At 47.9% G+C, this 70605-nt stretch overlaps 2 protein-coding genes and 1 pseudogene across 4 annotated transcripts; 1 reads left to right on the top strand and 2 right to left on the bottom strand.

The window, feature by feature from the left end:
* Nucleotides 1-893: 893 nt before the first annotated feature.
* LOC115837994 lies at nucleotides 894-1688 on the bottom strand (annotated as a pseudogene).
* Nucleotides 1689-3796: 2108 nt separating this feature from the next.
* On the top strand, nucleotides 3797-14272 carry BLCAP (BLCAP apoptosis inducing factor). The gene is made up of 2 exons (XM_003253554.4): nucleotides 3797-3935; nucleotides 12339-14272. The coding sequence occupies exon 2, from the start codon at nucleotides 12515-12517 to the stop codon at nucleotides 12776-12778; it is 264 nt and encodes an 87-aa protein (XP_003253602.1). The 5' UTR covers nucleotides 3797-3935; nucleotides 12339-12514; the 3' UTR covers nucleotides 12779-14272.
* On the bottom strand, nucleotides 8010-12292 carry NNAT (neuronatin). 3 transcript variants are annotated; one of them, XM_003253553.4, is made up of 3 exons: nucleotides 10278-12292; nucleotides 9263-9343; nucleotides 8010-9034 (listed from the first exon to the last, which is right to left on the bottom strand). In XM_003253553.4, exons 1-3 carry the CDS (start codon nucleotides 10347-10349, stop codon nucleotides 8942-8944), a joined length of 246 nt encoding a protein of 81 aa, XP_003253601.1. In that variant the 5' UTR covers nucleotides 10350-12292; the 3' UTR covers nucleotides 8010-8941. The 3 variants fall into 3 exon arrangements, with proteins under 3 accessions (XP_003253601.1, XP_012367392.1, XP_004090156.1); XM_012511938.2 differs by having other exon boundaries at nucleotides 9268-9343; nucleotides 10278-12289; XM_004090108.3 differs by lacking the exon at nucleotides 9263-9343 and having other exon boundaries at nucleotides 10278-12284.
* Nucleotides 14273-70605: the final 56333 nt, after the last annotated feature.

Raw genomic sequence — 70605 nt, forward strand, 5'->3', positions numbered from 1 at the left:
CAGTGGTGCGATCTTGGCTCACTGCAACCTCCGCCTCCCTGGCTCAAGCGATTCTCCTGCCTCAGCCTCCCGGGTAGCTGGGATTACAGATGCGTGCCACCACACCCAGCTAATTTTTATATTTTTAGTAGAGACAGGGTTTCACCATGTTGGCCAAGCTGGTCTCAAATTCCTGACCTCATGATCCGCCTGCCTTGGCCTCCCAAAATGTTGGGATTACAGGCGTGAGCCACCATGCCCAGCCCCTTCCTTCGATTTTTCTTGAGGTATAACATACGTAAAGCACATAAAGCCCCCAGTCTTTTTTCTTTCTTTTTTTTCCCCCGAGACAGGGTCTCATTCTGTCGCCCAGACTGGAGAGCAGTGGCACGATCTTGGCTCACTGCAGCCTCTGCCTCCCGAAGTCCCCTAGTCTTATGGTGAATTTTTACTTGATGAATTTTCACTTACGTAATCACCAGCCAGAAGAAGATATAATCCTTCCAGCACCCCAGAAAAGCTCCTCTTGCTCCTTTCCCATCCCTACTCCTGACCTGACCCAGGTAACCACCATTTTGATTTCTAACCCTATAGATTACTTGAGCTTTATATGAATGGATTCATATGGTATGTACTGTTCTGTATCTGGCTTCTTTTAGTCCACATACTGTATGTGAGATTAATTGGTACTATTACATGTAACAGTAGTTTGTTCTTTTATATGTAAAACACAGTATTCCATTGCATGAACATGCCACAATTTATCCATTCTCTGGTGATGGACATTGAACTATTTCCAATTTGAGCTATGAAAAAGTCTTCTACGAACATTCTTGCACAAGCCTCCATGTAGACATAGGCACTCATTTCTCTCGGGTATATACCTAGGAGTGGAAATTCTAGATCACAGCATAGGTGTATGTTTAGATTTTGTAGATACTATCAAATTTCCAAAGTGGCTGTACCAATTTCCTCTGCCATCAGCACTGCAAGAATTTGTTGCTCCATAGCCTCTCAACATTCAGCTCTCTTTTTCTTTTTTTGTTAGTTTTTATTTCATAATCATAAACTCTGCAATCCACCTAGGCATGGAAGGGAACAAGGAAAACATGAAACCCAAAGGCAACTGCAGCGAGAGCACAAAGATTCTAGGATACTGCAAGCAAATAGGGTGGAAGTGTGCTCTCCTGAGCTACAGAAGGAATGGTCTGGTGGTGAAGATAAAACACAAGTCAAACTTATTGGAGTTGTCTACAGTCAGCAATGGTGATCTTCTTGCTGGTCTTGCCATTCCTGGACCCAAAGAGCTCCATGGCCTCCACAATCTTCATGCCTTCTTTCACCTTGCCACTCAGTCTTGGCAGTACGGATGACAAACTGGGAACCGTTTGTGTTGGATCCAGCATTTACCATGGACAAGATGCTAGGACCTGTATGCTTTAGGATGAAGTTCTCATCATCAGATTTCTCCCCACAGATGGACTTGCCAGCAGTGCCATTATGGCATGTGAAGTCACCACCCTGACATATAAACCCTGGAATAATTCTGTGAAAGCAGGAAACCTTATAACCAAATCCTTTCTCTCCAGTGCTCAGAGCATGAAAGTTTTCTGCTGTCTTTGGAATCTTGTCTGCAAACAGCTTGAAGGAAAGGGGCCTAAGGGCTTGTCATCGACAGTGATGTCGAAGAACAAGGTGGGGTTGTCCATGGCTGACAGTATGGGGATCCCAGTGGCATCTGCAAAGCTGGCTCTCTTTTTCTAAACAAAAGCTTTCACTACAAGACTCCTCTTGTCATTCAGTGTTGGATACTGGGTGTGGCTGCCATGAATGCATTGATCCTTTAGCCTGTAAGCAGCAGGATGGTGGGAGGCCACATTCAGGCCTGTTTTGAGTCTCAGCTGGAGGAGAAATGGACATCTCCTTGCTTAGGATGTGACCCCAGGAACTGGATAGCCATCTTGTGGCCATGAGCATGAAACCAGCACAAGGACAGAAGATAAAATGAACCTCGGTCCTTGATGACACTGCCTAGACACTGAGTGGCAGGCTACTTATTTTTTTAATCCAATTGATGTAGTTGTGTGTTTAACTTGCAACATAAAAGATACAGTCCACCAACCTTCTTTATTCCCAAACCCCAACGGCTCCATTTCTGTTCTCTAGAGCATCAGCCCCACTGAGCACTCCCTCCTTCCTGAAACCTCCTCTCTAGGACCCACATTCTCTTGGTCCTCTTTCTACCCCACTGGCCACTGCTTCTCAGTCTCCTTTCCTGGATCCTCCTCTTCTGCCCACTTTTCTCTCCACCTTCTTTCACTTGCGTTCTCACCCAGCACCATGACCTTTGTGTTGATGGCCCCCAAATATGTATCTCCTGCCCCAGCCTCCGTTCGCAGCTCCTGTGTCACATAAACCTGCCTACTCACCCTCTCTGCCTGCATGTTGCCTAGACATTTCAAACAACTTCTCAAAGCCGAACTTGATCTTCCCCCTCAGTCTGTTCCTCTTTCAGGCTTTCTTGTCTTGGCCAAGGACTCTTTTACCCTTTCATTTACTCAAGGCTAAAACCTAGCGAGGAGTTATTGCCAATGCCTCCACATCTACCCACGTCCAATCTTCCACCCTTCACCTCCCCAAGCCACCACCCTGTCTGAGTCAGCATAAGCTTTTGTCTGGAAAGCTGCAACCACCTCCTAACTGGTCTGCCTACACCCACTCCTGAGTGCTTTCCAAGCCACGCGGCCTGGGTGGCCTTTCAGAAATCCAAATTTGCTATCCTTTTCCTGATGAAAATGGCTTCCCCTGACTCTCAAGAGAAAAGCCAAATTCACTATGTAGCTGACCTGTTTTCTGCCGTGCTCACCTCACCCTACCTCTGCCCCTTCCCAGCTCTACATCTGGAACAAATGTTCTTTCTGCCTAGAACATTTCCCCTCTCACTCTTGCCCTAATCGTCCTTGGTTTCTCAACCTAAATGCCATCTTCCCAAGGAGGTTCCACCCTCTCCCTACCTTAGGACTCCATTAATTTCTCCTAACACTCTCTACTTCTTCTCACAGCACTTCCCATGATGTGTAATTATGTATTGATTAAAGTCACTGATATACAGTGATTATACGACTGTCTCCCCGCCTACCCGCCATTAGACTGGCAGCGCCTTGAGGTCAGGAACAGACCCAGGTCACCCACTCTACCTGCCCTTAGCACTGCGGTTGGGTACAGTAAGCGCCCAAGGAATATGCTTAATTAGCTAATACATGACTACACGGACTCATTCAAGCCTCATAAAAGCCCTAAGGTGGGCATTTCATCAGAAGCCGGGTCGGGGTGGGCGAGGGGCTCGCTGGCCCAAGGTACCGGGCAAGTGGGGGAGTCGGGGCCTGACCCAAGGCAGTCCCAAGTTCTGAGCCCGGACCTTTCAGATCCTGAGCCTTGGCTGCATGATGAGAAGCTAGGGAAGGAGTGGACTTTGAGCCACGAGAAGGTTTTCCTCGAGTCCACGGACCATCCACGCGGGCAAGAACGACGCGGGTTCACCAACAGGAACACAACCCGGCCCGCCCGGCGCTCACGGAGTAAAGATCACAATCTGCTGCATATGCATGAGGGGACCCGGCCGCGCTTTGGGGCTGTCCACACTGCGCCTGATAAAAATTATTCGGGCTTGAGGACCTCGGCGCTCCCAGAGTTTTGTAAAATTGCGTACAAAGTCCTTAAAGGTGGTCTGTGGCGGATATTTACGGGAAATGGGGCGAAGGTGAGCCCCCCTCTTCGGGCCGTGTGATCAGGCGTCTGCGGTAGGCAGCCCGATCCCAGGATGGGTCCTCGGCCGGCTCGACTAGAAGACTAAGGGGGCGTCTCCCCGGCTTCCTGCGGCGTCGGTGGCGAGCTGAGGTGGAGGCAGGCTGCGGCAGACGGCGACAGTGGCGGCGGCGCCATGGCAGGGCTTGCAGGTACCGTGGCGTCAACCTGCTTGGGGCGGGATGAGAGGCCCTCCGTGCGGCCGCGCCGCCATATTATCTCTTTTGGGTCACCTTAGGCGTCGCCGGGTCCCCGTCACTGGGGTTTTCCTTCCGCATACCCCGGGAAGGCAGGGCGCCCCTGTCCGCCTTCAGGTGATTGCCGTGATTGGACCTAGCCTGGGCCTTAGGGGTCCCTTCCCAGCCCGGGGGTGGGTCCTAGTACTCCTGGGTGCTGGCTCTGGCCTTGTCCAAGGTCAGCGCCCTTGCAGGATGAGACAGGCAGAGCCGGGGACACGGGGCTGGGGAGCGCGCCCACCATCTGTGCGGCCCCGGGTTCCACGGCAGGGTGCCCAGCTTGTGAGAGGCCTGTCACTCTGTCCCCATCAGTGTAGTTGCGTTCCTTTAGTTGTTTTTTTTTGGGGGGGGGGGAGCGTAGGGGTGAGGGGAGAGAGGGTCTCCTGAGGCTCCGCTTCGGTGTCTGGGGTGATAGGCTGACGCTCTGCTACGAGTCGCGGGCGCTTCTTACTCCCTCCAACTTTACATCAAGGGTGGACATCCCTTCCCTTTCCTTCTATAGACGTGGGGAGTGGCCCTCAAGGGCAGCTGAAGGAACGGAATGCCTGGCGCACTAATGGCCTGGAAAGGAAGCATGGGGGATGGGGGACAGTTGTTTTTTCCTTCCCCTTTCCAAATCTCCTTTAGTTTCCTTACAGGCCTCTGTGTCCCATTTCAGCGCTAAATGTTGGGAGACTGGGGTCTGTCCTCGGAAAAAAACAGCCTTTCTGTTTATAGGTTTGGATCGTCTATCCCTTTCAGGGAACTGGTGTGTTGGGGACGGCTTCTCTGCCCTGCCTGACATGGTCCAGTCATCCCGTCAGCCTTCTGGACGGCAACACCAAAGCTGGGACCCAAAAAAAGTTCCAGCTTAAGTGCTAATGCCAAGTGTTAGATCTTGTTTGCTTGTTTGTTTTAAATCAGACTAATTAATGTCAAGCAAATCTGTTAAAAGATTTGATCACGGGAAGCCTGGTCGGTTTCCAGTGACCAGGTCAATTCCATATCTGAAATTAGTCTTGTTAGAGTTGCTGCCAAAAACAGTTTAACCTTTAATCTGTAATATGTTGTTTCAAAGAGGAATCTGGGTTAGGCTGTCTTTTTTTGTTGTTGTTCTCCTATCTTTGAAACACATGCATTCCATTTCAAGCCTGTCCCTGTGCGATATACCAAGAACCACGCGTTGCCTGCCTCTCTTGACTTCCTGCTCTGGAAATGCTCAGGAATCTGGATCCTGCTGGGGCATGGGCCCTGTGGGAGGGCAAGTCGCGGAGGGGAGGATAAACAGGATCACTCCCAGGGAAGATGGTGACAACATGTCTCTGGGGCATATAGAGGAAGTCAGAGGTCAACGGGGGAAAAGAGATTGTTGTTTGACTAGTGTTTTGTGTATGTGCGTGAGTGCACACGTTTAAATCTCTGGGGGGTGGGGGCGGGGGGGGAAGTTAACTGCAAATTCAGAATCTCCCTTTGGGGTGTTGGCTCCTGAGGAGATACACATTTCAAAATAGATATCTAGTAAATGGCTCACAGCAAACCTGCTCCCCGATCCAACAGTAATCTGTTGCCCAAGCTCAAGGAACTTGCCCCTGCCCTTCCCTGGCAGCAGACATCCCTTCCTTCAGTAACAATTCAAATATTCCACAGATAAAGGTAACAGTGTCACATGGCACCCTGCATCCCTAAAAGTTATGGTACCTAAACACCTCTGGACTTAACTTCAGCTGGTTAGGCTAAGAAACTAACATTCTGGAGCATTAGTCTCAAGGGTCTCTCACCTGTTGATGGAGTCCCACAGAGCCATTCCCAATTCCTTCCCAACAGATCTGCTCTGTCCTTGGCCTTGTGGGGGCAAAGTCTTCTGGGAGCAATGATGGTTTAGGCAAAGGGGACATTCAGCACTGTGACTAAGGACTGTGCAGTAAAACACTAGTCATTTTCAATTCTTCGCATTGCTCTCTATCAGAATAAAATGTTTAATGGTATAGTTTGTGGAAAAAATTTTATAAACAAGGTGTGTTTGGACCATCTAGGCATTGCATGGCATTGCACTGGATGGAAAGTGAATGCACTGTCTTCTCTGTTGGGTTAAGTTTGCTGCCAGAACATGAGGTGTTGTGGGTGGAGGATGCAAATGGGGAGTGGACATTGCACATTGAAGCCCACACATGCAGGTGCAGGCCACCAGGGCAGCCCTTGCCTGGAAATCTGTCATCTCACCTTGCCACACTCACAGCCCTGCTGATGGATGGATGGAGGAAAAGGGCTTTGCCAAGATGATATGGAAAGCTCTGGGGCTACCAGCAGCATCTTGTCTTCTAAGTGGGGGCACAGGAGGTGCTGTGTCCAGAGCAGCCAGCTCTTACCATGCTCCTTTGGCCCACCTCCCTGAGATCTGCTACCTGGTCACTTGGGCTGAGGTTAGAGCATCAGGGGCAGTGGGGCTATGGGCATACCCCTCAAAAGCTCTGAAGGGAGGGTCAGCCTTCATGGAGAACACATGTCGGTATGTTCATGATTCTGTGGGATTCGTGTGGAAAACCACAGAAACTCCCAGTTTTGAGGCCTGCCAAGATACGGGGTTCAGAAGGGAGGAGGTGTGGGCATTGCCTGCTGATGAGTCACACTGGGGCGAGAGGAGACCTGCCTCACCTTCAGGCTATGGTAGCAGCTATAGGCACCCAGCCTAAGAAAGATGAAGTCTCAGATTGCGCATCCTCTCCGAGTCCTGATGAGTCCTGATTGCCACTGCGACAGCAGTTTCTAGCATGTTAGGGTTCACTGGCATCTCAGAGGCCCTCTTCGAGAGGGAAACTGAAGATGAAGGGTATAAGGTGACATGTCCAGGTTCCCTAGGCTGATTGATGGCAAAGCCAAGACCAGAACTGGGATCTGCACCTCCCCACCCCTATAATTCTCTGATACCTAATGAAGTTTTAGATGCCTTTAGAGGTGCTGGTGATTGGGCTAAGAAACATAAGGGCTTGCTTTGGGGAGGGAAACATGATCAGGCTTAAGAGGGCAAGGTAGTTTGTGCTCCAGAAGTATTTGTGACAGCTGTGACTAAGGGATTCGAAGAAGAGAGATTTATGGCCCTCCAACTCCCTCCGTTCGTGTTGACCCAGCAACAGGTGTGTAGTGACAGGGACACATAAAGCCAGAGACAAGGCTGAACAGGCGGCAGGGCCATTTGGTGAGACAGTCAGCTGACCCCGTGTAGAAAGAGCCCTGACTCACTGGGGAGTGGGAGAGGAAGACAAGTCCGAGGCCGAGCACTGCCCACCCTGACGTGATGGCAGGGGAGAGCCCAGGGCCAGGGACCTGGTAAGCATCCCTAAGAATAAGGAGGCTGGTGCTGGGAAAAGCAGAAACCCAGTATTGGGGAGAGAGGTTTCTGGGGTGAGGTGGGGCCAGGAGACCCTGCAGAGTAGCAAGGCCAGGCAGATTGTCTTTGTAGTGGTCCTGGTGGATATGGGGCCTGCAGCATTAAGCTGGGTGGAGAAGGCACCACGCTGCACCTCTTATCCCATACTCATTGTCTAAGCCACTGTCCACCCTGCCCAGTACTCATTTCCTTGGGGCTCCTGGATGGAGACCTGAAGTAAGGCTTTGTGTTCTGAAATCACCCCCTTGGTCCCTAGTACCTCTTTGGAGGGCTACTCCCACCTTTTTCCCCTCCTCTCATCTTTCCCAAAGTGATTACCTGCTTTGGCCCCTTATCCTAAGACCACAAGTAAAGCACCTATCCCTTTGGGGAGGGGGAAGTGGTCCCTTATTCCAGGACCACAAGTGAAGATGTCAGCCTTTCTCTTTGGGGAGAGGGGGAAATGGTCCTTTGTCACAGGACAGCATTGAGATGGGGTTGCCTGTGTGAGGGGCCCAGCTTATTGCAATTTTGATGGCCCTCCTTTTCCTCCCTCCCCCAAGCAGTGTGCCTATTCCACAATGGGCACATCAGCTGAGTCTTAGAAGTGTATGTTGATGCCGCTAAAGAAATCACAAGAGACAAAGTTTTGGTGCGCCTCCACTGCACCGCAGGGTCCTGGGACACTGTGCGAGACAGGGGAGGTACTTTTTTTATTTTTTGTAGAGGTGGTCCCTGTCCTCCAGGAGCTTACAATCTAGCTGGGGAGACACAACTAATGCACACTTAAACAATCAGTACAATTAGCGGTTACCACAATATTGACCACAACTGCGTGAGACCAGGGAAAAGCAAGATCAGTGAGGGGCAAGGGGGGTTCAGAGAAAGTGTTTTAGTAAAGGTGAGATTCATTTACTTTTACTGCTTGAATAGTTCCAAATCAAGTGACACATTATTTTGGAGTAGGGTGAGCTTGGGAGGCAGTGAGGAGGAAAGGGGAATCGAGGGAGCAAATGCAGCAAGGCTGGAATGCAAGTGCCCTGGGCAAGGGACAGCGAGAGGGCCCCACTGTATTTCTTAACCACCCTCCTTCCTCAACTGTGCCCTCCAGTCCCGCCACACAGGCACGCGGTTGGTGCTGCACCAAGATTCAGGGCTTCGGCTGGCGATGTCAGAATGTCCATTCTGCTGGCTGGTATGGTGTTTTGATTTCCATGGTGGGGCCTGCTGGCATGGCCCTGGCTTCGGGGCTTGGGATGGTGCTGTCCCGACTTTGTCCAAATCAGAATGCGGTGCCTATGCCCAGATCTCAGAGGTCTGCTCCCCCTATCCCCCCTCCTCTCTCGACCCTGCCCCTTAGTGGGACCGGTGCAAAGGGGTTGGGAAGGGATCTGGTATCTTCGTCATTGTCGGTACTGCTTCTCCGGGGGTCTACTGGCCCCTCACTGACCTTGCCAAGTGCTCCTCTGGCGAGGGAACACAGGGGACCCCACATTCCTGTGCGGCACTGGCTCCCGTGCTGGCCGAGATGCACAGGAGCACCTGATGATACGGCCGCCCAGGGCTGGGAGCTGGGGCCTCAGTTGGGGGCTCGCTGCCTGCGCTCCCCCAACACCTGCCGCCCGGTCCGCGACACCGTGTACGCCAGCTTCTGCAGGGAGTACCTGAACACCTGTGGCGAGAAACCCAAGACCCACCCTTAGTGGAGAGCACCCACAGCATGTCTGTAGTGCTGCCGTGCCCACCCCCGCCCCACCCCCTGCCCCGCCCGCCCATCCAGCGTAGGCTGGAGAGGCGGGCGCGGGCGCAGCTTGTCCACGAGTCAGGGCAGCTGGAGCTTTTCCAACTGTGCTGAGAGCTGCATGGCGGCAAGCTGATTGGACCCACAACTTAGGTATACCTCACTTCTCGCAATGGGCTGTGTCCCTGGAGGATTTCGAAAAGCGAATCCTACCCAGTAAATGCAGCATTCCAGGAACACCTTGAAGGAAATATGCGATTCCTTTGGCAAAGGATTCCCTTAGCAGGGAATTCTTCCTGCAAAGGGAGCTTTTAGGGTAAATGATTTTATGGGCAAAGCGCTTTCTTCTGATTTATCTCTTTTTACACAAAGCGCTTTTGCCTCTTTTTGATTTTTTTTTTTTTCGTAAAGCAATTGTCCTTTTTTGGAAGCGCTTTTTTTCCCCTTCTATTTTTCTCTCGAGGGGCTTTTTCCTCTGATTTTTTTCTTTAAAGCCTTTTTGCCCGATTCATTTTTTTCCGTTAGCTCCCTTGTCTAATTTTTTTCTGCAGTGCGTTTTTAATCTAATGCATTTTTTTCTGCCAAGTGCTTTTCTCCGATTTATTTTTCCTGCAATGCGCGTTTTTCTGTTTTCCTGTGAACTACTTTTATTCGTTGTAGGGGGTTTTTTTTTGCGAAGTAATTTTTATTTTTTTGAGAAGTGCCTTTTTCTAACTTATTTTTTGTTCCACCCCCGCAAGCGCTATATGTTTTTTTAAATAAAATTTCTCCGCAATGCGCAATTTTTTAAGGTGGAAAATTTTCACTCTGCGAGCTGTAAAGTCTTGCAACACAGTAGTGCCCCGCCTCCCTCCTGGGGTCGAGTCCGGGTGTAGCGGGTTTTTCTTACCGCGTAGGTCGCTAAATGCCTGGGTGATCGTCCGCAGCGGTCGCCCGCCGCGCCCCGAGTCTTTGTTCCCGGACAGGCGCGGGCGCACTAGGGAGGGTCAGCGCGAGGAGGACGGCCCAGGGAATGGGCAGGGGGCGCGCGGTGCCGGCAGCGGCACTTGGGCAGGCAGGGATCGCGGCAATCGGAATAGGACGGGTCCGGGAAGCGGCAATCGCAACGCGGTCTTGCGGGTTCTAGGGGCGCGAGTTGGGAACCCTCTCCCACCCGAAACCCCGGCAGACTTACCTGCAGCAGCACGCGGAAGATGTACCAGCCGATGATGAGCAGTTCAGCTGAGGCTGCCGCCACTGCCGCCATGGTTCCAAGAGTGGTAGGTGGGTGGTCGAGAGAGAGGGTTTGCCGAGATCCGCTGGTCTCGGAGTCCGCTGTTGGGCGCACTGCCGCAGCCGCGGTGGCCGCGCCTTAAGTACCCGCCCGCCACCTAAGTGCGCATGCGCGCCTTGGGGGGTGTTTATGAGGAGGGGTGGCTGGGGGCGCTCCTCATTCGCCAGGAGAGGAAAAAAATAATCCATCTGCTCTTTCCATACCGACCCCCGCCTCCTGAGTTCCATCTTAGCCCCCTTCCAGAAGATTCCGCCGTGCTTGCTTTTGGATTTTGCTTTAAAATGGAGGGGTACCACGACTCTGGGTAGAGTACAGGGCGAGGATGGGGGTGCAGGTCTCTTAGTGTGGCGCCCTTCTCCCCAGTCCCTGGCCTGCAAATTTGAGCTCAGTCTCGGGTGCCACTCCAGAGCTTACCTTGGGGATGGATGGAAAACCGAAATTAGGGAGGGGTCATTTGCCCCATAGAGCAAAAAACGTAGTGCCCCTTTCAGAAGCTTTGGCATAATAGGCCCGTGCTCGGCGCTCTTTTCCTAATACTGAATGAGTTTTAAGCCTAGGTCCTCTGCTTCATGGGGGTCCCTGAGCGCGTAACCCGTCTGATTCTTTACATCTCTCTTACGGTAGCGAGGAGATGAGAATCTGCGGTGGAGGTCGCTACCGTAGGGAGCTGAACCAGGGCACTGCGCTTTGGGCGCAAAAGCAGTAGTCACCCGGTATCTGTGGGAGGGATACAGAAAGGATTGGCGCCCTTCGTATGCGCGGAAGGAATGAGCTCTACGGAGAAGTGATTGGAATATGCTCGGGGATAGTTTTCTGCTGGACAGGTCGTTTCGACCTCTGTCTTCCGCTCCCCTCCCCCAAGCCCTGGTAGGTCGGCCTTAGCCAGTGGGGTTCTTTGTACCCGTTGCGCTGGGCGGCTGGATCACCGAACGGGGTTAAGCTACCGCTACCGGAGGGTTGTGGCTACCGCAGCCCCGTTTCCAAGTGAGGCGGGTCCCTTTCAGACCGCCAGTCTTGTGGGTCCCTCGCACAGCGCGGATTTTGCGGGCGGGAAGACCGGAATGCGGTTTGTGAGTGTGGTCCCCGCGCACCGGTGGCCAGCCGAAAGCACCTCTTTCCAGCAAGCTGCCTGGCCCAGAGGCCAATTGGCATTTGCCCCTATGTGGATAGAAAATTAATTTTCATTAAAAGCTCCCAGAGGTCAGGTTCTATGTAGTGCCAGCAGCAGATGGAGTTGTAATGATCCAAGCGACTTCAGTTTGGACAAAGTAGCATAGTGACTTTTTTTCTACATTGACTTTCGGAGAAGTTGGCAGATTCTGGCAAAGTGACGCCGGGCTATTTGAAAAAGGCAAGCTTAGCCTAGGCTGCCATCTTAAAATATTTCAAGGCCGTAGCTGCCTCAGGATCCTTTGCCTGTGGTCTGGTGGCCGGCAGTGCCCCGCTAACAGCTTTAACTCTGCACTCAGTGCCTGAGCACCTATGGCTGTGAGAGATGCTAGATACACAACCCTGTCCTTACCATGTGGGGGCACAGCAGGGAGCCCTTGGTCGTCCTTTGGCAACCACTGGGCGGTATTGTGAGGTCTGGGCCCCTTGAGGACGGGCTGCAGCCCCAGGAGGCGATACATGATCTCTGCTGGGCAGGGCCCAGGCAAAGCCAGTCCACTGTGTGAAACCGTGCCAAAGAGCCCTCTCCCCGATCCCCCAGGAGAAGCCCCGGGGAGACATCCCAGGAAGCTTCCCGAATTAGTGACTTGGAGAGGAGTAGAACTTTCACGGGTGGGCAGGGAGGAAAGGGCATTTCACATTTGCTGTTGTTAACCATGATCCATTTTCCCAAATAAGTATACATTCTGTTCCTGTTTTTTTTTTTTTTTTTTTTTTTTTTTTTTTTTTTTTTTTTTTGTCTGTCTGTCTGTTCTTTGTCTGTTTGTCTGTTGTGTTGACTTTTCTCTTCAGGATCCCTGCTGCCTTGGTGATCCCGGGCTGACAGCCAGAGAGCACAGCGGCTCAGCTCCTGGAGAGTGAGGGTTGAAGAAAGCGGAGGGCAGCCGCCTGCGCCCGCTGGCTCCCATTAGGTCGGTTCCTGCAGCGGTGCCCGGCAGCCTTGGTGAAGGCCCTGCCCGGCAGAGATCATGTATTGCCTCCAGTGGCTGCTGCCCGTCCTCCTCATCCCCAAGCCCCTCAACCCCGCCCTGTGGTTCAGCCACTCCATGTTCATGGGCTTCTACCTGCTCAGCTTCCTCCTGGAACGGAAGCCTTGCACAATTTGTGCCTTGGTTTTCCTGGCAGCCTTGTTCCTTATCTGCTATAGCTGCTGGGGAAACTGTTTCCTGTACCACTGCTCCGATTCCCCGCTTCCAGAATCGGCGCATGATCCTGGCGTTGTGGGCACCTAACGGCCTGCCCTGTTAGCTTTCCAAGGAAGCAGAAGACGGGAGGGGAGGCATTGACATAGGTCATAAAGCATTGGAGTTTCAAATCCCGCAGCCTCGCGGGTGTCACATTCCTGACGGCGCCTTTTTGGCCTGTGATGTTTTATCCTTATAATGTGAATAATGGCACTGACCGGTGCTTTTATTGTAAAGTCCTATAGTCGTGGGTGGTCTTGTGGTTGTGTGTGTTCTGTCCCCATCTAGGTCCTGGCTGGCCGCATGACCACCCCCCTCGCCTCATTACTGCGAGGAGTCTGGGTCCATCCTGGTCAGCCGCCCCAATGTGACCTGGGGCAGATAAAATGCCAGTCTCATTGTCACCTCTGTGACCCCTCCTTGTCAGGGTCTCCTTCCTTCCCAGAATGTTACTGACTCCTCAGTCCCTCTTCTGGTTTCCCTTTATTTCTCTTCTACCCTTTTCCTTTTTTGGGGAGTACCTGTCTAAGACAGGGCTCATTTTTGCACTTATCTCGAATTTGAAGAGATTGCTGACGCCCGAGAGCCTCGCTTTTTCATCCTTCTTTCCTTGTTCAGCAGGCTAGACAGAAACATGTCTTGACTGTTAGTTGTCCACAAATCTTCAGTATTTTCTCCACTTCATTTTTAAGAAAGAAAGCAACAGATAGATGTTGCTCTTTCACCTGGGTGTCTGGGCTCGTGCTTTCCCGCCCAGCCTCACTTCCTTTGCCCTTCCTCCTGCCTTTCTCAACTGTCCCAAGGAGGGGGCCTCATTGTGTCTCCCGTGCATGCTCTGCAGCATTGAAGTATGGTGTGTTCACGTAGTTCTAGCAGTCCCCAGCTGAGTGAGTGGAAGAGTACCTGTGTGTTTCATAACAGCCATGATCCCCTTGATAGATGTTTGGATATTTTTTGGTGTGCCCTGTGCGTGTGTGTGTACAAATACATGTGTATATTCCTTTTAAAGAAGCTTTATCGAACGTGTTCTGATTTTGAGGTTTAGCAATAGCTAGCTATATATGGTAGGTGCCGCTACAGTTTTTATTTAGCATGGGGATTGCAGAGTGACCAGCACACTGGACTCCGAGGTGGTTCAGACAAGACAGAGGGGAGCAGTGGCCATCATCCTCCTGCCAGGAGCTTCTTCGTTCCTGCGCATATAGACTGTACATTATGAAGAATACCCAGGAAGACTTTGTGACTGTCACTTGCTGCTTTTTCTGCGCTTCAGTAACAAGTGTTGGCAAACGAGACTTTCTCCTGGCCCCTGCCTACTGGAGATCAGCATGCCTGTCCTTTCATTCTGATCCATCCATCTCTCTCTTGCCTAAGGGGAAAGAGAGATGGGCCAGGCAGAGAACAGAACTGGAGGCAGTCCATCTAGGGAATGGGACTGTGAGGCCATACTTGTGAAACGTTTGGACTGCTATTCTAGAGCTTTTATTTGGTGTGTTCGTTGCACAGCTGTTTGAAATGTTTAATAAAGCTTTATAAACTTTACTTTGTGGTTTTATGTGGCTGCAGTCCATTTGGGTCGTGGTGTTGGATTTCGGAGTTGGTGGGGGGCAGGGGGAAGCATGGAGGGGCTGAGTCTTTGGCGCCAGAGTACCTTAGCCTGAAAATTTGATCTGCTTTCTGGAGAGCAGATGGTGGGGATGGGGGAGGGGGAGCAGGGGGCAGGACAGGCGGTGAACAGGAGGGAGTCTGAAAGTTTTCAGAGATGAGACATTTGCGTTTCTCAGCTCCCATGGCTTCTCGCCTGAAATTGTTTCCCTCCATAGGAGATTTGAGTAACCGATCCCTTGACAAACAACTTAAGACAGCTGGAGCTCTAATCATGAAGGATTTTTATGGTGCTGCTTTTGAAGTAAAAATAGTGAAACCCCTTATGGCATTCCAAGTGGAAAAATAAATAAGACTGGCTGTCCAACCAGCCGGATGTAAGGTGATGGCTAGAAGTGCCGAGAGTGGTGTGGTTCCATGTTATAGATATGCACGTCCTCCCATGGCCATGACCTTTGAGACAGTGTAGGCTAGTTTGTCAGGTCCTGTGCTGGGTATTCACCTCTGAATCTCCTTCTTCTAGAAAGCATAGTAGGAATACTGCCTGTCCAAGGCACAGGGCTGTCATGAGGTTTTATTGAGTCACAGTCGTGAAGGGCTTTGGTAATTTCATAGAAGATCACCTGTTCTACCTAGGCTTTAAATTTGTTGCTATAAAATTGAGTATGGTTTTCTCCTGTTCACTTAAGTCTCCCCATTGTCACTTTATTCCTTTTTTCATTCAAAACTTGCCAAAGATTTGTCTATTTTAGAGGTATTTTCAAAGAACCAAACTTTTATTGATCATATCTGCTGGGTAATTTCCTTATCTGATTCTTTTCTGCTTTTATCTCTGAATTCTTCTTTTCTGTGTTTCTGGATAGATTTCGTGGTTCTGCAAAGTCTTGACAAGCTGAAGACTCATACCTGGAAAGGATGGTTTGTTCAACAAACATTGAGACCCTGTACTAGGCTTGCTGGGGATTTCAGGGGCAAGACTCAGGCCTGACTCTTCAGGAGCTCATGATTGTAGCCTAGTGGGAAGACTTAACAAAATAGACAATTGCAAATTCCAAAAACAAAACAAACAAAAAAAGGCTTTTGTGTCCCTACTCTCCTGTGGCGACACCTGGATGATAAATGAAGCCAAGATTACTGCTTATTTTGCTCTCCCTCGGAAAGCAGCTTTCTGTTTTAGGTCAAGCCCGCTTAAGAGTCACAAACAGGCCTCCCTCTGAAAGATTTGTGGCCCTTTCCAGCAGGGAGCCTGCAGCCCACCCCTTCCCAAAGTGACTGCCAAATCAGCATTCTGTCACCCCACAATGCTTCCTACCTTGCCAGGCAACTGCCCCCTCTTCCTGAACTGCCTTTTAGGAAAATGAAAAGTAGATACCTTTTCTGGAAAAGAGTAGGGGCAGCAGGCCTTAGAAAAACACACAATTCCATTGGTCACTGTGGCTCAGTATGAAATGGTTGCCCACATGGTACCTAGTGACCACAAGACCCCACGAGGCCTAGGTCTGGGCTTCTTTAGGAACTGGTCCTTGCCCTGCTATGGGCCCGTTTCCAGATAGGTAAAATGTGGTCTTTGCAGCAGACAGTTTTTCTAGTCCTAATATCCTGGGAGTTCTTTCTCCCAAGATCTAGGGTCTTCCTGGACCCATTTGAGGATGTTAGCTGGGCTCTGAGTAGGTGGCAGTGCACTTTCAGGATAGCATGGGCTTTATGCTTTAGTCAGTGTACCATGTGAGCCCAGGTACTTCCTCTGTCAGGAAGCTTCCCTGGGTTTCTTCTCCCTGGAGATCTACTTGACTGGAGCAGCCTTCTGTTGAGTGCTACTGCTAGTGTTAGGCAGACTTCCCCTTCTGTAGTGACTGAGTTCCTAGAGGGCATGGCCCATGAGGGCTCCTCTTGTCTCCCAAGGGGGCCTGCATTGTCAGTCATTTGGCTGGTATTTGGCAGAATCCCACGCAGGAATAGGCCTTGGGACTACAGGGTGGACAGTTCCTACCATTAGGGAGCCCTCCAGGCCAGTGGGAAAGGGCACAACATTGAGCAGATAATGCCAGCGATACACAAACATGGACTGTGTCAGCTGCTAGAAGAGAAGGTCTAAGAGGGGACCCAATGTAGGCCTGGAAGGACTGACTTTCAGGTGGAGGCCTGAAGAACAAATATAAAGGTTTGAGCAGTGAAGTAATAAATGAGATGTTATTATTATTATTTTACCATCTAATCAAGCATCTCTGCTTACAGATAAAGAGACTGGGATGAAAGTAAAATGAAGGACCACCACTATCTGGCTGCCCTAGAATCAGAACCCAAAAGGGCTTTTTGGGATAAAGAGGTCAGTCTATCTAAAGCTAGCAAATTGTTGGGAGATACTAAGGGAATCTAAAGCTGAAATGCTATTGGCAGGCCCCAAAACTCAGCCCTGAGAACTCTTCATTTCCATCCAACTGGGAACCATCACAAATGAGGATCTGTTGGGAGTTGGGGAGTAACCCAGTCAGAACAGCCTTTGAGATGGGATTCTGTCAGCAAGAAACAGGACGGCATTTGAGTGGTGAAAGTAGCAGAGCCATGGAGAAGGCTACTGGCTTCTCTAGATCACTGGGAGTGGGGAGAAGTAGACATAAGGAGTGAGTGTGGATGAGGCAGGGACACAGGAGAAAGGGTAGGCTGGGGAGAAGGAAGCAGTGAAAGATGATAGAAGGAAAGCCAACTTCTATTGAATAGCTGCAGGAAAGGAGGCCAGAGAAGGGCTGTCACCTGTGTCCATTTGATGGGTAGAGCCAGAACCCTGTCTCCTAGCATCCAATGCAAAACTCACTCCCCAATGTACCAAAATGTGTGAAAGGGCCACTGTTCTGAAAAGAGGAATGACTGAAGAAGTGCTCTCCTTGATGGAAGATGGTCCTGCCTAGGGAGCTTGGCCTGTCTCAGCCCAGCAACTCTCCCTCCCCAGTATCTTCCTGAAAGTCCCAGGAAGAACACAGTTTGATTTGCCAGGCTTCAGGGGGAGAATGAAGTATGTTGAGAAAAACTTCTATTGTTAGGCAGGCTTGAGGTAAAGAAGAAAACCTGGCTAAGCAGCAACTGAAGGCTTCAGACAGAAGCCCTGGGTCTCCCTTTGGGATCCTGGAAAAGGGACTCAGAGGCTGGGCAGAGATAGACTTGAAGGACTGAAGAACCTTGATGCAAGGCTTGAGGGAGTCCCAGCGCTTACTCCCTGCCTTTGTGACTATACCTCACCTGTCACATAGAGAACACACCACCACCACAGCATCTGCCCCAAGGCACAGTCTCCATAAATGTTATTTCCTCTGTTTTATGGCTCCCTGCCACTGGCCCTTACTAAGCTCCAGCCTGTTAGGGATGTGATCTGATCCCCCAGCTCTCCCTCTCATTCATTCATTTGAGGAGCATTTGCCAGGCTCTTTTCCAAGCTCTGAGAAGCTGGTGCAGAATGACTGTGCCCTCCTTGTGGAGCTCAGATCAGCAGGAGGGAGGGCAGAGTCATTCTTGTGGGTAGATAATACCATGTTATTATGGCTTTAGTGGAGTTAGATAGAGATTATTTGGGAGACCATATCTCAGGACCTCTGTGTGAAGTCCATTAATTATTTTTTACCTTCTCTGCAAAGGCAGTATCCTGAAAAGGAAAACACCAAGGTATAGCCTTATTTCCGGGAGACCAAAGTCCTCAGTTTGAGCCCCTACTTAGCCACCAGTTTACCCAGCAACCCTCCATGGATTTCCCTCTCTTGGAGGGTAACCCCTGTCTGTCCAGCCTCCTCCCCATGAGGAACCAGAGGAGGCTTATGTTTGAGAGCGCTTTGTCAAATATCCCAAAGGGTTAGATACAAGTCTTCTCCAAAGACTAATCTTCTGGGTGGTTCTGGCCTCTCACTACTTTTCCTGAGCAGCTTGTGTGGAGCCTGTACTTGGACAGCTCAACACCTTTTCCAAAGCCAAACCCTCTGCCAGCCTCCTGCCCCACACTGGTAGTGGTGACCCTCCAAGGAAGGGGCAGGCAGGCAGGTGCTAAGGCCCTGGGGCTGATTCCCATCCACTTTCCATGTGGCTTTGCTCTCCTTACTCTTCTCTAGGCCTCTGTTTCCCCATTTATAAGTCAAGGAGGGGGCTGGACCAAGATGTCTTTAACATTTCCAAAGCTGTCTTCTGTGAAACATCAGTGACATTTATCTCCTTGTCATTTTAGTCTTAGAGATAGTGGTAGAAAGAAAGTGTATTAAGACAATCAAGTGTTTAATCAAAGGATCTTTTGCATTAAAAAATAAACTTGAAGTCTCTTGGGTGCAGAACTGTCAAGGATCTTAGCTTAGAGCCAAAGAAGACATGGAAGTGTCTATGAGGCAGGAAAGACAGAAAAAGCCCTTCAGTAATTCCGTATTGTTTATGGACCCAATCCCTTGGCTTGGTCATCAAGACCCTGCACAACCCTTAAAGATAAGGAGCCTAGTCTTTGTTCCTTGACCAAGCACAGAACCTACCTGACCAGGCCTGGCATAGTACCTGCTGGTTGGCTGACCTGGTGGCTAGATGAATAGGTGGTTCAATCAATTGCTAAGAGTCCCTAAGTAATTGGGTGGCCCAGTCTTTCCTAGAAGGAAAGGAACTCCGTTCGCCTCCCAAATCTCTTGGCAACTCTGAAGTGACAGAGATTATTTTCCAGCCTGCAGAGTAGTATTTTGAACAAAGATATGTGAGAAGAACCTTATAAAAGACTGCCCAGGGCCGGGCGCGGTTGCTCACGCTTGTAATCCCAGCACTTTGGGAGGCCGAGGCGGGTGGATCACGAGGTCAGGAGATCGAGACCACGGTGAAACCCCGACTCTACTAAAAATACAAAAAATTAGCCGGGCGTGGTGGCGGGCGCCTGTGGTCCCAGCTACTCAGAGAGGCTGAGGCAGGAGAATGGCGTGAACCCGGGAGGCGGAGCTTGCAGTGAGCCGAGATTGTGCCACTGCACTCCAGCCTGGGCGACAGAGCGAGACTCCGTCTCAAAAAAAAAAAAAAAAGACTGCCCAGCCTGGCATCCTCACTGTGGCAACAGCCCACATGTGGTTAAGGAGTAGCCCCACCAGGTGGTAGACACCCTGTAAGATCTGAATGTAGGTGGACTCCTGGGTCACTTGTAAGCCAAGGGGATTCCCTCTTCTTCCCTCCCTCTACCTTTCCCACACCCTAACCCTGCATATGGGACTTCCCCAGCTTTCCTGCTTTTATGAGTTCCTCCCCATAGGCTGGCAGGCAGGTGAGCTTGCAGGAGTGCAGATTGTGAACCACTGTTTCACAGAGAGTTGACCGAAGCTCTGCTGAGAGGTTTCTTGACTTGCCCAAGAGTTCACAGCTAGACCAGGCTGGCCCTTGATTCCTGAACTCTGATCACATCTTAGATGGTCCTCTGCCTTGCTCATTTTCCCATTTCCATCTCCTCCTTCCCTCCTAGATCATGAGTGTCCTCTTTAGAGTAACAGTCTGAGAACTCCCTGCAGCCGGGTCCCACTGCCACACACACCCATATGAGCCCATCACCGGGATTTAAGTCCTTTCGTCCTATTCCCTCAGACCATTCCGGGGAAAAACTGTCCTCAGTCCAACCCCCAGACTCCAGCTACAATACTGTGGGGATTAGACTACTATTCACAGATGGGGTGGGCCATTTGGGGGGCTGCTTTTTGGTGGTTGGCTTTGGGTTTTGTTTGTTTTTACTTACTGGTCAAATAGGATCCAGTTCTTCTTTCCACCCTCAGAGCCATTTTTATGAACACCATATGGTTCCATTTTGTACTGACAGGAACTGGGGACCACAGGCACATAGCACACACCACAGCTACTGTGACTAATAGCCCTGGCAGCTGTGCCCTCCTAACAGTCTGGGTGTGCAGTATGAGTGATGTCCAGAACCAGCAAGATTAGATTGGGCCCCCCGATCCCTGGTCGTGATGACACCACTGCACCTCTAGTCCTGTCTCTCCGGTCCCTTGATTTTTCCTATATCCATCTCCTTCTTTTAATTCAGATCATCTCTTGCTGAACAGTTGCACCAGATGTCTCTCTGCTTTCAATCTTGTCTCTTTCAACCCACCAACCAAATGGCTACCATTGGCCATCTTTACCAGCTTAGGTCATGTTCTGTGGCTCTTGGCTTAACTTTGTCCTTCCCTATTGCCTAAAGGGTGGCATTCTCTCTGTTAATGGAGCAGAGCACTTCACAGTCTGGTTCCCTACCTCTAGGTGTTCCTGCTCTGCTTCTGCAGGTGCCCAGCCAGAGGAGCCCACCTGTCCTCCCGGAAGAGATGGCCCCTTTCACTTGAGATTCCCGGAGATTGCCCAGGGAGAAGGTGTGGAGGGAGGGGTTTTGAGAAGGAATATGAAGCCTCCAGTGGTAAGCAGCACCAGCAAGACGACCAAGAAGAGGCAGTTGGGTTGGTCAGTTAGGAGGTCTTGTCATCCATCTTGGGGTTGGCAGAGCAATAGAGACAGACATCACATCACCATGGGAAGAGAAGAGAATAAGAGGAAGAAGTGGAGATGAGAGGAACAGGTCACCTCTTCCAACTATAAAGGGAAAGAGGTGGATGAGTGGAAGTGACCCATTTGGACTGTTCTTTTTTTATTTAGCTAATATTTGGCCTGTGCTTTTCTGGATCAGGCCCTGATGAGCATTTTGTCAACAATACCTCCCTGAAACCTTAAGAGAACATCCTAGGGTTGACATGGTTTTGCCCACTATACAGAAGAGCTTCAAAAGATGAGGGCACTTGCCCAAGATGGGGGGCAGAGCTGGGATTTGTGTCCCATTCTGTTGCCCTTCAGAGCCTCACTTTCACCACTGTCCTTGTCTTCCCTGTAGTCACGAGGGGAAGAAGGAGGTGGAGGGCTGCCTGCAGTTAGGGAGCTGGGGCAAAGGCACCAGGGAGGCTCCCGGTTCTCAGATAGGACTGGAAGTCTGGGACACATCACTGTTCAGAGGGGGAAGGGGCCAGGGAAGAGAGAGGCTATTTTTAATAGCCAAATAGGAGATATGAGCCCATTAAAAACCAGGAGGAAAGGAATAAAATGTTTAACAAGTATCTGAGTGGAGGACCTCTCTAAGCTGAAAAGCAATGACATGACATCAAGAAGACAAAGGCCACCAGCGAACAGGGATAAGTGATGGCCTGTGTCCCAAGTGGCCTGGAGTGGACGGCACTAGATGGACAGGTAGAGGCTTAGCCTTGGATAGCAAGCATGCAACGATCCACCCACCCAAACCTGGGAGGCTTAGCACTCGGCAGGTGACCTCATCTGTTCTCAAGCCATCACTGGGAGTTGCTCAATAAATATTTGCTGGGGTGAAATAACTGAAATGGGAAATTAGATCAAAGAGGAAAAATACCAGCGTTAAGCTATTGATGATAGAAGAAGCGGCCAGGTGCCGTGGCTCATGCCTATAATCCCCGCACTTTGGGAGGCCAAGGCGGGTGGATCACCTGAGGCCAGGAGTTCGAGACTAGCCTGGCCAACATGGCAAAACCCCATCTGTACTAAAAATACAAAAAATTAGCTGGGCATGGTGGCATGCACCTGTAACCCCAGCTACTCAGGTGATTGAGGCATAAGAATCACTTAAACCCAGGAGGTGGAGCTGCAGTGAGCCGAGATCATGCTGCTGCACTCCAGCCTCAGTGGCAGAGCGAGACCCTGTCTCAAAAAAAGAAAAAAAAAAGATGATAGAAGAAGGCCAGGAACCACTGTTGGCTAGTTAAGTCGGGCTGCCTGGATTATTGAGAATTGACACCTACATGGTGGTCAGTACTAGAATGACCAGCCTCTCCTATGGGCTCAGTTCTGTACAGTTTACAAGGGTTTTTCTTTCTTTCTTTCTTTTTGTTGGGGGGGTCTCACATACTCATGGTATTCCCCATTTAAGGTCTTGAGGTTTGAGGACCCTATGTAGACTTACCCTCAGTCTGTTGGGTGAGTTTGCTTCTGTCATCCTGGATTCTTGATTATCCCTATTTTTTAGAGGAGAGAACAAACTTCAGGTCTTCCAGAAAGAACTGGCAAAAATAGGCCTGTATTCCTCTGATTTCACTGTCTTCTTTATGCACCATGCCACTTTCCTGAACAATATACAAGTTCACCATGTAATTATTTTAGAACCCAGGGTCCAAATATTTTTATGGTCAAGATTTGACAGGCAAAGTCCTCACACTGAGTTTTCCCAGCAAGGATGCTTTCCACTCACTTGCTGGATGGCTGTGGGTCACCTCCCCTCACTGGGCCTTGGTTTCCCCATCTGTGAAATGAGGTAGTTGGATTAGATAATTCCACAGTTCCCTTCCAGCTCTAGCATTACCTTCAGATACCCTGGTGCCTAGAGCAATAATTGAACAAGGAGCATGGTGACCCCAGGTTCTGGGTCAAGAACTCATCTTGCAGCATGGAGGAATCGTGATGATGGCTGCAGCCCCCAGAAGATGAACTTGGCAGGAGCTGGCTGAGATGATTTTTCTGCTGACGGTGAAATGTGCTGGCAGAGTCTATACAGGTAGGTTGGTGCAGGTGAGGAGTGGAGTGGACACTTTGTCTCTTGTGACCCCGAATAATGTTTCCTTGCAGAATTGGAAGCCTCCAGGACAGGTGGATGCCAGCTAGATTTAGCCATTCACATTGGCAAAGTAGGTGATCCATCTTCCCACACACTGTTCTGTCAGGGCTTCCAGAAAGGCTTTCTGCTCCCAACCCTTAAACACCTCCCTGTGTTTCACTGTCACTGTGCCTGGAATCATACCTTCCTGTAGCCTTCCAGTTCTTGTTCAGGTGGTATGTGCTCTGAGAAAGCTGTGACCATAAATGCTGTAATCAGCCAAGAATAGCTAAGCTCAGAGCCAGAGCCAAGAAGGAAAGGGTTACCCAAAATTGAGGCATGAACTGTTGATTCACTAAAAAGAGAAAAAGTCCATTCCAACTTCACCTCAGAGCACACACCCAAATTCAAAAATTATTTTCAAAGGTCAAAAGGAAAACTGAGCCCATTAAAACCAGAGGGAAAAGGAATATTTAACAAGTGACTGAATGGGGGAGCCCATTTAAGCTAAAAAGCAACAAAATGACATCAAGAAGGCAAAGGCCAACCAATTTGACTACATTAAAACTAAATATTTTCAAAGTCAAGTAATATCACAAACAACCAAAAAGCAGAGTGATTGCAGATTCTTAATGTATAAAAGAACACACCCAAAACTTTAATAGTAAAAGCAAAACAGGTAAGTGTGTGTAAGTCACCTAAATTGAGTTTACAGGAAAAGAAATGGAATTGACTGAAAGACTTTTTGAAAAAACATTCAACTTCACTAATAACCAAAGATCAACAATAAAAACAACAAGGAAATACAAATTTTCCCTAACAAATTAGGGAAAGAAATTTAAGAATACCCAGTGTTGATGAGGATAGTGGAATAGGCACAGTTTCACACTACTGGGGGGAATGTGAATTGGTGTACACTTCTTGGAAAGTCGGAAGAAGAGAGAAGTTTTCAGAGAGAGTAAGTGGCCTGTAACTTTACTCAACATTTATTGAGTATCTACTTTGTGTCAGGCATGATGATAGGTTTTTAAATATTGGCCAGGCACAGTGGCTCATGCTTGTAATCTCAGCAGTTTAGGAGGCCAAGGCAGGAGGATTGCTTGAGCTCAGAAGTTCAAGACCAGCCTGAGCAACATAGCATGACCCTGTATCTATAAAAGTACACACACACACACACACACACACACACACACACGAAGATAAATATGATCCTTGCCCTTGGGAGTTCAAAGAGTTTAGAAAAACACACAGACAGACACTAAAATGATACATAGGAAGGAGAAGGCCAGAGAGATGCCTGGGACATGGAAGCATGGGCAGCTGGGGTTGGTGGTGCAGGTGTGAAATTTCATGGGAATATCCAAGGAGGTTCCTAGAAGAGGTGACTGGATGGGTAGGAATTATTCAAGTAGAAGGCAGAGGCAGAGGTGAGAGGCATCATGGATGAACTCGTAGACAGCTGGAGATTGCTGAAGCTTGAAATGAGAGGCTGGGGTGGAGAAAGCAGAACCAGATCACATAGTGCTAGTATGTCTAATTTAAGACTTGGGTCTTCAATTGCAACAGGGAGTCCGTGAAGCATTTTGTGCAAGCAGGTGCCATGGCAGGATTTCTCTTTTGGGGTGATTACTCTGGTTGCTTGGAGAAATTTGGAGGCGTGTGGGCCAGAGAGGAGATGATTGCCTTGGTCCAGGTGGGGTCCAGGATGGATAAGGGTAGGGGCCAAGAGGATGGAAGGAAGTGGTCAGATCCAGGAGGTGAAATTGGGAGAATCTGCTGACTGGTTGGTTGCTGGTGTTAAAGAGAGTAAAGGATACCTTTCCTGTTTTCTGTCGTGAGTGACTGGGTGAATGAAAGAACACCCAGGAGAAAGAGCATGTTTGGGGGCTGAGAGAAAATTATTGAGCTCAATTTTGGACAGGTTGAGTCAGAGGTGGGCATCCAGGAGGAAGTGGCCTGCAAGGAGCTAGATAGAGGTTCTAGATCCTAGCAGGAGATTTAAACGAGATTTGGATTGAGACTATGGTGCTTGTAGCCATGGGCTTTGGTGAACTGGCTCTAGCAGAACGTGTCAGCTGAGAAAAGAGGGGTCCAGGAACAAGAGCCTTGCCCCCATTTAAGGGGTGGGCAGAGAGAGGGGAGCCCACAAAGGTGAAAAAGAAGTCAGAGAGACATAGAAAAAGCACCTGCAGCCTATGTTGGCATGGAAACCTGGGGATGTGGAGCACTTCCAAAAGAGAGCCAACAGACAAAAGAGAAAGGCCAGTTAGAGAGGGACCGAGAGCCCGCTGGATGTAGTAATTAGGGGCCACTAGACCCTCATCAAGAGCAGTTTCCTGTGAGAGATGGGGCAGAGGAAAATGAAAGGGCAAAGAAAGCAGGCAGCATGGCCACCTCTCAGGGAAAGCTGCTAGAGTAACAGTTTGGGCCAGGGGACAATTTCTGAGCTGGCTCTGGACTGAGATGACATAAGGATAGATGTGATAGGAGCAGTCCAGAAGGCTATCACCTAGAGTCCTCCCACCTGTCTGAGTCAGAGGCAGGAGCAAAGGGCGAGGGTGGGCAAGGAAGGAAAATGTGCATAGCTGGCATCAAGTAGGAAAGTATATGTACCTGTGCCAGTTGGGAGCTCACCAAAGAAGTGTGGGCATCTCAACGGGGATAGATGAAGAACCAGAGATGCACTCAAAAGAAGAAGGACAGGGCCAGAAACGAGTTGGTGACATTTTAGAAATGGGTACAGGAAGAGAGTCCTGCTGAAGAGACTGAGAAGGAGGGGCCAGAGGAGAAGACCAAAAACATGGGGTTCCTAGAAGCCAGAGGAGAGTTTCCAAAAGGACAGAGTGGCCACTGGTGGGCCACATGCACAGAGGTCAGTGGAGGCTCAGGCATCTCCTAGACCTGGCCTTTGGGGACTTTTGTCACAGCAACTTTGGGGCAAGGGGCAGAAGCTCCTCTTGATGTGGGGGGAATGAACTGGGTCTGGCTGAGAAAGGAGGGAGTGGGAGTTGGAGCAGGCAGTAGGTCCAGGAAGGAGCTGATTCTTCCAGGAGACATGGGAGGGAGGAAGCAGTGCAAGCCCAGTTGGAAGAGCAGGGTGGGGCAGTGAGAGGGGCCCTGGAGCTCCGGGATTAAGTGTAGAGATGAAGGGATTAGCCGTGTTGGTGAAAAGGTACAAAAGTAAATTATGTACATTTTAGCAAGTAACCTGATCTCCACGTTCTTTGGGAGGCCTTTTCTCTGCCCTCTGGGTACTGACTCCATCTCCAATTAGCACGGGTTTGTCTGCCTCATGGGTGGGGCCATGTCTTTCTCATTTTCTTGTACCTTTCGGCACCTAGCAACGGGCAGCCAGCTAGGTAGGGGCAGAATAATTATTTTCTGCTTGAAATCCAGTGTCTGAAATAGAGATTCGGAAATTTTTCTTTGTATCAAAAAGACTTCGTGACAATATCCAGGGAGCAATGAAGTAGGTAAGGCCCAGGTCACAGGCTTGAATGGGACATTCAGGGTCTCAGTAGCAGTCTGTTTGTTGGTATTGCCTAGACATCAAAGAATTCTATTTCTTCCCTATTTGGACAGAAGTCAAAGTCCAGAGAGAGGCTTGGTTTAACTGGCTGAGCTTGGGCCTTGTGCCACCCCCGATAGGACCTGGGTGGTAAGAGGCAGGACCTGGAGGAGGGGCTTCCATGGCTTCCATGTGAGAGAACGGCCCAGGTCCCACCACAGCCACATAAGATGGAAAATTTCCCTAAAAGTAGTAAGGGGCTTCAGGGAGGAATAAGGCATGCTAAAAAACCAAAACTCCCAGATATCCATTAGAAGAAGTAGCCAGCTCAGAGGCAGGAGACTTCCAGGTAAGAGAGGGAAAGGCCTGAACTAGACCAGTGGGGATGGAGAGAGATCAGAACTTGTGGTAGATAAAAACCAGAAATAATTAGTGAGTGCTTATCTGTGAGAGTGAGAGAGAAGGTCAAGCCAAAGGTAATTCCCATGTGTCTTGGTTTTGTTTGTTTGTTTGTTCATAAAGACAGGGGCTCACCATGTTGCCCAGGCTGGTCTCCATCTCCAGGGCTCAAGCAATCTTCCCACTTTGACCTCCCAAAGTGCTGCGATTACAGGCATGAGCCACCGTGCCCAGCCCCATGTATCTTGAGTGGAGTCCTAGGTGGATGGTGGGGAGGCCCCTGGGGTGGGGAACACAGCATGGAGAGCCAGTTTGAGGGACAGGATAGTGGACTCAGACACAGCCAAGTGGGGCCCAGCAGACACTTGGATCCTGGTGTCCAGGGCTCAGGAGGAGATTTAGCTGGAAGCACTAGCCCAGGGCTGTCACTACTCAAGAGTAATAGGGACCCTAAGCGTAAGTGAGATCACTAGGGAGAGTGTGTAGAGAAAAAATGGGAGAGGGCTCAGGGCAGAATCATGAGTCTTAGTGACATTTGAGGAGCCAGGTATGGGCAGGCGAAAAAGGAGAAAGAGAAGGAAGGGCCTGAGAGATGCGACAAACAACCAGGAGAGGGGGTTGCCATGACAACCAAGGTAGGGAAGAGTTTCAAGGAGAAAGTAATCAACACTGTCAAATGCAGCAGAGAATTCCAATAAGATAGAGAATTTTTCCTTTGGATTTCATGATTAGTAAGTTTTGATGGCCTTAATATGAGCATGTTGAGGGAGTGATGGCCTAGGCTGGAATAATGGTGAGATGTGAGAGGACATGATCTGTCACTAAGAGTCCTCTAAGGAGTCCAGAAGGGAGATTTGGAGATGTGAAGGGTAGGGGCTGGGAGGCTGAGGCTAGGAAAGATGAGCAGGTGTATAGGCTCAGCTCCCAAAGTGTTAAGCATCCATTGTTTAATACGAAAGTTGATACATTCCACATAATTCTCTTTTAGCACCTAATTGTGTGCCCAGCCCAGCAGTGTGCCTAGCACTGTGGATACTTGGGTGAATGAATTAAAATAGTCAGAATCCCTGTTCTCATGGAGCATGCATGGTAGTAGGGGAGAAAGACATAGTCAGATAATCACATATGTAAATGTACAATTTCCAACACTGATAGGAACTCTGAAGGAAAGGTACTGAGTACTGAAGGGTGTACCACCAGGGGACCTGCCCTCATCTGACTCTGGGAGGCTTCCCTGAGGAGGTGATCCTCCAAACCAAGGTAGGAAGTAGAGAACAAAGTGAACGACAAAGCAAATTGGAAAGCATTCTGAGCAAAGGGCCTGACTAGGGAGGACGGAGAGGTGAGACCAGAGAGGCAAGCAGTTCTGGCTATGCAGAGCTTTGGAGATCAAGGCTGAGCTCCTGCCAACATCCTGAGAGCAAGGGAAGCAGGGGATGTGACCTGCCCTGGTATGTTGCTGTAATCTGCCTGAGACTCTGGCTGTTCTGTGGAGAAATCATTAGAGCAGCATGGGTAGACAAGGAGGCAAGTTCGGAAGCTTTGTTGTAGTGGACAGGATTTGGACACGATCTGCATATTCTGGTTAGTCTTGGTGCTGGATGGAATGAAGAGGGGCTGGAAGAGGGCAGCGTTCAGGATGACCCCGGAGCTTCTGGTTTGCCTTACTGGTGAGATGGCAATGCCATTTTCAGAGCTGGGGAGCCCTGGAAAGGGGCCAGGTCTGTAAGGTAGACCCCAAGTCCAGTGGTAACAGCTGAGACGTCCCAATGCAGATGGAGAAGAAACAGCTGAAGGCACAGCTCCAGAGCACAAGGTGAGAAATTATGGAGACCAGTCCAGGGCTCCAGGGGGCTCCCAAATGGAAATATGGATCCAGATGTTGACAGGCTTCTGGGGCATTTTTAGGCCAGGGGATGGCTGAGGACAAAGAAATCAAGCCCAAAGAGCACCAACACTTGGAGATGAGAAAAGAGAAGAATAATCCTCTGAGAGCACTGAAAAGAAAGAGCCGGGAGGTTTCTCAGCAGAAAGACGGGGTGGTCAGCAGTGGGTGTGTGCAGAGAGGTCAGGAGGACCAGGGCGATCCCTGAACTCCTCCAGTGTGCACCTGCACAACCTCCGTGGTGCCTCTGGAATTGGGTAGCATGGTGGCCCTGCTGATGAGCACCCCAAGGGGCCATTGGGGGACCTCTGAGAATCTCTGCCAGAGCAGTATGGGTGGGAGTCAATTAAGGAAAGAAGAAGAAGCAAGATCCAGGACTTTTAATCTTAAAAGAGAGAGCAATGCTGGCCGATGAGCATTCTGAGGATAAGGAGCCTGAGTAATTGAGCGATTAGTGATGGAGACAATTAGCGAGATGAGCTCCCAACGGGGCTGGGATCAACTGTGGAGGTGGATAAATTAGTTTGGGGCAATAATGTATATTTGACTGAATGGGGCAAAATTAAATTATGTACCTTTTAGAGAGTAACTTGATCTCCTTGTTCTTTTGGGAGCTTTCATCTGACCTGTGTACCGACTATAGTTCTAATTAGCACCAGTTTTATCCTGTCTTTTGGCTGGGATTATGTCTTATTATTTTGTGTGTTTCTCAGCACCTAGCAACAGGTAATAAGCTCCTTGGGTGCTGAATCAGTATTTTCTGCCTTGGAATCAAATGTCAGAAGTCAACACTCAAACTTCTTTTGACCAAAAAGATTCTACGACAATTATTCAGAAGTTACAATGCAAGGAAGAAGAATTGGATGTTAAGTCTTGCGTAGCAGGGGTTATGGGGAGTGGATCAAGACAAAGTAGAGGTATCTGCTCCCCTCGGCCTTGTAAGCTCCATGCCATTTATCCATGCTCACATTCATTATCTCATACAAGTTTCACATTTCCCCACAAGAAATGGAGCGTTACCCCATTACCTACTCATAGAGGAGGAACTGGAAGCCAGAGAGGGAGATGCCTTATTGACACAGAGCACAAGTGGCAGGAGCTAGCTTCAGACCTCAGTCCATCCAGTGTGGCAGTCCCTCTTCCCAGGACCAGGTGGAGCTGGAGAGAAAGAGGAAGAGGAGTCTGTGAGGTCCAGATGGAGATGCTTGGCAGGCCCTTTCCAAAGGTGGGAGGTGAGGTCGGCCTGGAACCCTACTGGATGCTAAAGTGTCCTGCCACACTGCTGATGAAAGCAGGTCCCCACCACAGCGTATATACGTAGTGTGTTTGCATCTAAAATGTCTATAGTTGTTTGAAATGCTTAAATCTTTAACCCATCTGAGATGTATTTTCATGTGTGGTGTGACACAGAGCTCTAATTTGCTCTTTTTCCAAATATCCAGTTTGCTAAGCACCATTTATAGTTCCAACACCATCTTTTCTCTCAGTTCCCTGTCTAGACTCCAGTTCTGTTGATCTATTTGTCTATTTCTGAGCCAATAGTACATATTAATGAGCAAAGCTTAATAAAGTGTCTTATCGCTTGATAAGATAAGCACTCCACCCTTCCCCCAAGGCCTTTATTCTTTTTTTTCTTTTTGAGATGGAGTCTTGCTCTGCCACCCAGGCTGAGGTTCAGTGGTGCAGTCTCCGCTCACTGCAACCTCCGCCTCCCAGGTTCAAGTGATTCTCCTGCCTCAGCCTCCTGAGTAGCTGGGACTACAGGCACGCGCCACCATGCCCGGCTAATTTTTGTATTTTTTGGTAGAGATATGGTTTCACCATGTTGGCCAGGCTAGTCTCGAACTCCTGACCTCAAGTGATCCACCCATCTTGGCCTCCCAAGGTGCTGGAATTATAGGCATGAGCTGCCGTGCCCAGCCCCTTATTCTTTTTTAAAATTGTCTTGGTCAACACCGCATGTCCTCACTCATAGGTGGGAATTGAACAATGAGAACTCATGGACACAGGAAGGGGAACAGCACACTCCGGGGACTGTTGTGGGGTTGGGGGAGGGGGGAGGGACAGCATTAATAGATATACCTAATGCTAAATGACGAGTTAATGGGTGCAGGAAATCAACATGGCACATGGATACATATGTAACAAACCTGCACGTTGTGCACATGTACCCTAAAACCTAAAGTATAATAATAATAATAATAAAAAAAGAAAATGTAGCACCCAAATTCAGATGTGTTTTAAGTATACCAGATTTTGAAAACTTAGTGCAAAAAAAATACGATCTCTCAATAAATTTTACATTGATTATTCATTGAAAAAAATAAAATAAAATAAAATAAAATTGTCTTGGTCATATTGCACATTTACTTTTTCAGGTACATTTTATAATCAGCTTGTCAAAGTTCTGTGAACAAAATACCTGTTGGAAGTTTGAGAAGAATTGCATTGAAGGGGAAATTGACATCTTTAGAATATCAGTTCTTCCCATCTGTGGACATGGTGTCTGTCTCCTTTTAATCAGAATTGTATTTGTTTTGTTTTGTTTTGTTTTTAATGCCTTTTAATAAAGGTTGGTTGCTTTTGTCATAAAGATTTTTCACAGTTCTTAATAGGTTTATTCCTGAGTACCTTATTAGTTTTGTTGCTTTTGTGAGTGGAAAAACTGTCCCTGTTTTCATTTTGCTTTCCAAATTTTAATCAGTTTACTAATCACTGTGCTTCATTCAGAGACACACACACAGCAAATGTGCTTTGTCCCTGGGCACACAAATGAAAACACAGCACACATGTAAATCAGAGCTAATTGGCTGAAAATGAATTAGAATTTTTGAATTAAATTTTAATTATACAAGTAATACATGAATACATTTTCCTTTAAATAAAATTAGAGCATTTCAGGTAAAGAAGTCTCTACTGGCCTCCCCAACCTGACCTCAGGCCCCTTCCCCACTTTAGAGGTAGCTGCTGTTAGGCATTTGCTGTTGATCCGAAATGTTTTCCTATGCGCATTGAAACACGTCCTGTGTTCTATTGTTGTTTTTGTTTGCTTGCGTAGATGTGGTGGTGTACACACTGGAGGTGCTGCTCCTGAGCTCAGGGCGCCTTACAGGACTCTCCTCATGTCGCGTGTCACCTGCCGCAGCTGGCTCCACTGCCCCTTTCAGCTGGCTGCTGGCAACCAGAACTGATTGTGTTATGATTTATTTAATTGCTGCTTATTGATCGACTATTAAAAGGCTTCCAGTCTTGTTTCAATAAGACAAATCTGAAACAGCATCCTTGTATATGCCACTTTTGCTCATGTACAAGTGTTTTTCTGGGGCAGATACTTAGAAACGGAATTGGTGGGTCATAGAGTCTACACATCTTAAATTCTAATAGTAACTGCTGAAATGTTCTTCAAAGTACTTTTCTGATTTAATTTCATGCCAGCAGTATGTGTGTCCATTTCTCCAGACCATCTCCAAGTTTTACATTTTAACCAATCCGGTGGGTGAAAAATAATATCTTGTTTTAGTTTGCATTTTTCTGAATTACCAGGATGGCTGAAGTCTGTGTGTGTTTCCTATCCATTTATATTTCCTTCTCTGCATTACTTGTCCAAATCTTTTGCCCATTTCTTTTTTTTAGGGTATGTTGTCTTTTCCTTATTGATTTTTTAGAAGTTCTTTATGTATTTTGTATACTTTATGTGTATTGCAGATATTTTCTGTATTGTGATTCTTGTATTGTGTCTCTTGAGAAATCTTAAATTTTGATACAGTCAAATTGATCTATTTTAATTTTATGTCTTTTTTGCAATTTTATTTAAGAAAGCCTTTCCTGTATTGAGGTCATAAGCATTTTTCCTGTATTTCTTCTCTAACATTTATCATTTACATATGTGTGTGTGTGTGTGTGTGTGTGTGTATATATACATATATACATATATATGCCTTTTTACCACATGCAAAAAATAAATTCCATATGCATGCATGAATCTTAGGATCTAACTTTAGTTCCCCCTCATCCCCCAACAATGGTTAAATAATTGTCCCAGTACTACTTGTGGAATTCTATATCATTTCCCCACTAATTTAAAATTGCTACCTTTGTCCGATACTAAATCCCAGTAGGATATCTGGTCCACTGATCTATTTGTCTGCTCCTGAGCTTGATAATATGCTTTGCTAACTGGCAGGACAAATCTCACCCTCTTTGTTGTTTTTGCAAAATTACCTTGGTCATTCTTGCATATTAGTCCTACCACATGAATTTTAAAATAAGCCTTTCAAGTTTCGGGAAAATTTCTGCTGGGATTTTATTGGGGTTACATTGAGTTTATGGAAAATTTTGTTTGTTTGTTTGTTTTTAGATGGAGTCACGCTCTGTTCCCCATGCTGGAGTGCAGTGGCATTATCTCAGCTTATTGCGACCTCCACTTCCCCAGTTCAAGCGATTCTCCTGCCTCAGCCTCCCAAGTAGCTGGGACTACAGGCGTGTGCCACCATGCCTGGCTAATTTTTGTATTCTTAGTAGAGACAGGGTTTCACCATGCTAGCCAGGCTGGTCTTGAACTCCTGACCTCATGATTCACTCGCCTCGGCCTCCCAAAGTGCTGGGATTACAGGCGTGAGCCACTGCACCTGGCCTGAGCTTATGGATAAATTTAAGGAAAACTGACATCTTTATCATATAGAGTCTTCCTACCACGGCACATTTCTGTACTCTCAATTCAGGTCATCTTTTACATCTTTCAGGTCAGTTTTATGGTTTTCTCTGGTTAAAGTCTGACATATTTCTTGCTGAATTCATTCCTAGGTATATTATAGGTTTTGCTATTAACTGTGAATAGGTTGCCCTCTGCTCTTATTTGTTTGGCCCTTGTTTTTTCATATCCCATTTCAACCTGTTTACTAATCACTGCACTTGATTCACAGACACACACAAAGTAAACGTTCTCCCTCCCTGGACACAAACATTTGAGCACAGCCAGACGCACAGAGGCAGCATAATTGGCTGAAAACAAATTAGAATCTTTTCAAATTATACTTTAATTAAACAGGTAAAGTGTGCATACATTCTCCTTTTTAAAAGTAGGACAATATGAATATAACTGTAGTCCCCTTTGGCCACCCTCTGGAGTCCTCATTTCCCACCCCCTCCACAGTTTTATGTGTCTCCATCCATAGTAACACATAGTCCTGATGTATTTTCAATGAGTCATACCACATTATAGCGATTTTACTATAAGCTGCAGGTTTTTTTCACTCAGTGTTACATTTTTACAATATACTCCTATTGCTACACATAGCTTGCTTTCGCCTTTAATAGCTATGTTGTATTCATTTCCATGAATGTACCACATTTTATCTTCTGTAAGCTCCATGGATATTTAATTGCTTCTTTTTCTTTCCTCCATCATGAGCAGTGCTGCGGAAACCACATTGCATGTTCCTCTGTGGTGGGATATCTCTGGGAGTGATTGGGAAATGGAATGTTGGGTCTCAAGATGTCCACAGTTTTAGTTTTAGCAGATACTACCAGTGTCCTCCATGATTTCTGTACCATTTAAGCTTCCAACCAGAGGGTATGAGAGAGCTGTAATCCCCACACCCATAGGCGGTTGTTTTAAATATTTGCCAGTCTCATGGGTGAAAAATTGAATCCTTTTTAAAATTTGTATTTTCCTGTTTGCTTGTGAGATTTTCATATGTATATTGAGCATTTGTATTTTCTCTTTTCTGAATTGCCTGTTATTTTTTCTCATTTTAAGCATTAGGTTGTCTTTATCCCACTGGCTTGTGGAGTTTTGTAATATAATCTGGATATTGATCTTTTGTAGATATGTGACAAATATTTTCTTCCAGCTTGTCATTGCCTTTAACTCTTTGTAGAATCTTTTGTTAGAAGTTATCAGTTTTGACATAATCCAATTTATCAATCTTTTCCTTTGATCGTTTTTTATACAGATACCATGTTTAGTCCTTCCCTACTCCTAAGATTTAAATATATTATTTCTTCTTTTCTAATAATTCTATAATTTTATTTTTATTTGGTTCTTTAATGCATCTGGAATATATTTGGATTATCATATTGATGTATGATCTAACCTTTCTCCAAACGGGCAGCCAATTATTGCAGTATGAGGGGTTGACTAGTTCTTCCTTTCTCCTCTGACCTGAAGTAAAACTCCCTGATATTCTGAGTCAGGTGGGTCTGAAGCCCCTGTTTTTCCCAACAAGACTTTCAGTACAAGACTATTTTCTTTACTGTCCCACCTTTTGGTATCTGTGAAGTCAAATGCCATGTTTCGTTGTGCTTCCTTCTCAGCTCTCTTAGCTAACTAGTACCGCACACTAACTCCTCCACATGAATTGTAAAGCCGGCTTGTCAAGTTGAAGAAATTGACATCAATACGATACCGAGCCTTTGAATTCATGAATACAGTAGAGCTCTACGTTTATTCTTATTATCTTGTGTGTCCTTCACTCATGCACTGTTGTTCTCCCCATAAAGAACTTTTCCATTTCCTAATGGGTTTATTCCTATAGTTTTTATTATTGTTGTGAATTAGTTCTCTCCAGCCCCCTTTTTTGTTTTGCTTTTGCTTCCTACATTTCTTTTTCATCTACTTACTAATCACTCTACTTCATTCACAGGCACACACAAAGTAAATATTCCCCTCCCTGGGCACAAACACGCAAGCACATCCAAACACACGGAGCCCACCTAATTGGCTGAAAATGAATAGTAATTTTTTAAAAAATTGAAGTCGAATGACACAAGCAAAACATGAATACATTCCCTTTTTTTAAAAAATAGAACATTGCAGATGAAGCTAGAGTCCCTTTTGGCCACCCACTGCCACCCTATTCCCTTCCTCCTCTCCAGAGGTAACCACAGTAATGGGCTTAATGTGTACTTTTCTAGACGTTTCTAAAAACTTACATATATAGATACCCAGAGGAAATATATGGTATACTTATCTCAAATAATGAAAATGTTATCTTTCTAGTTTTCGTTAATATTCAACTTCTGTATTGACCTGAATTTTATTATGGTTGCAGAATAGAATGTCAACATTATCATCTGTCACAATGTGAAAGTAAAAATATAAAAGTTGGGAGGTAGCAGTGAAGGGAAGAGGGTAGGAAGGCTGACAGGGACAATAGTGGGGAGGCAAGAGCTTCTGTGGACATGTGGTAGAATAAGGAATGAAGGGGCAGGTAGGTTTCTTAAAATTAAAAAGATAACCAACAGAGGTACTTAAAGACCGCGTTGGGAGAAGTAGGGATAGAGGGGAGTAGTTTCCAAGTGACCCAATGCCTAATCCACTGGGACATCAGTGGATCTTATGAACTAGAAATGGGGTGTAGCAGATGCTGTCTAGAGGGCTCCCATGACCCAATTTTGACTTGGGACTTGTAAGGGGATATCTTCAGGCAGCTTCAGGGAAACACTTTCCTCCCTAATTAAAGAGATGCATGTGGGGCCAGGCACAGTGGCTCTCGCCTGTAGTCCCAGCACTTTGGGAGGTTGAGGCGGGCAGACTGCTTGAGCTTAGGAGTTCGAGACTAGCCTGGGCAACATTGTGAAGCCCCATCTCTACGAGAAATACAAAAGTGAACCAGGCGTGGTAGCATGCACCTGTGGTCCCAGCTGCTCAAGAGGCTGAGGTGAGGAGATTGCTTCAGCTTGGGAGGTTGAGGCTTCAGTGAGCTACTACCATGCCATTCTACTCCAGCCTGGGTGGCAGAGTGAGACCGTGTCTCGAAAAAAGAAAGAAAAAGAGGGATGCACTTGGAGAGGTTTCTTGGCTACCCCCTTTCTTTCGGCCTAGGTGCTGTTGAGTGAAAACATAATGCTTGGAGCCCTGACAGCTATCTATCTTCTGACCAGGAGGGGAAGGCCAGGAGACTCGTGGTTCTCTGTTCACTCAGATCTCAGATACCTGGAACCACTGACTTTTGAACTTTTCATTACTTGAAATAAATGTTCTTGTTGTTTAGCCACTTTTAGGTGATATATTGTGTTCTGGTGAAAGCATTCTTCCTAATACAAGCTGAGAGCTTACAGCTAGGAGACAACCTCCAGGAGCAGAGATCACACACTCTCGGGTAAGAGTTTGGGGTTGGGATAGGGTCCATCCCGAACTTGCTGCTCTTCATCAAAAGCCCTTCTATTCTCTTGGATTAAAAAAAAAAAAATTCTGATAAGCCAGGCACATCGTGCACCTGTATTCCCACCTACCTGGGAGGCTGAGGCAGGAGGATCGCTTGAGCCCAGGAGCTCAAGGCTGCAGTGCACTATGATTGTGCCTGTGAATAGCCACTGCATTCCAGCCTGGTCAACAGAACCAGGCACTGTCCCTAAAAACAAACAATTCTGATAAAAAGGGTGTCAAGATGTGAACAGTGGTTGCCTCTGGGTACATTTGGACACTTTGCAATTTTCTAAGATGTCAAATGTTCTTAGGAGCTGACACATAAGAGAAGTTAAGTTTTGACTCCAGAAAAGGAAAGGCCCACAGCTGGTGAGACTGCCCGGGTGAAATCCTAGATGGATTCAAGGGGCGTTAGAGCTGGGGATGAGGAGCAAGCTATGGGTGGATCTCACCTCACCTGATCCTGGAGGGCCAGCAACCTTCCTGGGTTCTTAAGGGAACTGCAGGGAGTCCAGCCGATTTGAGACACACAGGATTGGGGGCATGGGTGTGGCAGGAGGGAGAGCGGTGACAGATCAGGCTGGCTGCACCTGCAGTGCTGCTGTGTCATGACAAGAAGTGAGCTTCTATCCAAGGGTAATGAGGAACCAGTGGCTGTTTTTGTTTTGTTTTGTTTTTTAATGGACAGAGTCTCACTCTGTTGCCCAGGCTGGAGTGCAGCGGCGTGATCTCGGCTCACTGCAATGTCTGCCTCCCAGGTCAGCGATTCTTCTGCCTCAGCCTCCCGAGTAGATGGGATTACAGGCATGTGCCACCAAGCCCAATTAATTTTTATATTTTTAGTACAGACAGGATTTCACCATGTTGGCCAGGATGGTCCCAAACTCCTGACCTCAGGTGATCTGCCCGTCGTGGCCTCTCAAAGCGCTGGGATCACAGGCGTGAGCCACCATGCCCGGCCGTGGCTGTTCTTAAGCAGGGAGACAGGTGTGATCACTTTCATTTAGTTAAGTTTTTTTTCTTTGCCAGTGAAAGAAGCTCAACTCAAACCAGCTCAGGCACAGAAGGCACTTAATTGGCTTCTATAAGCAAACCACAGGCCAAGCTAGGTTCAGTTGACCTTCCGGTCCCCCGGGGCCAGGGACTCAACTGGCAGCCTGCCCCTCTCCCATCTCCATGTCTCCAGGTCTCTCTGCCTGCCAGCTCCCTCTCTCAGGCATGCCTCTTCCCCACACTGGCGTTCGTGACTGCCAATGTTTGACACCTCTCAGGTTCATGACCACACAGAGATCGAGGTAGGAGCGCAGGAACTTGGTTAAGCATCAGGGCTACTTGCTTACTCATTGTTTTGTCTAATTTCTCTGTCTTCAGTGTCCTCACCTAGGAAATGGGGATAACAACAGCACCAGCCTAATGCTGTGAGGGTCAAAGGAGATGATGTCTGTCAAGTACTTACCTGGGGGATGGACACTAAGTGCTGCATACATGTTATGAGCTCTCTCTGTTCCCAAGTCCAGAAATCTAGACAAAGGCTTCCATTGGCCCAGTTGAGTTGGGGTTCACCTCTGGCAAATCAGTGATGGCCATTAAAGTGGGTTGTGCAATAAATGAGAAGGTGAATTTCAAAACAAATAGGTTGGGGTGCAGAATGATTTCCAGGAAGGATTGGCACAGTTCTAGGTAAAGAACAGAGGTCATCCCTCTGACTGCCAGCAGAAAAGGGTTTGATCAGGCCCCAATAGCCTGGAGGTAGGGAAGTACCTAAGAGGCACCACAGTTGTCCAGGTGAGAAATAACGCAGGCCTGAGCTAAGCAACAGTGCAGATGGAAAGAAGGTGGAGCCAAGAGAAGTTTTGGAGGTAGAAATAGGGGGCATGGTGCCAAGTCCACGGGAGAGATGAGACAGAATGAAAGGTTGAAGGTGGCCCCAGGTGCTAGCCCAGAAACCTACAAACAGAGCCTCTTCAAAATGTCGCTTCATTACTCAGGTTCACTCTTCCCACCACCACCGCCACTCCATTCTGCTCAGTAGCACAAAATTAGTTGAAGGTAAACAGCCACATCTGGACATTTCAAAAGACTCTCTTAAGTAGATTCTTGGTCCACTTCCAGCTCCTCTGCTTCCCGCTGCTCCTTCTCGTGGATAGTCAGTGTTCTGGGGGCTTCTGTTCTGACCTGGCACCAGGGGCATGCAAGTGATTGAGGTCTGCCAGCAACTATCCACTGCCATCCACTGAGCCACAGAATCCCTGCTAAATCTTTGTCCTGACCATGAGGCACCTCCAAGTCCACCAGCTACACTCACCCTCTTCTCTACACCCTCACCATCACCACCGTGTTACAAAGACAAACAGGACCCTAGAGGGCACCTCCCAGCCACCTTCTCCCACGAGGGCTCCTCAGCCTCTCTCCAGCCCATGCCAAGAGCTTGTGGTCTCCCAGGCAACACCTGAGGAGCCAGGCAACAGTCCATTCTGTTCTGCGATACCTCAGATTTACTCTGGGAGCTCTAGTATTTACTATTAGCTACATCTCTTTGTGATTCCTTTCTTCCCACTAGCTGGTCAAACTTTTATTTCCTTTTAGGCAGAAAAACAGCTTCTGTATTCTTCCCTGTTTACCATCCTGGCATCAATTTCAAGTGCTCAGTCCCTCAAGCTCTTTCCTCTTTACAAAAGCCCGGCTACTGCAACAAAGCATCCTGTCTGCTGTAAGTTTCAAGAGACTCTTTGAAACTGCTGACCATCTTTCTCACTGCATTCATGCTGCAACAACCCAAATCCTGCAAAGCTCTGACTGAATCAGGAAAGTGTGACCTTGGTAGCTAGTCTCCAAAGATGGCCACCACCAATACTTGCCTTCCTGCGATATATATCATACTCCTTGTATCAGGAAGAGAAGTGTAGTTCCCTCCCCATGAATCTAGGCTGGCCTTAGTGACTTTCTTGGCCAATAGAATATAGCAGAAGGGACATTCTGGGATTTTTAAGACTAGGTCTCAGGAAGCCTTGTAACCTCTGCCAGGCCTCTTGCAATGCTTGGCCTTGGAACACTCCCTCCTACAAGCCAGCTGCCATGCTATGAGAAGTGCAGGTCCTGTGGGAAGTCCACATGTGGTCACTCCAGTCGACGGTCTCAGCAAGCCCCCAGCTGACTGTCAACTATGTGAATGAGCCTTCAGATGACTCCAGCCCCAGCTGCCATCTGACTGCAGCTGCATGAAACACTTAAGCAAGAACCACTTTGCTGAGCCCTATCAACCGCGGAACCATGAGGAATAATAAACCGTTTTGGTTTTTGTTGTTGTTTTTGAGACAGGGTCTTTCTGTGTCATCTAGCCGGAGTACAGTGGCACAATCATGGCTCAATGCAGCGTCAGACCTCCTAAGCTCAGGCAATCCTCCCACCTCAGCCTCCCGAGTGGCTGCAACTATAGGCGTGCACCACTACACCTGGCTAATTTTTGTATTTTTGATAGAGATGGGGCTTCTGCATGTTGTCCAGGCTGGTCTCAAACTCCTGAGCTCAAGTAGTTTGCCTGCCTCAGCCTCCCAAAGTGCTGGGATTACAGGTGTGAGCCACTGCACCTGGCCAATATATTGTGTTTGTAAGCCACTAATGTGTGGGGTAGTTTATTGTGCACCAACATGGTGATGGGCAAGGAAGTGTGGTAGGGGGTGTGGAAGCACATCAAATAATATATAAAATATGATCCTACTACACAGCATTTAAATGGACCATCATAGTACAGTATGGTAAGTGCAGTAATGAAACATAAATATGCATAGAACTTTCCAGAAGAGGTGACCATTGGTCTTAGAGTGACATCTCCTTAGACATGAGCAGGAATGAGCAAGCTAGAAGGAACTGGAAAGACCTTTCAAACAGAGGGAACAGCACAATCACAGCCTTGGGAATGAGGAGCAGCAAGAGTGAGCTGGAGGGTATTTGGTGTTCCTGGACTATAACAAAAGAAGCAGGGGATGGGAAGAGCAAGATGAACTGGACAGAGACCAGACCCTGCAGGGCCTTGGATGCCCCCGTGCCAAGGAGTTCAGACACTGTCCTGCAGTCATTGGGCACTGTTGAAAGTTTTTACACTAGAGTGATGCGTTCGGATTTGTTATTTGGGAAGACCACTGAGATGGTCAGTGTGAAGACTATATTTGGAAGAAGATAGTCTCTAGGCAGGGAGACCAATTTAGAAAATAAAGTCAGAAATGCATAAGGATTGTTGGCTGTTGGGGTGAGAGAGAGGGTAGAACCAAGGGTGATTCCCATGTGTCTTTGGGATCCTTGGCAGATGGTGAGGAGGTGCTTGAGATGGGGAACACAGCATGGTAGCCAGTTTGGGTGGGGGAAATGGGCTCAGTCTCAGAGAAGTAGATATGAGGGGCCCGGGGTACAGCCAGGAGGAGGTTGGCAGACAGCTGGATGCCAGAGCTGGGACTCAGGAAGAAATCTGACTGGAGGGACCAACCTGGGGACAGAGGTTAATGGGACTCCAGGAATGAACAAGACCATCAGGCGGAGAGTGTAGAGGGAAGATGGGAGAGGGCTCACAGCAGAATCGTGAGTCCCAGAGACATGTGAGGGGCTGACGGAGGTGTGGGTGGGTGACAAAGGAGAGAGGAAAAGGAAGGACCTGAGCAATGAGACAAATAACTAGGAGAGGAGGTTGCCATAGCAACCAAGATAGGGAAGAGTTTCAGGGAGAAAGTAATCACCACAGCTCGATGCCCCGAATCTCAGAAAAATAAGAAGCACAAAGTCCTTTGAATCCAGCAATCAGGGGGCTCCTATGAACCTTGGCAGGAACTGTTTTGGGGGCAAAGGGGTAAAAGCTAGCTTCCCCAGGGTCAACGGACTGAATAGGTGGAGGAGTGGCAGAACCTTCCTTAGAGACGGTTGGATGACTAGGGAAGGAGTTGAATGGTAGCAAGAAAAATGTGGGCGATCAAGGGAGGGTTTTTGAAAACAGGAGAAACCCTAGAATTTCCTGGTCTTGAAAGAGGATGAGGATGAAAAGAAGAAAGACTTGTAAGTGAGCTGGGATCTATCCTCTGAGCCCGGCTGAAAGGAAACAAGTGGGTCTGATTGGAGATGTCTCAAGGGAAGAGAGCAAGGCATGGAAAAGACCCTCGTGGTGCACTTTCGGATCCTGAAAAAGTTAAAATTGATTATCAAATTCTGTAGGGTGGTTAAGAAAGGAAAAGGGTGCATTGAAATGAGTAGCTAGGAGGTCATTTGGTGACTGGTCTGGATAGTCTTTGGTGTCCCCTCCAAGAGTCATACTCTATCCTCCATCCTGTTCTGTGCCTGGGAGGCCAACCTTAACACTACCCAGACTCCATGCCTTCTGGCTTCTGTAGAGGGTCCCTGACTTGTGATGGTTCAACTTACAAGTTTTCAACTTTATAGTGGGTGTACTGGGGGTATTAAAGCATTTAATGGGCCTGGCGCAGTGGCTCAAGCCTGTAAGTAATCCCAGCACTTTGGGAGGCCGAGGTAGGTGGATCACTTGAGGCCAGAAGTTCAAGACCAGCCTGGCCAACACAGCGAAACCCCATCTCTAATGAAAATACAAAAATTAGCTGGGTGTGGTGGCGCATGCCTGTAGGCTCAGCTACTTGGGAGATTGAGGCACTAGAATCACTTGAACCCGGGAGATGGAGGTTGCATTGAGCCAAGATCACACCATTGCACTCCAGCCTGGGCAATAATGTGAGACTCTGTCTCAAAATAAAATAAAATAAAATAAAAGCATTTAATGACATGATACTTTTGACTTAGAGTGGGTTAATTTGGATGTAGCCCCATTGTAAGTCAAGAAGCATCTGTAGTTGAGTGTGACCAATGGAGGAACCAAGGAGAGGTTGGAGGGAGGGAGGAGAGTGAGCTTCTCTGGCCGCCTACCTTTGGCTGTGGGTTGGCAGTGTCTGCATTCCTTTTTGTATGGCCACAGGTGGGGTCTCTTTCTGAAAGCAGCAGCTTTCTCTCCAGGTTCCGAAAGCCCATATCCTTCTCTCATTCCTTCAAACCTAGAAGTGTGATAGCTTCCAGCTGTTGCTCATCCCTGGGTGCTTGATCAACCCTGGAGCCTGCTACACTCTGTGAATGGTCCTTTCATTAAATTAGCTTCACTTTAATCCTTTGGAATGCACTATCTCTCTCCCCTACCAGGTCCCCGGCTGAATAAGTGAACTTGTCTAAGCTCTCTGGCCTTCATAGTGGGAGGGTACACAATGGTGAGTGAAAACAGCCCTAGGCCTTGCCTGTGTAGAGCTGCCACACCAGTGGGGGAGCCAGATGTTAAGCCAGTAAAGAGGCTGGGCACCATGGCTCACACCTGTAATCCCAGCACTTTGGGAGGCCGAAGTGGAAGGATCACTTGAGGCTAGGAGTTCCAGACCAGTCTGGGCAGCATAGTGAGACCTCGTCTCTACTAAAAATCAAAAAAATTAGCCGAGTGTGGTGGCACGCACCTGTAGTCCCAGCTACTTGGGAGGCTGAGATGGGAGGATCACTTGAGCCTGGGAGATGAGGCTGTAGTGAGCTATGATGGTGCTACTGCACTCTAGCCTGGGTGACAGAGCAAGACTCTGTCTCAAAAAAAAATTATTAAAAAAAAGTAAAGAAGTCCATAATTTTAAACTGTGATAGGTGGCATGGAGAAACCCTGGTAGATCAGAGAAGTAACATTCAACCAGGGGCATAGAGGTTAATGAGGATGAGAAGGACACATGAGAAAACAGCAGGGGTGAAGCTCCATGGAAGGAGGGTGGCATGTTCCAGGAGCCAGAAAGCCATTAGGGCTGAGGCACTTATCAGCAAGAATGATTTTGACACAAGTGGCAGAAAACCTAACTCAAAAATGTTTAAACAGTGAGAGATTTATTGTTACATATAATGAGAAGCCCCAAGGAAGACAAAGGTAATGTCATTAAGGACCCAAGTTCTGTCCACCCTTCAGTTCTCCCAAGCTCAGCATATGGGCGCCTGTCCCCACAGTCACAGGATGGCTGTAGTCACTCCAGGCATTGTGTCCACCGTGCCAATGATCAGAAATGAAAGAAATGGGCAGATAACGAGGTCAGAAGATCGAGACCACCCTGGCTAACATGGTGAAACCCCCTCTCTACTAAAAATACAAAAAATTAGCTGGTTGTGGTGGTATATGCCTGTAGTCCCAGCTACTTGGGAGGCTGAGGCAGAAGAATCGCTTGAACCTGGGAGGCAGAGGTTCCAGTGAGCCAAGATCGTGCCACTGCACTCCAGCCTGGACGACAGAGTGGACTCAGTCTCAAAAAAAAAAAAAAAAAAAAAGAATTTGCTTATGGCTGGAAGACAGTGAGTTGGAGCACCCAAGGGGGATGGAAGAGACAGACAGGGCAGAGCAGGTGAGTCTTGCAGGCCTTGAGAAAGAGACCAGAGTTGGTGCTAAGGCCCATGGAAGGTCACTGAAGGCTGGTGATATGAAGGAAAATGACATGATCCTATTTACATCTTAAGAAGTCTGCTCTTCGGTGTGATAAGTGGATGGGCAAGGAAAAAGGAAAGAAAGTCGAGACGGGAAGTGGCTGGAACCAGGATGGGGCAGTAGGGTGGAGAGAAGGCCATCTTGGGCATGATTCCCCAAAGACAGAACTGCCAAGATTTGCTGGGATTGGATGGGAGGGGAGAGGACAATGGAAGAGCCAAGGGTGATGCTGAAGAACCTGATTTGGGAAACTGGGTTGAAGGTTGGGCTGTTTGCAGAGAAGGGGAAGACAAGTGAGGTTGGGAGGTGGAGGGAGTAGTTTTGGGGAGCAGTTAACATTCCGATTGAGCTGTCATGGGGTAGTTGGGTATGTGGTATGTGAGCCTTGAGAGGGCAGAGCCGAGGGCATGAAATTGGAGTCATTAGTAATCACTCAGGATGAGAATACAGACAAAGATGAAAAGAGGCTGGGCGTGGTGGCTCACGCCTGTAATCCCAGCACTGTAGAAGGCCTAGGCAGGTAGATCACTTGAGGTCAGGAGTTGGAGACCAGCCTGGCCAACATGGTGAAATCTTGTCTCCACTAAAAATACAAAAAATAGATGGGCGTGGTGGCACGTGCCTGTAATCCCAGCTACTTGGGAGGCTGAGGCAGGAGAATCACTTGAACCTGGGAGGCAGAGGTTGCAGTGAGCTGAGATTGTGCCACTGCACTCCAGCCTGGGCCACAGAGCGAGACTCTGTTGAAAGAGAGAAAGAGAGGGAGGGAGGGAGGGAAGGAGGAAGGAAAGAAGGAAGGGAGGGAAGGAGGAAGGAAGGAAGGAAGGAAGGAAGGAAGGAAGGAAGGAAAGGAGGGAGGGAAGGAGGGAGAGAGGGAGGGATACAAAGAGCCCAGACACAAGCCCCGACGGAATTCAACATTTACATAGTGGGCAGCAAGTGGCGGAGAGGCAGGAGCAGCAGCCATTGGGGCAGGAGGTTAACGGGGAGATGTTGGTGTCATGGAAGCCAAAGAGAGCCACTCTTATGAGGGAGTGGTTGGCTATGTCAGATGCTCCCACCAGGCCAAGTGAGTTAAAGACAGAAAAGTCTGTTGGATTGGCCAATGGAGTTTACTGGAAAGAACAGCAGCAGTGAACAGGTTGAGGGAGGACAGGCCACTGGGCAGCATCGCATCAGCTGTGAAGAGATAGGCCTGTGTGGGGTGAGTAGTCCTAGCCCTTCCTCCCCTGCCAATCACATCTCTCAGTGCCCAGCCATGAAATTAACCTGGTGACATTTCCAGCCCTCCAGCCCTTCCATCACCATGTACCCCAACACCTCCTTCCCTGTCATCTCACTTCCTCCGGGTTGTCACAAAGTATTTTTGGTACAAAGAAAAACTTCTGAATCTCCATTTCAGACACTGGGTTTCAAGCAGAAAATAATTATTCTGCCCCTACCTAGCTGGCTGCCTGTCGCTAGGTGCTGAAAGGTACAAGAAAATGAGAAAGACGTTGCCCCGGCCATGAGGCAGATGAAACCAGTGGTAACTAGAGCTGGAGTCAGTACCCAGAGGGCAGAGAAAAGGCCTCCCAAAGAACGTGGAGGTCAGGTTACTTGCTAAAATGTACATAATTTACTTCTGTCCCTTTTCACCAACACTACTAATCCCTTCACCTCTACACTTAATCCCAGAGCTCCAGGGCCCCTCTCTGCCCCGCCCTGCTCTTCCAACTGGGCTTGCACTGCTTCCTCCCTTCCATGTCTCCTGGAAGAATCAGTTCCTTCCTGGACCTGCTGCCTGCTCGAACCCCCCTCCCTCCTTTCTCAGCCAGATCCAGTTCATTCCCCCCACACCAACAGGGGCTTTGCCCCTTGCCCCAAAGTTGCTGTGACAAAAGTCCCCAAAGGCCAGGTCTAGGAGATGCCTGAGCCTCCGCTGACCTCTGTGCATGTGGCCCACCAGTGGCCACTCTCTTTCTGGAAATGTTCCTTCATGGGCTTCTGGGACTCTCCCTGTCTTCCCCTCTTTCTCAGGCTCCCCTTCCCCTGTCCAATGCTGGTGCTCCCAGGGCTCAGACTCCAGCCTTCTCTCTCACTGTGCACCTTTTTCCTCAACTTCATGCATCCTTGAAGCTTTGCCTCCCTCCTGGAGGCTGATTCCCAAAACTGATAGTCCACACTGGGCTCCTTTAAGCTGCAGTCCAACACACCCATCTTCCTCTCTACATCCTCTTCCAGGTCCAGCCCAGATGTCTTGTCTGAGCTCCAGAACCTGATGGCCAGCCATCTCAGACATCAGCAACATATCCCAAATGAAATTCTTGGTTTGTTATTGTTTCACTTCATTATGCTCTTTAATTCAAATTCCTAATCTTTCTTCTGCAAATTTGTTCTTGACTGATGTCTCCTATTTTGGGAGACACTTAGCAGTCCCCTAGAATCTCTGCCTTCTTCTCTTGCAACATCTCATGGAAAGGTCAGTTGATCTTACCTCCTAACCAACTCCATCATCATGACCAATGGCTCAGTGCAAGCCGTCATCTCTTGCTTGGTCACTGCAGATACTTGCTAACTTTCTTCCCAATAATCCAACCCCCACAGAGCAGCCAGAGTAGCCTTGTTTTGTTTTGTTTTGTTTTGTTTTTGAGACGGAGTCTTGCTCTGTCACCCAGGCTGGCATGCAGTAGTGCGATCTTGGCTCACTGAAACTTCTGCCTCCCGGGTTCATGTGATTCTCCTGCCTCAGCCTCCTGAGTAGCTGGAATTGCAGACGTGTGCCACCACACCCAGCTAATTTTTGTATTTTTAGTAGAGATGGGGTTTGACCATGTTGGTCAGGCTGGTCTCGAACTCCTGACCTCAGGTGATCCGGCCGCCTCAGCCTCCCAAAGTGCTGGGATTACAGGCATGAGCCAGCGCACCCGACCCATAAGAAAATTCTTCTAATCCCCCAGTGCACCAAGCTCATTCCTCTCTTAGAGCTTTGGCTCCCATTGCTCCTCATACCTGGAAAGCACTTTCCCACCACCCTCTTCTCAGCCTTTTGGGCTCAGCTTAAATGTTTCTCAAGAGAGACCCTCCCCAACCCCCCATCTTAAGTGGGGCTCGTACCCCACACTCTCCCTCACATTCTGTTTGCTTCCTCCACAGCCTTTGCAATCACTTCTTTGGCAACTGCCGTTTCCTCTGTTTTAGAGGACTCTCCGCTAATAGACCGTAAGCTCCTTGAAGGCTGTTTCTTCAGAGACCATTTCTACCCTGCCTGCTCTTTTATCCCTGGCACCTAGCACACATTTGTTGAGTGAAGAATAAGGCTGTATTGACATTCTCTATCTCACATGGTCTTGACAACCCCATTTTACAGAAAAGGAAGCTGAGATGTCCCAAGACGAAGTAGTGTGGGGAGGACCCACACAGTGCATGACTGGCAGGGATGTGGCTCAAAGCCACATCTCCTGACCCTGCCTCCAAGATTTCAGGATTGAGTGCACCACTGGCCTGCCCCTATGGAGCACAACAATACCATGTGATCTCCAGGGAGAGGAGGTAGCTAGAAAAACATGTATTGTGTAAAAAAGTCGTGCTATGGGAAACCCAAGGTTAGATTACCAAAAGGGAAATTGGGTGTGGGAGTTAGATGCTTGGGGAAGTGATCTGATATGAAACAGAGATTTCAAGGGTTCTAACCCTAATAGACATTGCAGAATAAAACAAAACAAAATAACCATTATTTTGTAACAGAAAGAAAGACATCTCAATGAAACAGAATAGAAAGCCCAGATGCAGATCCCTAGAATGTCTAATTCTATGACTTATGAGAGCAGAGGCACTGCAAATGAATGGGGGCAGGCAGGGGGAATGAAATGATTTGTCATTTAGTGAGGCTGGAAAATTATTTTATCTATTTCAGAAACGAAAAGCAATTATTTATCTCTCTTTATACCAACCACCAACATCAATGCCCTGTGATTTATTAAAATTTTTTTTCTATTTTTTTTGTCTTCTTTACTTTTTAATTGATGTCATCTTTTCAGTAAGTGTCAGGTGATTTTTTTTTTTTTTTTTTTTTTTTTTTTTTTTTTTTTTAGACAGAGCTTCACTCTTGTTGCCCAGGCTGGAGTACAATGGCATGATCTTGGCTCACTGTAACCCCTGCCTCCTGGGTTCAAGTGGTTCTTCTGCCTCAGCCTCCCAAGTAGCTGGGATTACAAGCACCCACCACCATACCCGGCTAATTTTTTTTTTTTTGTATTTTTAGTAGAGACGGGGTTTCGCCATGTTGGCCAGGCTAGTCTTGAACTCCTGACTTCAGGTGATCCGCCTACCTCAGCCTCCCAAAGTGCTGGGATTACGGGCATGAGCCACCATGTCCGGCCGTGTCAGATGATTTAAATGAAAAAAAAAAAAAAAGCATAGTAATAACTAGAAAAAATTGGAAATGATTCATTATCCAAACTATGGTCGAGGAAGGCCATTGTAGCATTTACAGCAATACAGAGAACTGTGCTGGAAAATACAAATATAATTGGCTATAGGAAATGTAAAGCTTCTGTGTGTTGGAAATTCTCATAAATAAAACATTCACAGAGGCAGTAAGAATTTTCATAATGAAACATTGGGGTGATAAAAGGCGGTAAGAGCCCATTTATGAAAGATGAAGTTCAAAAGGCAAATTCAGTTGAAAATGTTGAACTTACTCATAATAAAATAAAGGTAAATTTGAATGCAGGGATACCACTTTTGGCCCATCGAATGAGTACTTTACAAAGCAAGAGTTCACAGAACTCATTCAGCCCCGGTGGCATGGGCCCTCTCTTGCACAGCTGGCAGGACTGTGAAGTGGCAAAATCTTTCTACAAGGCAATTTGTTTAAGATGTGTGAAGAGCCTCAAAAAGGTTCATACTGTTTGACTCAGTAATTCCATTTGCAGGAAGCTCATCCCAAGAAGTGATCTAAAGCAATGCCCAAAGATTTCTGCAGAAAGATGTGCACTGTGGCTTTAGGTATCATAGCAAAAAAGAAAAAAGGAAGTTATCAAAATCTCCAGCTCCAGGAGAACAGTTAACCAAATTATGTTCCGTTCATTAACTGGATTATTAGGCAGCCATTAAACATAATAATTGCAAAGGATGTTGACTAATATGGGGAAATGTTTAGCATATAATCAGTGGAAAAGGATGGTGCAAAATTACATACAATAAAAACATCTATTGTAAATAAATGCATTAAAAAGGCTAAGAAGAGATGTGCTTTTCCGGCGCATTTTTACAGAACTTGACAATGGATGCTGGGATTCTTGTCAAGATGTTTTAGTTCTTCATGACTTACTTCTTTCCAAATTTTCTGCCATATTTGGATATCGCTGTTTTTATGGTAATATATTTCATTTTTCCCGTATTTATTTTGCTTAGACTGTTAAAGAAATATGATAATATATTTCAAAAGTGCAGAAGAGAACAAGAATAATATAATGAATACAATATACTCCCCATCTAACCAATATAATGAATACAATATACTCATCCATCCATGTATTTCTTTTTACAATAGAAAAAGAAGAAAAAAATAAGAGCTAGGTCTTAAGGAAACGGTACCTGCATCAGGCAATTTTTGAAGGGGTGAGGACGTGGAGGGGGTGGGCAGGAAAGGAAAGAAAATGGTTCTGCATGAGGAGGCTGCCTGGGTGGGCCTTCTTCAAAAAACCTCAGAGCTAAAGAACAGGGAGGGAGCTTCAAGCTCCTGGCGACCAATGTCCATCATTTGAAATGCCCTTTCTAGTATATGGCAAATTCCCTCTGGACGCAGGTCAAATCCTGAGCTCCTCAGTTCTGTAGGTCAGTCTGTCTATCCCTGTGCCATTGCCACACTGTTTAATCCTTTTGTTGCTTTGTCGTATGCTACCTAGTAGGGCAAATCCAGTCCTTTTTCTCCTACTGTGTTCCACCAGTTGTTTTTCTTTCTCAAAATTATCTTGGCTATTCTTGCCCATCTCCTGTACCATATGACTTTTAGAATCAGCTTATTAAGTTCCATTAAAACATCCTAGTGGGATTTTGATGAGGAAGACATAGAATTTCTAAATTAGTTTTGAGAGAATTGACATCTTTACAATATCAAATCTGCAGGACCCTAACATTTCAAGGGTGGTTGAGTCAGAGGTTCTGATTAATGAGACTGGGAAGGAAAAGTCGTCATAGAGACAGGTTAAAAACAAGGAGCGGGTGTTGTCATGGAAACCAAGAGAGCCCAGCATTTCGAGAAGGCGACAGTGATCAACAATATCAAACCCTGCAGAGAATTCCAATAAGACAGGGTTGGAAAAACACCCACTCAAGTTGGTAATTAGGAGGTTATCGGAGCCTTCAGCAAGAGCAGTTTCAGGGGTGTGATGGAGCAGAACCCCGACTGCAGTGCCTGAGGATGATAGATAGTCAGTCAGTGAAGACAGCCCTTTTACAGAAGTTTAGATAATTAAGTTTCGATAATTAGAAAAGTTTAGAGAAGGATTGTCTGGGAGCTAGAAAGTGAAATGTGGAGTCAAGAGAAAGTTTTCAACTCAATTCCACACATATTTTTTGAGCACCTCTTGTGTGCTGGCTAGTTGTTGGGGAGACCATGTGAAAAAGACAGACACACATCCCTGCCCACGTGGAGCTTATTGTCTAAAAAGGGCTCCTGTTGCTTCCCCTAAAAGGGGAAACAGATGTGAATTAATTACATGAATAAAAGGATAATTAGCAACACTGATACTCATGAAGGGCAAGTGTGTGGTACTGAAAACAGTGAGGAGACCCCCAGAAGGGATCTGAAAGATGAGTGGGTATCAACCAGGCTAGGAGGAATCAGAAAGAGCATTCCAGGCAGAGGGAACAGCCCAGACAAAGGCCCAGCATTGGGAGGGGCAGAGTGTGTTCTGGGAGGGGAAGAAAGCCAGTAAGGCTGGAACACAATGGATGAGGGGAAGCAGGGTAAAAAGTCTGAATGGAAGAGCCAGCCAGCTGGAAAGGTTTGGGGCTTTATTCCAAGAATGATGGGGAGTCTTTGGAGACATTTAAGCATGGCAATGACTTGTTCCAATTTGCATGTTGAAAATATCACTCTGGGCTGGGCACAGTGGCTCATGCCTGTAATCCCAGCACTTTGGGACACTGAGGTGGGTGGATCACCTGAGGTCAGGAGTTCGAGACCAGCCTCACCAACAAGGCAAAACCCCGTCTCTACTAAAAAAATACCAAAAAAAAAAAAAAAAAAAAATTAGCTGGGCGTGGTGGCGCATGCCTGTAATCCCAGCTACACAGGAGGCGGAGGCAGGAGAATCACTTGAACCTGGGAGATGGAGAACGCAGTGAGCTGAGATGATGCCATTGCTCTCCAGCCTGGATAACAGAGTGAGACTCTGTCAGAAAGAGGAAGGAAGGAAGGAAAGAGGGAGGGAGGGAAGGAAGGAAGGAAAGGGAAGGAAGGAAGGAGGAAAATGAAAGAATGAAAGGAAGGAAGGAAGGAAACCGAAAGAACGAAAAGGAAAGAATGAAGGAAAGAAGGAAGGAACGAAGGAAAGAAGGGAAGGAAGGAAGGAAGGAATTACTCTGGCGTCTAACGAGGAAGGAATGGCAGGAGTGCAGGAGGGGGTGGAGCTGAAGAGAACTGGAAGGGCCCAGGAGCCACTGGGAGATGTCTCCAGGCTTGAGGCTGGACTGTGGAGGTGGGTGGTGAGACCCAGTGAGCTGTGGAGGAAGATGCCAGGTGTCTCCTGGGTCTACTGGCTGGTGGCATCTCTCCATGAGATGTGGGACTCTGGTGAAGCACCATATTTGGATGAGAAGAGTTGTCTGTTGAGTCAGTTGAGCATGAGGTGCCTTTGGGACTTGTGGGTTGTGGAGTCCATAGGAGAACTTGGGCTGGAATTGGAGATTGCAGAGCCTTTGGGTCCAAGCCGCGGTGGAGGCGGTGTTGAAGCAGCTCAGAGATGGGTGAGATTAAGGAACAGAGCGCAGAGGAATGAGCAGACGACAGAGGCTGAGCCCAGGCGAGCACTCGGGTTCAGGTGGCTGGGTTAGGGAAGAGGACACCAAGAAGGAAGGACCAGAGAGGAAAGCAGCAGGGGGGACTCCCTGGGGCCCATGGAAGAGAGTTTCCAAAAGGACACAGTGGCGGTGGCAGGGAGCTCAGGGGAGGTAAAAGTTGATTGGTGACCCTGGACTTGGCCTTCAGGGCCATTTGTCAGTTTTTCGGGGATGCGGAGGGGTGGGTCAGGAGCAAGGTTGATACAGGGTCTATCTGTCAAGAGAGGAGAGTCAACAAAGGGGGGCAGAATTTTTTGTTTCATTTTGGTTTTAATAAAAGGGCAACATTTGCATATTAATTCTCCCAAAGGAAGGTACCTGTGGGATATGAGTTACTGTGGAGCAGAGGCAATTAGCTAAATGAGGCCTCCAAGGAAATGCGGCCACATGGATGAGAGAGATCCACCCTGGTGGTAACACACATCCAACCTCCCGGGACAGCGTTCGACTGGCCTTTTACTGAGTAATCTGCATCCCACTTTCTGTCTGGGAACTTGTATGTGACCTTTGTGTTTTAACTGTGTCTTCCTTTGGCAGGAATTTCATCCCACTCCATGGCCAGGACCCTGTCTCATTCGTTTTGGAATCCTCCCCAGTCTGGAGCAGCCAACTGGGGCTGTTGAACAGATATTTTCTGATTTGAAATAAAATGTCTGAAATGGGAGGTCAAAAATTTTTAGCCAAAAAGAGTTTGTGATTATTGAAACAAACAAATTCCGTGTGTTTGCTAAATTTTGCACAGCAGAATGAAGGAGGGGCTAGGAGAGTTGGGGGAGGAGGTTGTGTGGTTGGCATCCTTGTCATGCAGGGATGATGGGGTATGGGACGGGAGGTCTGCTTAGCAGGGAGAACCAGGATCACCCACCCCAGTTTGGGCACGGGACTTCACAGTTTACACAGTTGAGTCAGAGCTAAGTTTAATATGATCCTCACAAACCCCACGAGGCTCACAGGGATTCCATGGAGAAGCAAAGAAGGAAAACGAGACTCTGCACAGGGCACTAGCTGTGGAAGGCCTCAGGGCACGCTAGTGGCAGGTAGCAGACTCAACCTCTGCGCCCCTTGCCTCTGACTCCAGTGTCCCAGCCCCTCTACATCCCAGGGTGAGCTCCAACTAGGTTCATGTCCAGAACCTGACTTCGGGGGGAATCTAGTCCACAATCAGAAGTCAAAGTTATGAAAGATGAAAGCAGAGTTTGCAGGTCATGAGGAGAAGGCATTCACCAGAAGGCTGTCTGGAGTGGGAGGTTTGACCAGCCTTCCCGGCTAGCAAAATATAACCCAAAACCACATCAATGAGATGACAGTGGCAGGGTGCAGGTCCAAGCTCCAGGACTCAGGGAAAGGCGACTTGTGTGTGATGGGCGTGAATGCCACATTGTCACAGACAGGATACATAGACTGCTCTGCTCTGCCTGGCAGGATCTTGCCTCTTCTGGTCCCATCCTCACTTCCTGGCAACCACAGCCTCTGTCTCCCCGAGTTTGGCAAACCCTAGCTTCCCTGGGTCGGCAAGCTCACTCTCGGCTCCAACCAAGACCAGATACCCTTCGGTGCCAGCTCGACTCCACAAGGCTGCTCAGGGAATTCTGCTGCCTTTGCTCCCCTTGATGTAACCACCGGGTTAGACTTAAGGCTTCTGCTCTGGAATCCCCCAGACTTGTCTGGGACCCCATCATATTCCTCCTTGGGATTCAGTTCAGGGGCTGGAAGATGATTCTCTTCTGGGGGATCCAGCCAGTACTAATATTCTGCTTGAATCTCCTTGGATTTCTCTCCTTCTGCCCACAGGTTGAACTCTTACCCCCTTCAAGGCGCTCGGGCTCCACCACCATCGTGAACTGTCTTTTCCATCTGTTGTCTATGCATAAACTCTTTGCCTCTTCCTTTGGCTTTAACTCCAAATCCTCCAAGCTTTGTAGAATCTAGAATGTTTCCTTTCTCAAGTCTCAGCTCTTGCCCTGAAAAGCTACGGCTTTCATTCCTGTAGACTCCCATGTGGACAATAGTCCACACAACTGTGGTTTGTGCTACAGATTCACAAAAGCCCACAGAGGAGCTCAAAGGCCAAGCCAGGGACTCTATGAAATGTCAGTACCCCAAAAACAGTGCACCCAGGAAGCTTGGACAGTGGGGCGAAGAATGAGGGTAGAGGATATTAAACCCACACACAGTATAACAGAAAAATATTACCATACTCCACAGAGCTAAGAAGGGACACCATGAAGCAGTGAAGAAAGAAGGGATTAGTTAATAAATGGTGTTGGAACGATCGCTAAGCTGTTTGGAAAAGCAAATCCACTCATTCTTCACTTCATGTCATACATCAGCATCAAGTTCAGATGGATTAAAGATTTAAATTAAAAATCACACTTGAATAAAGTAGAAGTGAATATTCACCCCAAACTCTTGGTGAGCCTTCTAAGCTTAAAAGCGAGGGAAGCAATCACAAAGAAAATAAGAAGAAAATAGATTAAAAATTTTAGATTTAACTGTGTGGAAGTTGAAAACAACTTCCGAGAATGTCACGCAGAGGGTTAATATCCTTGGTGTTTAAGAATCCATACAAATTGAGTTTTAAAAATTCAAATCACTGCTGGGTAAATGTGAAGGGATGAACACTCAATTAACAGAAGATTAATTTTTTATGGCTCATAGGTTGAACCCATTTTCCAATATCTAATTATTTTTTAAAAAGTAAATTAAAACAACAGTGAGATAACACTTTTTGCCCATCACAGAGTGAAGAAAAAAATTTTAATGAGAATACCCCATGCTGGCTAGGGTGTGATGAAACAGACAATACTGTTGATGGGAATGTAAATTACTGCAGCCTTTGACCCAGTAATTACACTTATGGTGCTCCATCAGAAGGAAATAATCTCAAATCGACAAAGATTTATGTACAAAGAGATGTAGTATGCCCTTGTTTCTAATAAAAAATGGAAACAACCCAAAAAACCAACTATAGGGGAAATGTTAAGCAAATTATTTTATATCCACTCAAATGGACAATTATTCATCCACTAATTGTATTTTTACAAAAACCTTGAAAATTCTTATACTATAAAAAGTGGAGCAGCAACTGAGAAGCCAGGGTGCAAATTATATGCAGAATATAATCTCAGCTGTGGAAAACACAAAAGAACATCCAAATAAAGACTGGGAGGAAGTGCACTGGGACCCTGAACCTAAGGGCACAGGGCTCAGGACAGGTCAGCTTTGATGGGGGAAAGAGAAATAAATGGAAGATGCTCAAGTGGGGTCCTGGGTGTAGTCTCACATAAAAAACAACTTCATATTCAGAGGAGAGGGGGAATGGAGTCTTGTTTCAGCCTGCCTGTCTGATCCAGCCTGCCCTAAAGCTCCAAGAAAGAATTGCCCTGGGCATTGAGCTCAAGGAATTGCCATTCAGTGTGTACATCCAGAGCACAAGGCACCATGAGGGGCCAGAAAGGAAAAGGGTCAGGAATCAGGCCAGGACACAGGGCACCATGAGGGGCCAGAAAGGAAAAAGGTTGGGAATCAGGCCAGGAAGTTCATGCAGGCCCTTTGAGCCATGCTAGGGAATTTAGGACTTTTATCCCAAGAGCAACAAGGAGCCATTGAAGGTCTTTAAGCTTCGCCTTTCAAATAGATTACAATATTAGCAGGGTCTCCCTTCTTTGCAATACCAAAAACCCAACTCTAACTCAGGCATAAAAATATAAGTAAAAAATAAAAAGGGTAAAACCAAAATGATAAAACTTCTAGGGTAGAACATATAAGAGAACAACCTTCATAACCTTGGGTCAGGCAAAAATTTCTTAGCTACAGCACCATAAAAGAATGAAATGATAAAAGCATGATTCATGAAGCAATAAATTGATCAACTGGACTCCATCAATTTTTTTTTTTAAGTATGTTCTTTTAATTGCTGAGAGAATGAAGGGACAAACAACAAACTGGGAGAAAATATTTGCAAATCATATATCTGATAAATAACTTGTATCCAGAATATGTATAAAGAAGTCTTCAAACTCAATGATTAAAAAAAAAAAACAACCCAATAAGAAATGAGCAAAAGATTTGAACAAACACTTCCCCAAAGAAGATAAACAGATGGCAAATTAACATACAAAAAGATGCCCAACATCTTGGACTTAATCTTGTAGGCACTAGGATGCCGTGGAAGGGTTTTGAGCAGGCAAGGGCCACAGGCAAGAGCCACAGGCAAGAGCCACCAGCAGATATTTGTCTTATGATGATCTCACTGGGACTTGGAGAAGCAAGTGGATCAGGGAGGAGTAATGGCCACAATTCAAAGTTGACTCTGTGGGGCCTGTGGACACCTAGGGGAGATGGCCAGTGGGAAGTCATGGCCAGCGGGAAGTCATGGCCGGCGGGAAGTCAGGTCCAGCAGTCTGGTTTTCAGGAGGACATCTCAACCAGAGATGCAGAGTTGGGGTGGCCATGTCTTGGGGAGACTGAGAGGTAGGGAGAGTCCTGTTGGAATCTAAGGACCTCCAACCCATCATTTTAGGGGCTGGCAGAGCCTGGGGCACCTACAAAAGCAATGAAGAGAAAGAAATGTCAGTGCCACGTGGCCACGTGAGCAGAGCTGGAGAGCAGGTTGTCATGGAAACTGGGCTAGTGAAGCGTTTCTAGGAGAGCAAGATCAGCAGGACCAAATGTAGCAGAAAATCCAAACCGATGAAGGCTGAAAATTTCTTTTGATTTGGCAATTAGTGGAACATTGATGAACTTAACAAGAGCAATTTCAGGGGACTATGGGCCAGGGAAAGGGTGGAGACGGAGAGAGATTTAGGAAATAAAATGGGTCAGAGTTGGGGACGGGGTGCACCCTGGGGGAGGAGAAGCAGAGGAGGAGGAGGAGGAAGAGGAGGGCAGTGTCAAGCAGGACCCCTGGGTTTCTGGCATTCAGAATGGGTTGAATGGCAGCGGGAAGGGAAGCTGCAAGAGGATCAGGTTTGCAAGAGGAAAATCAGGAGTTCCATTTGGGACATTTTTATCCAACAAATGCATTTTAGTATTTATGATGTGCCAGACACTGTTCTAGGAGTGTTACTTAATGTTAATTCATTCATACTTACAACTATCCCATAAGGTAGATACTACCTCATCTATCGTCATTTACACACAAGGAAACAGAGACACAAAGAAGTTGAGAAACTTGCCCACAGCAAGGAGGTGGCAGAGTTCAGACTTGAAGCCAGCCCGTCCAGATATGTTGGAGTGAGTTCCCTGAAGTAAACAAATGGGGTGTCAAGAAGGCAGGTGGATCTGGGATCTGGCGCTCGGGCAGGGATGGAGGGGTAAGAGTGGATCCAAGCAGGGCAGGACCTGATTTGGTGTGGAGTGTACACTGGAAGTCGCTGGGTCCAGGAGGGTGTCGAAGCGTCAGGGGTGGGTGATACTGCGGGAGAGAGTCCAGGCAGAGGCCCAGATCATGTCAGCATTTAGGGGGCCCCCCAGGGAGATTGAAAAGAGAGGGCCAGAGGACAGACATGAGGAGGAGACACGGGAACCCAAGGAGGAGGGTTTCCAGAAGGTGAACTGGCTGGCCATGTGCTGTGTCCTGAGAGGTCAGAGGAGGTGACTTGGCCCTGGGGAGGCTTTGGGGGGGTCCTTGTCAGAGCAGCCTCGGGTGAAGGCAGAGGAGCCGGAAAAAAGGAGGCAGTCAAGGCTCTAGCTACAAGGGAGGGAGGGACAAGGGGGAGAGACAGGGGAGCAGGGTCCCGAAAGGTATTATTTTTAAGTGGAAACAATTTTTTAATTTTTAAATGTTTTTCCTTAAATTAGAAACTACATTTATATGGTTCAAAATTCAAAATCCACAAGAGGCCGCCCAGAAAAAAGTCTCCCTCCTGTCCTCCAGCCCCTCAGGCCCCCTTTGTAAAGGCAACCGGCATATCTTTCCAGAGACAGAAAAATGAAAATCACAATGTGGAATTCTGGAAATAGAAAAGCAGTTCAGAATCCCAAGGTTCTTAAGAAAAGGACGGTGTTCGGAGTGAGCGACGAAACAGAGACACAATCAAGCTGGGGGCAGCAGGAAATTAGCTTTGGACAAGAACATGTGTTTCGGTGAATAGAATAAAATTGAATCATTTTCTTTCTGCCAAGTAACGTGAGCTCGGCATTCTTCTGGGGCCCTCTCGCCTGTCCCTGGGTCCTGGTGGCAGCTGGCATCACAGGGACTTTGTCCCGCCCCACTGCTGGAGACACTGGCCCTCGCCTTCACCCTCAGCACCTGGCGACTGGCATTCATCCTGGCGACTGCTGAATTCATGTTTTCTGACATGAAATGCAAATGTCTGAAATGCAGTTCAATCTTTAAAAAAAAAATGATGGAAACCAATTGGGGTGTCAAAGAAGACATAGTGAGCAGAGGCTGGGTTTGGGGGAGAGTAGGTGTGGGGTAGGGGAGAAGAGGCTGTTGACAGGGAGGGCTCCTGACTCCTGGGGTTCCTGTGGGATCAGGAAATAAAGGCTGCATGCACTAGGACTAGGATTCTCAGGGCAAGTTTGTCCTCCCTTGCCTCAAAAGCCCCCAACTCTGGAGGCAGGTGCCGGCCTAACAGGAAGGCCACGGGGTTATGGGATGGGCTCAGGGCAAGGATCACTTTCAGGGGAAAGGCCTCAGGGGACAGAGTGACCCCTGCCTCACCCCATGACTCCAGGCAGATGGCCACCACTCTCTGTACCTCAGTCTCTCTGACTGTAGAAACAGTGGGCAGGTGGTTCTGGGAGAGTGCGCACAGAGCCACCACACCCTTCTTCCAGCAATTTGGGCCCTGACCACGGTGGACTCTCGGGATCCTTAGGCCACCTTCCCTGTCTATAGCAGATGCCCTGGCGGCCACTCAGAGCCCTGTTGTCTAGTACACATCACAGTCATGGAACCAGAGCAAGGGGGCTCAAGGGGTCAGTGGGCACCCCCAAGACAGTCTCTGGCAGGTTGAAGGGGTGGGAATGGGCCCTGGGGTCTGCCTGAGCCCTGAGAGGTGTATCCTTGGGGAGCCAGGTAAAGTTCTCAAGTGGGCCTTAGAAGCATCACTGTGCAACAAGAGGGGCTGGCCAGGCTACTCCCACCAGCACCATCCCTGCCACCTTCACAGCACCTGGACCCTCAACTCTTGCTGCTTTGCGGAGTGGCCTTCGTGAGTCTTGTGAAGGGTTATGACCCCTGAGAAGGGGAAAACTGCCATCAGACACTCACACTCTTTATGTAAACTTAATTTTTTTTTTTTTTAGAGATAGGGTCTCACTCTGTTGCCCAGGCTGGAGTGCATTGCTGCAATCATAGCTCACTGTAGCCTCAAACTCCTGGACTCAAGTGATCCTTCCTCCCCACCATGGCAGGCTAATACTAATTTGTAAAAATTTTTGTAGAAACAGGATCTTGCTATGTTGCCCAGGCTGGCTTCAAACTTCTGAGCTCAAGTGATCCTCCTGCCTCAGCCTCCAAAGCACTGGGATTACAGGCATGAGCCACCATGCCCAGCCTGAACTTCGATATTATAATTGAAAAATTAATACATTTATGGAGGTAGTGTCCCCCTCATTCCCCAGAGGCTACCACAGCCACCTGGATGTCATGAATCCTTGAGGGCTTCAAGGAGCTAGCATTAGGGTGGAGGAGAAGGATTGGAAGGGGGGGATTGGAGGTGCACAGGATGAGCTGGCCCATCAGATGTGGGGTACAGGAGGGAGAACAGTGGGATGCTTGTGCCCAGGTTCCCACCCAGGAGACCTGGTGGGTGTTTGTAGTATCCCTTGCAGGAGGCGAACTGAGAGTCCTCCGTGGAATATGACAGATTTGGTTTAGGACATCTTGGGCTGGGGGACACCCAAGGGATGTGAGCATCAGAAGTCGCCTGGTGCAGCAGATGCCTCGCTCAGCTGCAGCTCCAGCTCACCGGGTACAAACGGGCCTTTGTCCTTCCCCATCTCTCTAGACGCTTCCCTCCACATTCCCCAGCAACTACTCCATACATTCTCCTACTTTCCACAAAAAACTGACTTCCCTCCCTGCCCTGCCTCAGGGACTGGGGCTGTTTTTTTCCCCAGCATAGATTCCCACTAAATATTTGCTGATTGGCTAAAAGCATCCAAATGGAGATCTTACTTGAGAGCCCCTGTGCCAGACACGGGAGACACAGCAGAAGATGCCAGAAGCCCTGGACCACACAAAGGTCTTAAACTAGCAGAGGAGACAGACAAAAAACCAGGTGTGCAAATGACTACATACTCTCTTTTCAGGTGGTCATGAGTGTGAGGGCAAACATGCAGGATGAGGGCAACAGGCTGGAGGATGACCTGAGCCTGCGCTTGCAATGGGCGAGGGAAGGGGCCCAGCCATTTAGACAGGATATTCAGGGAAGGCCTCTTGGAAAAGGTAGCTTTCTGTCCGAGATGACACGAGGAGTAAGTCATGTGCTGATTGGGGGAGGGAGGCATGCCTGTCAGAGGGACTGTCTTAATTTGCTAGGTCTATGAGAATAAGTGCTTCAAACTGGTGGCTTCAATATCAGAAAAGTATTGTCTCTGTTCTGGAGGCAAGAAGTCCAAGATCAAGGTGTCAGTAGGGCTGATTCCTTCTGGGGGCTGTGAGGGAGAATCTGTCCCAGGCCTTCTCCTAGCTTCTGGAGGTTGGCTGGCGACCTTCGGCATTCCCAGTCTTGTAGACCAGCATGTCCATTTTCACCTTCACATGGCGTTCTCCCTGTGTGTGTCTGTGTCCAAATCTCTCCTTCTTATAAAGACACCAGTCATAATGGATTAGGGGCTCACCCTACTCCAGTGTGACCTCATCTGTATTAGGTTGTTCTTGCATTGCTGTAAAGAAATACCTAAGACTGAGTAATTTATAAAGAAAAGAGGTTTAATTGGCTCACAATTGTGCAGGCTATACAGGAAACAGCAGCTTTTGCTTTGGCGAGGCCTCAGGAAACTTAGAATCATGGCAGATGGTGTGAAGGGGAAGCAGGCTCATCTTATCTAGCCAGAGCAGGATCAAAAGGGAGTAGGGTGGCACTACCCACTTTTAAACAGCCAGATCTCGTGAGAACTTATAAGAACAGCACCGAGGGGGATGGTGCTAAACTGTTCATGAGAAACTGCCCCATGCCCCATGATCCAATCACCTCCCATCAGGCCTCACCTTCAACACTGGGGATTACACTTCAACATGAGATTAGGTGGGGACACAGATCCAAACCATACCATCATCTTAGTGAATTACATCTACACAACCCTACTTCTTTTTTTTTTCTTTTTTGAGATTTAGTCTTGCTCTGTCACCCAGGCTGGAGTGCAGTGGCGTGATCTTGGCCCGCTGCAACCTCTGCCTCCTGGGTTCAAGCGATTCTCCTTCCTCAGCCTCCAGAGTATCTGGGATTACAGGCATGTCTCACCATGCCTGGCTAATTTTTGTATTTTTAGTAGAGACGAGGTTTCACCGTGTTGGCCAGGCTGGTCTTGAACTCCTGACTTCAGGTGACCTACCCACTTTGGCCTCTCAAAGTGCTGGGATTACAGGTGTGAGCCACCGCTCCCAGCCTGCACAACCCTATTTCCAAATAAGGTCACAATCTGGAGTATAGGAGGTTAGGACTTGAACACATGAATTGTGGGGGCGTGCAGTTCAGCCCATTAACAGGGATCCTGTAAAGCAAGGCCCTGTAAATGGGCTGAATTGCATGTCCCCACGATGTCCATGTCCTGGTATGTTCCAGGACAGGCAACAAAGCTGGTGTGGCTGCACCAGCGAGCAAGGGGAAGGGAGCAGGAGGGTGGAGTGGGAAACGGAGGCACTTCACACAGGGCCTTGCTGGAGTTTATTCCAACTGCGGTGGGGGTCATTGTGGGTCTGAGAACTGACTTCCATTTCTTAAAGATCCTCCAGCCACCATGTGGAGAGTAACCAAGTGAGTCTGCAGGTGGAGTCCTCTGCACCAAAGGGGCTGAGCAGGCCCAGCAAGAACGCAGTGGGAGACATGACAATGTCAGGATGGGTTCCAGACACGAGCCAGCTGAGCAGGAGGGCCAGCGGGATTTCTGGAGCCAGCTGCTCTGGGGACTGAGGCGGAGATGCATAGAGGGCCTTGCCATCTGCTTGCACCCCAAGTAGGGTGGGGGCTGAGAAGTGCCAGCCATGGTTGCTAGCCAGGGGGCTTTAGTGGCCTGGGCTACAGCTCAGAGACCAACGTCTAACCTAGAACACCAGGCTGGGAAGGAGGACACAGTCCAGGAACCTGAGGGAATGCCAAGGAGACGAGGCCTGGGGCTGAGTCCTGGACCTCGCCAGACATAGGCACTGGATGCAGAAAGACAAGCCCGCCAAAGATGTTGATGAAGGCCCACAAGGGGGTCCTAGGGGAGCAGGAGAAGGTACCAAGGAGACTGATGAAGGTCCTCAAGGGGGTCCTGGGGGAACAGGAGAAGGCGCTCTGGGAAGCAAGGGAGGAGGGCGTTTCCAGCAGGTAGACAGGGTCACCCATGGGCTGTGAGCAGAGAGGTTGGATGGGGGATGAGGAAGCCATGGAGTCCCTGGGCTTGGCCGATGGGAAGCTTTGGAGGACCTTCGCGGGAGCAGCTGGTGAGGAGAGGGGAGGGGCGCAACTGGTTGGGAAACCACTAAAGAAAGAAAAAGGAAGGAAGGAGAGAGGCAGGAAGGAAGAAGAGAGGCAGGAAGGCAGGGTCCAGCGAGAACTAGTTTTGATCAAGCATGAGATGTGTGAGGGTTAGTGAGTGGAAGGGGCCAGGACATTGAACAATTAAGGATGCAGCAGGGAGCAGATGGGGCATCGCAGAGGGATTATGGTCGGACAGTCACATGTGTCAGGTTGAACAGGACCTAATTAAACCGCTGCCTCTCATGGGCAACCTGATCCTTGTGTCCTTCTAGGGCTTAGCACTCCCGCTCCATGGGTGGTAGCAGCCCCTGCAGGCCCCAGTTTCATCTCACCTCCTGGCTGGGATCTTGTATTCCTCATCTTCTCTCACCCTTGGCTCTTGCAATGATCAGTAAGGCTGATAAGTGCAGAATATATTTTGTTTTGTATTTTGTATTATTATTATTATTTTTAGTGACAAGACCTTGCTTTGTCACTCAGGCTGGAGTGCAATAGTGCAATCATAGCTCATTGCAGCCTCAAACTCTGGGCTCAAGCAATCCTTCTGCCTCAGCTTCTCAAGTAGCTGGGAATATAGGTGTGCACCCTTCACCCCACTAATTAAAACAAATTTTTTTAGAGATGAGGGGTCTCACTATGTTGCCCAGACTAGTCTCAAACTCCTGGCCGCAAACAATTCTCCCACCTCAACATCTCATTATTTTGTATTAACACACCTTAAGTGCACAAATCTTAAGTGTGTGGCCCAGTGAATTTTTAATTACACACATGCCCATGTAATCACCACCCAAATATAAAATAATTCCATCCCCTAGAAGCTTCCCTTGTACCCCTTGTCCATTAGTACCCAACCCCACAGAAGCAATTACTATTCTGACTTCCATCACCCAAGAGTGGTTTTGCTTGTTCTTAAACTTCAGATGAATGGAATCCGTGTGTCTCCTCGCGTCTGGCTTCTTTCGTGAAACCTGTCTATGAGATTCATGCAGGTTGCTGTATGTAAATGTAGTTTATTCTTTCTCATTGCTATGTAGTATTCCTTCTTATGAATATACCACCAAGGGATCTATTTGTGCGTGTGTTAGCGCTCTGAGAGGAAGGGCCGGGGACACTGAGCAATTAAGGATACAGCAGTGAGCAGATGGGGTATAGTAGAGGGATTACCGGGCAGTCACAAGCATTAGGTTGAACAGGACCTTATTAAACCAGCTACCTCTCATGGGTAACCTAATCCCTGTGTCCTTCTAGGACCTATCATTGATGACATTTGGGTTGTTTCTAGTTTTTCGCTATGACAGATAAAGCTGCTGGGAGCATTCAGTGTACATCTTTGAGTGGCCTATGCACTCCTTTCTCTTAGGTATATCCCTAGAAGTGGGATTGCTGGGTCATGGGATAGGCATATGTTCAGCTTTCACAGATATTGTCAAACAGTTTTCCCAGTGGTTGTACCAATTTGCACTCAGCAGAAAGGGCTTATTTATTTATTTATTTAGAGAGAGGGTCTCACTCTGTCGCCAAGGTTGGAGTGTGGTGGTGTGTAGTGTGTGGCTCAGGAACCCCTCCCACTCCAGCCTCCCAAGTTGCCATGACTGCAAGTGTGCACCACCATGCCCAGATAATTTTTGTACTCTTTTTTTTTTTTTTGGAGAGACAGGATTTCGCCATGTTGCCCAGGTTTGTCTTAAACTCCTGGCCTCAAGCAATCCTCCTACCTCAGCTTCACAAAGTGCTGGGATTACAGGCATGAGGCACTGTGCCTGGCCAGAAAGGGCTTTTAAAAAAATAATAATAATAAAGTCAGGTTTATTGAGGTACCGTTTGCATAGAATGACATTCACTCTTCTCAGTGGACAGTTTTAACAAATACATATTGCATACTCCCCACCACAATTAAGATATAAAACATTTCCATCAACTCCAAAACTCCCTCATGCCCCACCAGCCCCTGGCAACCACTGATCTGTCCCCTGCCCCTCTACTTTGCCTTTTCCAGAATGTCATAAATGGAGCCATATAGTATGTAGCCTTTAGGTCTGGCTTCTTTCACTTATCGTAATGCATCTGAGATTTACCCATGTTGTTGTGTGCTTCAATATTTGTTCCTCCTTATTTCTGAGAATGGTTATATTATATGGCTGTGCCACAATTTGTTTGTTTGTTTGTTTTAATGTCTTTGCAAGTTGAAAGATATTTGGGTTGTTTCACATATGGGGCAATTATGGATAAAATTACAATAAATGTCTGTGTAGAGGCGTTTGAGTGGACAAGAGTTGTCATTTCTAGGGGAAATACCCAAGACTGGGGTTCCTGTGTCATATGATAAAACGTATGTTTAACTTTATAAGAAACCGTCAAACCATTTTTAAAGGCTTACCATTTTGGCACTTCCGCCAGCAACCTATGAGAGTTCCAGTTACCCTTCATCCTCGCCAGCACTTCACATATTGTTAGGTTTTGTGGTTTGGTTTGTTTTTTTAATTTTAGCTATTCTAAGTGGGTATGTAGGGGTTCAAATCTTTTTCTCATATTTTTGTTGAGTTGGCTGGGAGGGTTTCAAGTGGAGGAACAGCATAATCAGATGTATAGTTGAGAGTGGGCTGGAGGGAAAGCTAGATCAGAGCGGACGAGCCTGTCTTCTGGGGTCTGGGAGGTGCTTGGTGCATTCAACGGGATGACAAGGCCCACCTCAAGAGGATGGCCCTGAAGGTGCAGGGTGTGAGAGTCTGAATGAGGTTTCGGAAGGCGTTAGGGAAGAGCTGGTAACTCGTTGGCTGTCGTGTTCACAACCGCCTTGGGCTGGAGTCCCCAGAAGCAGACCCTGGGACAAGAATTTAGGAGTAACTGATTTATTCAGGAAGCGGTCTCAAGACAAATTGGACAGGGAATGGGGAAGCAGGACAGGAAAGGGAGAGGAGGTCCTGCCAGGCTGTGACCTCAGACTGGGTCCCGCAGGGGGCTGCCTCACCCTCACCCCACAGGGGAGCTCCACTGGGTAAGTCACACTCCTGAGCTGTCCCTCCTGGAGGCAAGGAAGCTGGGCTTTCAGACTCTTGCACCAAGGCAGGCATTGGCTATAGGATTTGGGGTGCATTGTGGGGTTGGGATGCAAAACATAAATACCCATGTACTTCCAGCTCTCAAAACCTGTGGGAAAAGAAGCTCCTGGAACTTTAGTCACAAACACAACTTGCAAGGGCTAGTCGTGAGAAACTAACATACCAAAGATAGGGTTCAGGGGCATAAAACACTGGCTAAGCAGGGTCTGAAAGGATCTAGCAGAGCCTCAACACGTCCCACCGCAAACACAGCATCGTAGCATCTAGAACAGGGTCTGGCCCCTGGTAGGTGCCCAGTAAATACTTGCTGAAATCACTGAATGAATGAAGCACTGAAGGCAAGGCAGAAGCCAGGGAGATGGGACACTCAGGAAGGAGGGCTGGTTCTGAGGAAACATAGAGTTTGAATCTTTGCATCTTTGCTCAAAAAGCATCTCTTAATTTTAGCAAAGAGGCTAAGAATTTTCAAAACCATCAAGTTCTGGCTTCTTCATGTTTTTAACAGTTATTCACTTAGTTCACCTATTTCATCTTGCATTTACCATAAACATCAAAAATAGAGTTTGGCTTGGGGCCTGATGACTTTGAGGTGGTGACATGTCATCAGCAGTATTAGCCAAGGATCCAGCACGAGGGAGAGTGTAAGGAGGCCAGAATGGCACTCAGAGAGATGATGGCCCCGGAAAAGGGTGTCAAGAGAGGAGAGAAGAGCAGGAAGGAGGCCGGTAGTGGCTCACACCTGTAATCCCAGCACTCTGAGGGGGTGAGGCTGGAGGGTCGCTTGAGCCCAGGAGCTTAAGGCTGTAGTGAGCCGTGATCGCGCCACTGCACTCCAGCCCCAGTGACAGACAAGACCCTGTCTCTCAAAAAGGAAAAAAGAAAAAGAAGAGGAGAAAAAAGGAAGTCTTAGAGGCTTAGCGAGCCAGGGAAGAGGAGCTACAAAGGGTGAGGAGGGGACAAAGTGGCCAGACAGTGGGCAAGAAAGCCAGGAAAGAAGTGGATGCTGGGGAAACCCAGGGGTCACACGTTTGAGGAAGAGGTGATTGATGGTCTCAGATACTGCCAAGCTAACACCACTGGCTGAGCCCTCATGGAAGACTCTGATGACATTGGCCAGGGAGGTTTCGATTGCCCACAGGGCCTGGAGCAGCCCAGAAGGGGCAGCCAGGCCTGAGAAGGAGGGGGACTGTTGGTAGAGGGGTGGAGGAAAAAGACAGGGTATACTAAGAAGGAAGAAATGGGCTGGGAGGCCCCATATCGACGAGATCCAGGCCTGGTGGAAGGCTCAGATTTAAGCAATCCCTCAGTGTTGGGCTGAGCTGCCGAGGTGAACTCATTAAGTTCTCAGTGTGTAACTTTATCTCTGTGTCCTGGGTGAACTTTGTGGGGTCCCAGATCCTCCTGGGCAGGGGGGCGGTGTTACATCATGCCTGGGGCCCCCAGCAGTTGTCCCACTTAACTGTGGCTGATGTTGAAAGCCCCCAAGAGGGCAGGCGGGCAGGCGAGCCCGTGGGAGCCTCGTGGCATCCCGGAAAAAAAACATTGGGGTAGTGAGGATTATGACAAGAAGGGGAGACGCAGGGAATGGTGCCCAGGAAGGAGGGGGACTTTGATGAAGGCAGAGGCATGGATGGGAGCTTTTGAGAATTTATGGGTGGAGAGAAAAGAGCTAGCACAGAGGGAGAAATTAGAGGAAGAAAAAGACAGATGTAAGGCCTGGGAGGAGACAGGCAAGGGACAGCTAGCCCTGGACACAGGAAGGTGCAGGCAGATCGCTGCAGAGGCGTGAGGGAGGGGAGTGGCAGCAGCCAGTGCCTCCACAAACGCCTCTGTTTTCGCCATTGAGCAGGAGCTAGGGTTGTCTGTGGGGCCCAGGGGGAACAAGCGGGGAATGGGGGCCCGGGCGGAACAACTGCTACAGGAATGGAAAGGAGTTTGGGGACCAGTTGAGGGGTTGCTGAGCTGCGCTTAAGACCCAGCCAAGGTTGGAGAAAATTAATCTGTGCTGGCGCCAATCGGCGTGGTGATGTGATTTGTGCCTGCGGCACTTGGCAGCCCAGGGTGAAATGGAGAAAACAGGCGGTTTTCTTAGCTCCTGCTCATCTGCCATCTCGTTGAATCTGCCTGGCAACACACACTGCCTCCGATTTACAGATGAGAAAACTGAGGCCCGGGGAGAGGAGGCCACATGGCTGGAGTGTTGCGACAAGTGAGTAGGGACACAAGACCCAGTCCAGGGCCATGGACTCCCTGCTTGGGACAGCCCCCATGGTCTTGCGACCTGCGGCTGCCACACACTGTGAAAAGCATTATGGCAGCCCCAGTCCTCACCACTGAAACACACAGGGAGCCTGTTCCCTTGTGTGCCCAGCACTGTGCTCAGCTCAGCTTTGCCTGCTCACCAAAACCTGTCAGGGAGGGACCAGGAGGAAGCTGCGGTTCAGAGGAGGCACGTAACTGATCCAGGGTCACACAGCATTAAGATACCAATTCTCCCCAAATTGATCTATAGATTCAATGCAATTGCAATCAAAATCCTAGCAGACTTTTGGTGGAAACTGACAAACCGATTGTAAAACTGATATAGAAATGCACAAGACCAGTTGGGTGAGGTGGCTCACTCCTGTAATCCCAGCACTTTGGGAGGCGGAGGCGGGCAGATCACCTGAGGTCAGGAGTTCAAGACCAGCCTGGCCAACATGGTGAAACCTCTGTCTCTAATAAAAATACAAAAATTTGCCAGGCATGTTGGCGGGCACATGTAATCCCAGCTACTCAGAAGGCTGAGGCAGGAGAATCGCTTGAATCCAGGAGGCAGAGGTTGCAGTGAGCTGAGATTGCGCCACTGCACACTAGCCTGGGCAACAAGAGCAAGACTCCGTCCCCCCACAAAAAAAAAAGAAATGCAAAGGACCTAGAATAACCAAAACAACCTCAACAAAGAACACATTAGGAGGTCTTATACTACCTAATTTGAGGACTTACTATAAACCGACAGTAATCTAGATAAAGTGGTATTGCCTGTGGTTAAATGGAACCTAATAGACAGCCCAGATGTAAAACCACACATACACAGTCAATTAATTGACTTTTGACAAGAGTGCCAAGGCAATTCAACAAGGAAAGGATAATTTTCCTGAAATGCTGCTGGAACAATTGAAAAACCACATGGAAAAAAAATGAGGCTTAACTCTTATCTCACATCAAATCCGGAATTTATAAAGAACATTCTGGCCAGGTACAATGGCTCATGCCTGTAATTCCAGCACTCTGAAAGGCCAAGGCGGGTGGATTGCTTGAGCCCAAGAGTTTAAGACCAGCCTAGCAACATGGCAAAACTCATCTCTACAAAAAAAATACAAAAATGAGCCAGGTGTGGTGGCACACATCTTTAGTCCCAGCTACTCAGGAGGTTGAAGTAGGAGGATCACCTGAGCCAAGTGCAGAGGTTGAAGCCAAGGATTACCTTGACTGGGGAGGTGGAGGCCAAGATCATGCCACTCCACTCCAGCCTTGGTGACAGAGAGAGACCCTGTCTCAAAATCAAAGCAAAATGAAAATGCTTACAACTCAATAATAACAAGATACTCAAGCTAATTTTTTTTTAATTAGCAAAGATCTGAACAGATACTTCACCAAAGAAGATATATGAGTGACAGATAAGCACATGAAAAGATTCTCAACATTATTATTCAGAAGATGCAAATCAAAGCCACAATGAGATACCACTGCACACTCACTAGAATGGCTCAAATAAAAGACTGACCATATCACATCTTAGCAAGACTGTGGAGCACCTGAAACTCTCATACATTGCTGCTGGGAGTTCATAACGGTGCAATCACTTTGGAAAACATTTTGGCAATTTCTTATAAAGTTAAACATGCACCAACCATTCAACCCAGCAATTCCTCTTCTATATACTTACCTAAGAGAAATGAAAACATATGTCCACACAAAGGCCAGCCCTCAAATATCATAGCAGCTTTATTCATAATAGCCTAAAACTGGGGAAAAAATAAATGTTTGGCTGGGTGCAGTGTCTCACTTTGGGAGGCCAAGGTGGGCGAATCACCTGAGGTCTGGAGTTTGAGACCAGCCTGGCCAACATGGTGAAACCCCATCTCTACTAAAAATATGAAAATTAGCTGGGTGTGGTGGCAGGCACCTGTAGTCCCAGCAACTCAGGAGGCTGAGGCAGGAGAATCGCTTGAACCTGGGAGGCAGAGGTTGCAGTGAGCTGAGATCGCACCACTGCATTACAGCCTGGGTGACAGAGTGAGACTCCATCTCAAAAAAATAAAAATAAAAATAAACTGGGAAAAAAATAAATGTTCATTGGCATGCAAAAAGGTAAATAAATATGTATACAGTTATAGAATGAAATACTACTCAGGAATGAAAGGAACAAACTACTGATACACGGATTAATCTCAGAAACATTATGCTGAATAAAATAAGCCAGAAGCAAAGAGGTACTTTCTGCGTGATTCCACTATGTGCAACTCAGGAAAATGTAA

The sequence above is a fragment of the Nomascus leucogenys genome, chromosome 13 (genome assembly GCF_006542625.1).
Source record: "Nomascus leucogenys isolate Asia chromosome 13, Asia_NLE_v1, whole genome shotgun sequence".
Lineage (NCBI taxonomy): Eukaryota > Metazoa > Chordata > Mammalia > Primates > Hylobatidae > Nomascus > Nomascus leucogenys.

Bases quoted from the DNA above. Each gene is read 5' to 3' on its own strand.
- NNAT (XM_012511938.2), bottom strand. From the start codon at position 10,349: ATGGCGGCAGTGGCGGCAGCCTCAGCTGAACTGCTCATCATCGGCTGG. The intron at 9,344-10,277 runs GTAAGTCTGCCG...ATTTCCTTCAAG, and splicing joins TCTTCCGCGTGCTGCTGCAG to GTGTTCCTGGAATGCTGCAT. The intron at 9,035-9,267 runs GTGAGGTATACC...TTCTCGCCACAG, and splicing joins GACACAGCCCATTGCGAGAA to GTGTTCAGGTACTCCCTGCA.
- BLCAP (XM_003253554.4), top strand. From the start codon at position 12,515: ATGTATTGCCTCCAGTGGCTGCTGCCCGTCCTCCTCATCCCCAAGCCC.